The sequence below is a fragment of the Diospyros lotus genome, chromosome 8 (genome assembly GCF_014633365.1).
Source record: "Diospyros lotus cultivar Yz01 chromosome 8, ASM1463336v1, whole genome shotgun sequence".
Classification (NCBI taxonomy): domain Eukaryota; kingdom Viridiplantae; phylum Streptophyta; class Magnoliopsida; order Ericales; family Ebenaceae; genus Diospyros; species Diospyros lotus.
The window spans coordinates 29,994,682-30,066,770 of NC_068345.1; the positions used below are offsets into that span (position 1 = coordinate 29,994,682).

General features: G+C 36.7%; 3 protein-coding genes across 4 annotated transcripts; 2 read left to right on the forward strand and 1 right to left on the reverse strand.

Moving 5' to 3' along the window:
• Positions 1-4,346: 4,346 nt before the first annotated feature.
• LOC127807887 (probable methionine--tRNA ligase) lies at positions 4,347-34,965 on the forward strand. 2 transcript variants are annotated; one of them, XM_052346079.1, is made up of 17 exons: positions 4,347-4,572; positions 4,672-4,816; positions 6,620-6,773; positions 12,096-12,251; positions 12,639-12,869; positions 13,017-13,160; positions 14,128-14,218; positions 14,366-14,472; positions 14,634-14,748; positions 21,177-21,313; positions 21,402-21,467; positions 21,559-21,687; positions 21,783-21,926; positions 22,021-22,141; positions 33,514-33,746; positions 33,842-33,943; positions 34,280-34,965. In XM_052346079.1, exons 1-17 carry the CDS (start codon positions 4,440-4,442, stop codon positions 34,508-34,510), a joined length of 2,439 nt encoding a protein of 812 aa, XP_052202039.1. In that variant the 5' UTR covers positions 4,347-4,439; the 3' UTR covers positions 34,511-34,965. The 2 variants fall into 2 exon arrangements, with proteins under 2 accessions (XP_052202039.1, XP_052202040.1); XM_052346080.1 differs by lacking the exon at positions 4,347-4,572 and adding an exon at positions 6,070-6,262.
• Positions 34,966-55,004: 20,039 nt separating this feature from the next.
• On the forward strand, positions 55,005-57,203 carry LOC127808312 (probable beta-1,3-galactosyltransferase 8). The gene is made up of 8 exons (XM_052346802.1): positions 55,005-55,205; positions 55,414-55,478; positions 55,577-55,773; positions 55,852-56,109; positions 56,257-56,344; positions 56,538-56,663; positions 56,778-56,887; positions 57,055-57,203. Exons 1-8 carry the CDS (start codon positions 55,029-55,031, stop codon positions 57,201-57,203), a joined length of 1,170 nt encoding a protein of 389 aa, XP_052202762.1. The 5' UTR covers positions 55,005-55,028.
• A 716-nt stretch (positions 57,204-57,919) lies between these two features.
• LOC127808387 (protein BEARSKIN2) lies at positions 57,920-60,804 on the reverse strand. Its single transcript, XM_052346910.1, has 3 exons — positions 60,538-60,804; positions 58,858-59,138; positions 57,920-58,719 (listed from the first exon to the last, which is right to left on the reverse strand). The coding sequence occupies exons 1-3, from the start codon at positions 60,704-60,706 to the stop codon at positions 58,066-58,068; spliced, it is 1,104 nt and encodes a 367-aa protein (XP_052202870.1). The 5' UTR covers positions 60,707-60,804; the 3' UTR covers positions 57,920-58,065.
• Between the last annotated feature and the right edge of the window lie 11,285 nt (positions 60,805-72,089).

The window sequence follows — 72,089 nt, forward strand, 5'->3', positions numbered from 1 at the left end:
AAGGAAAAAAAAAGACATTTGTATCCTCTAGTATATTTTAAAAAATTTAACAAATAGCTTGATAAAAATCTTGGAATGCTTTCCAGACTTATCTTGATCATTCCATATCTTGATTCGGAATGCATTCCAACTTTATTTTGATGCCTTTTATCTTACTTATTTTAACAAACGCCCTCTAAATGTCATTTAAATATAGCATTAAGACACTAAAACTAACAGAAAACCCCGTCACCCATTCTACATCAAAAATAATAAATAATGTAAATGAGAAAAGAGCCAACTTAGAATCCAATACACACCAAGTTGGGACCACAAAGAATAAAACCCAAACAATGTATGTTTATAAAATAGATTAAGTAACAATCAAACACACACATGTAGGTTAAACACATAAAAAAAGCAAAAAAAAAAAAAAAATCTATGCATGTCATTTGCATTATTAGTAATCAAAGGAAATTAGACCATTTATCTTTGCTATTTTTAATTTTCTAAAACAGTAAAAACGTATTTACTTACCCATTTTCAAAAATGTCTTTTGTAACGCCTCGCTTTTCCTGGGCGCGTTATAACTTGAGACAATTCTGGGACAATAATTTCTTTTTTCTTTCAAACACTAAAACTAAACCACATTATTCCTCGAATTCGTCCCAGAATTCCCAATCATTTTTCTCGTAAGAGAATCACTATACACATCAAATGCGGAAGTAATGATCGAAACCTGATATCTTAACATTAATCATAAATAAATTCTTACATCTTCAACATTTCTCAAAACGTTTAAAATCTAAGTAGCAGAACTTAAATACATGAGCTACATAACTTACATTTCATACTTCATGCACCCTGCTAAATGCTATTTTATGCCTCATTTATCCTCGAATCTGCTACAATCTCCACCTGGAACGTTTGAATATTCCAGGGGCAAAGCCCAAGTTAGATGATGAATTATCTAAGTAAGGGTACAAAAAATATATTTCGTGCATGAATGCAATGTCTTTCCTCGTAGGTGTCAACTGCACCCCTCATGCTACCTACCATTTTTGCGGCCCCTTCTTTCGAAGCCGAGGTGTATGGGTGCACCCTTGGTAAAGCAGCGGTGCCAGTTCGTACTCCCTACGGCCTCAAATGCGAGTGATCAATGATATCAACGTATATTCATGCATTTCATAATCATGTCATGTATGCAGTCTACGTGATAGATACATATCAAGGCATGTCAATATGATGAAAACATTTTCGAGGAACATAAACCACTTACAAATCAAGCATTTTCCATAAAACTAACTTTAATTGGGGAGTACCACTTACCTTCTCAAACTTATCGGGCTACCTCGATATCCGTGCCTTGTCTCGAAATGCCTGCATCGCCTCTATTTGCGTGTCAATCTCAAAATTTACACAAGTCACTTCAACTTAAGCCTAAAAGCATCATAATCACCATAATTATTTAAATAAATATTAAAACCTATTTTTTCATAATTTCTGGCATTTTCTATAATTTTCTCTCTATTTCTTCCTATTTTTTCTCAATAATTCCAAATTAAATATTTTTAAAATATTTTCTCAAATATTTCACTACGAAAATTTATAAAATAATATTCTTGAATTTTTGAAATTTTTCAAGAAATTTTACTTATCTTGACTTAACCTCTCCGACTCTCTCGGTATGCATGTCATATTTTCGAAACGCGTGCTTGAACTGATTTCTCGCCCAAAATCTTCGAAATATTAATAAATATCCAAATCCTATTTTTTGAGATTTTCCTGAGATTTTTTTTCTAATTTTTCTTCCTTTTCTTTCCTTTTTTTCTTTTTTTCTTTTCTTCTCTTCTTCTTCTCCCTCCCGTCTCCCCTGCTCTCGCAACTCCCTCTTTCCTCTTTCTTCTTTTCTTCTTCTTCTTTCTTTCTTTCTTCTTCTTCTTCTTCTTCTTCTTCTTCTTCTTCCTTTTCTTCCTGCTCTTCCCATTTGAGCGTGGACTGCCTTCCGCCATGCATGCACCAGACGCCGGTTGCCACCTGCAACACCCGCCACCGGCTTCGCCGGCCTTCCATACGCACGCACGCACCGCCACCGCAAGCCGTTGCTGCCGCAGCCTCCTATGTGTGCTGCCCCTACCGTTGCTGTGTGGCTGGCTTGGCCGCCTTTGGCCACTCTGGCCGCTTCCCGAGCCTCCATCGAGCTCTCCCCTTGCCGCCACACCGCCGCTAGCCTCCGCAACCGCCTTCCTCTTTGCTGCCCTACTCGTTGCCCGTCGGCCATGGCCGCTCGAGCTTGCTGGAAGCTTGCGGCCATGGCTGCCGCGAGCTGGTTGCTTCCAGCTTTCTCTCTCTCGATCTCTCCATCTCGCTCTCTCTCTCGATCTCTTGGAGCGCTGCTTCTTTCGATCAAGACTGCTGCCAATTTATAGGTAGCCATTGCATGTACATATATATATCTATATTGTTCATCATTAATTACATAATCCCTTAAATCTTACTGCCAATCTCCTTAAATCCCGCTGCAACTATTTTCCTCAAATCCTGTTGCCATTATCATTCAATTGCAGCCCAAAATCGTGGCCATTAAAGCTTCTCAGAAGCTGGTCACACACACACGCGCACATGCATATATATGTATATATAAATTATATATTACACTTTAATTTAAGAAAATTACACATTAAATCCCAAATTTCATCCCTATTATACTTGTGTAATTCCTTAATTGCAACTACGACCCTAAATCTCAATTTAATTTGCATTATAATACTGAAAATTCATAATTAATAACTTAAATTTTACTCGAAATAGACGATTTTGCCTTTGCGTCCTCTCGGGACCTTTGTTTCATCTCGAAACCACTGAAGGGTTGCTCATTACGCAAAACCGAAGCCCCCCTAGGGGTCCGTTAATTTTTCGAGACTCTCCTACAACGATTCGATTTTACAGCCTAAATGACAGCTATATTTTAGTTGTACTGAAAATCGTTCTCGATCTGATTTCTTTCGACATCATAAATCTTATCTCGGAATACTCATTGAGACCATATCATTTTCCTTAAATAATTTCACTCCAAGTCATTCCTTGCAGTCGATTCGGTACTTATAATTGCTATCAAACCAATTTTTCGGTGTTCTAAACTCATCGAAATTACTTTGCAACCTCATACGAACATGGGGTATTACATATTTTCCAAAAAAAAAAATCTCATTTTGGTTGTTTTCATCATAAACATGTTTATTTGCAGTTGCTCTTCAATGTTTTGGTTAGGGTTCTTAGCAATCGTTAGTGCTATCACCGCTACTATTGATGCTGCTGTCATTTGTTTTCCATTACCTATTTATCTTGCATGATCACCGTCAGGCGACCTTCGTCCTTTACTGGCCACTACAATCGTTTGTCTGCATCTTCTTCCAGCTGCCTTGCCCTCATCGTCCATCACTACAAGCTGCTCTCGATTGGTGCTTTGCCATTGTTGGTTGGTTCAAGCTTTACTCAGATCCTTACCCAAATCTAGTTCAGATCTGATCCAATCCCATTGGCTCTCTTCTTTTCTTTTCAAGGCTCGGGAACGAATTGTAAGCTCTTCATTGAATAATCAAATTAATTGAATAAAATATTATAAAATATTTTTTTTCTTAAAATTTCAAAGTAAATGCGTTTTTAAGTTTTATATTTTGAGAAACAATTTTTCAAAATGACAAAAATAATGCATTTTTAGTAATATTAAAATAGATACTCAAAATACAAAACTGAAGATAAATTCAAACTCAAAATTGAAAACTAAAATACAGAAGAAAACAACTCATTAGGTGGTGTTCTTCTCGTGTTTCAATTTTGAGTTTTAAATTTATTTTCAATTTTATGTTTTGAATGTCTGTTTCAGGATTACTGAAAATGCATTTTTTTTGTCATTCTAAAAAAATATTTTCGAAAATTAAAAATTGGAAAACACGTTCACTTTAAGATTTTGAGAAAGATTATTTTATGACATTTTATTCAATAAATTTGATTTAAAATAAATTATAAATATTTATTAATAAATTATAAGTTTAATCTAAAGAATTTAAAATATAATATAAAAAATATCTGATGATTTAATCATATATAATAATATATTAAAATTATAAAATATTTTTAAAATTATTTTTAATCTGACTCAACTAATAATCTTATAATAAAATTATTATTACTTATAAAGTAAAATTTGACATTAATTTTAAAATTTAGATTACCCACCACATCAATATTAAAAAAAATTATAAATCATAAAATAATAAAAAAAAATTTAATTCAAAATTTTAAAAATATCATTGAAAAGAAAAATTAAAAACAAAAACCATAATACATATTTTGGGCGTGGAGGCAGAAGAAATGGCAGTGAAGAAATGGCTGAAGGTAAAGGAAGAAACGACGAAGGAAGGAAGCAGCAGCCAAGGAATCACTGAACATCGGCGACGATGGCCGACCTCTCCGGCGGCGATAGTGATCGGAAGGCCGTGAAGCTTCCGGTCGAAGGCAACCGAAACATCCTCATCACCAGCGCCTTGCCTTATGTCAACAACGTCCCTCATCTCGGCAACATCATCGGCTGTGAGTAATAGACGCTATCTTAGGCTCCTGATTCTGATTTTGATTTGGATGTTGTTAATTATTCTGTGCCTGTTTCTGCTGGTGGCGGTGGATGGGCAGCCGTCTTGAGTGCTGATGTTTTCGCCCGGTATTGCCGCCTTCGCGGCTTCAACACCATTTACATATGCGGGACTGATGAGTATGGCACAGCCACTGAGACCAAGGCCATGGAGGATAATTCCACGCCTCAGCAGATATGCGACAAGTATGTATTTCAGTTTATGCACAAGAAGGGAGAGAAAAAAGAGAAAATCGTTTATTTCTTTGAAAATGCCATCACTGTTTTTGTTTCTTTGTGATTGGACCGTGGGAATTAACGAGAAGATATTATGGATAACGTGATTTAAGTATCTATGGCATAATTGGAGGATGTGTATTACTCAATTGCCCAAAATTTAGAGACTGGCTAAGTATTCTTTTAAATATTTTCTGCAACTGAGTGCCCATAAAATCAGAAACTAAAATGCCTCAGTGGACTGACTTGGCATGATCTCTCCGCACGACTTCTTCATTTCTCTTAAAACCCTTCCTCATATTTGGTTTGCATTTCTGACTGAGGATGGTAAATTCTTTGTTGAGCATCCATAATTGGTTCTTCAGTCTGCCTTGTTTGTACGGTGTCTTCACATCTGTTACTAAGTTCTCCTTTGAGTGTTTGCCATCTTTGATTACGTGCATGCTACATGATATCTTCCCATGATATTGGCCTTTGTCTTAATTGATTGGACGCCTAGGCAGGTTTTCGGGACTCTGGACTTAGCACAAGAGAGCCTGTGAATACTATGTCCGCATCCTTTGTATTATCAATTATGTCCAAACCGCATCAACTTAGAATCAGATATGTTAATGCTATTCAAAATTTAGCAACTCCTTGATTTGTCTGGAATCATTTCCTATTCCCTCAGGAGTGGAAAATGGTTAGTAATTGCATGGAGAATTTAGTGGCATAGAGAACTCAGAACTGGACTTGTTGAGGAGATGGTTGAAAGCAGTTTTCATGAGATTTATTGCTTGATACCATTCTGTTGTTTTCATTTGAAATGTTCCATATAGAAGTAATTGCTGGAAAATAAGATTTCTGGAGTGCTGTCCAGGGTAGCTTCTCTTGGTGCTTGCTCTCTCTATGTGGTTGGTCAAAGACTTAATGTTACCTATGTGGCCCTCCATCCTCTACTGACTTGGGATATGGTATTTCCCGTCATCCAATCACGTGATACCCTCATCACGTTGGCTGCCTCTGAGCGTGGATGGTGGGTCACCTTGGCATGAGTCTCTCTCAACTATGTGTCTTTAATGTGGGCTCACAATGATAATGGAGGAATGACACTTGAGTCCTGTTTTGGAACCACAGCGTCACAAGTTCATATCCTAAAAGCAATTTTTTGAAGACCTGGTTGACCCAATAGCGCTCCATGCTTGATCAATTTGAAATGTGACATACAGTTCTAAACCATCTAGGGTTTTGAAGACTTGGAAGCCTGGATTTTGAAGATTTGACCTTGTGGTGCCTACCTGTCCCTCCATTCCTGCTATAGGTGCAACCGGCAAGAAGCGAATGTTCTGTTCATGTGCAGTCCTTACATGGTGCCAGGTTCAATATTGGTCATTGTTTGGGTGATTTTGATGGATTTAAGTTGTTTGAGTTGTGAAGGTATATTATTTTCTGTCCTGAGGATTTTGCTCTTATATTTGTGTTTATTTCTACCATTTTCTATGTGCATTGATTCCCTTATTATTAATAGTTTATTTTTTACTGAACAAAAAATTACCAAAAAGAGAAAAATGAAGAGATGGAGAATACCAAATGCCTTTAAAGCATAACAGCACCAGTCTTTTCACTGTTGGACAATTTGTCACCATAGTTCTAGAGATGGCTTATTAATCTCTGCTACTGGATGATGTTAATCATGTTATAATGCCGCTTACAAATATATAACCCATCCATTATTAATCAACGCAGAGAAATACACATATACATGTCCACCTCATTTTTGTCGCGTTTGCACAGGTACCACACAATTCATAAGGAGGTCTATAAATGGTTTAACATAAGTTTTGATGAATTTGGACGCACATCATCTCCACAGCAGACTGAAGTTTGCCAGGCCATTTTCAAGAAACTTTTGGATAACAATTGGCTTTCTGAGAACACAATGCAGCAGGTTTGAGCTCCTTTGATGTTACATTGTCATTCTTTGATTACATGGTGATTTGGTATCTGGAAACTTGTTGGGCGTCCTTGTTTTGTTTCTAATTGTTCAATTAGTTGATGTAAGCTTATCGCCCTAGCAATCTATTTGTTGGACGAAATTCAAAGTTGAAGATCATTTATGAAGGATAAGGCCATCTGGCCATATAGATTGAATTATTGTAACTTATAATTTAAAGTTTGAATGTGTATGTTTAGATTTTAGGTTATCTCTATAATTTAGGAGATAGTATTTCCTAAATTTTAGGAGATATAATATCCTATCTCATCTCCTATTTTTTAGGAGAAAAGATAAAGAGAGGTAGAGTATTCAACTTCTTGTTCTCAGCACATTTAGATTTAATCAAGCATTACTTTTCTGCTTGTTTCATGGTATCAAAGCCTAGGTTAAGTCTCAAGTAGTTTTTCTGTCGTTTGTTTTTCCCTTTTTCCGAAAAGAAAATCATGGTCGATGCAAACCAAAACTCTACCCTTATAAAAACTTCAGCCACCAGTTCCCCAAGTGCTGTTCACCATTCGACTCCTTCACAACCCGCTCCTAACATGTCCAGCCATTCAATCGACAATTACCCACTACAAATTACTCACCTTAAGTTAAATGGGAGTAATTTTAGGGAGTGGTTTCAATCAGTTTTATTGGTGATCAAGGGCAAAGGAAAAACATGATATTTGACTGGTGCGACTCTAGCTCCTTCGCCAACAGACGCTTCTTATGGCATATGGGAGGCAGAAAATTCAACCATCATGGAATGGTTGATAAATTCCATGGAGACTAGGATTGGAAGGACATACCTCTTTCACAAAACAGCCAAGGAGATTTGGGACTCGGTGCAAGAGATGTATTTAGATTTGGAGAATTTATCTCAAAGCTTTGAGGTAAGGTCAGCCATAAGGAATATCAAACAAGGTAATCTAAGTGTTATAGATTATTTTAATACTTTGGAAGAGTTATGGCATGAGATGGATTTGTTTTATACTATTACTTGGGAGAGTGCTGCTGATAGTGTTAAATACAATAAGATGATCGAAAAAGATCAGATTTTCGATTTTCTCCATGGACTTAATAGTGATTTAGATGAGGTACGTGGCAGGATCTTAGGCACTAAACCTCTACCCAATTTAAGGGAAGTTTTTGCAGAAGTTAGAAGAGAAGAAAGCCGCAGAAAGGTTATGCTTCAATCGACTGCTGATTTGACTAACCAACATTCAGCCCTTGTTACTGTTAAGCAAGGGGATTTTGGTCAAAAATATTTCGGGAGAGAAAAGCAATGATGTGATCATTGCAAGAGACCATACCACACACGAGAGACTTGTTGGAAGATTCATGGCAAACTAGCTGATTGGAAACCAAGGAATAAACGAGAAGGTAGCAGATCAGCCTATGTGGCTGCTGCATCTGGTGAAGATGGGCCAAAACCAGGTGGAGAAAAAGGATCAAAACCAGACTTAAATCTGACAGAAGAACAAATACATACATTGTACAGGCTGCTTAGTCAAGGAACAAGATTGGCTGATTCTTCTAATCCTCAACCTACAGCCTCCATTGCTCTGCAAGGTAACCCTCACTGCTCTTTAGTGTCAAAACAGATTCCTAAGGATGTATGGATAATAGATACAGGGGCATCTGACCATATATCAAGTTCCATGGAATGTATGACCGAATATAGGCCATGTAGAAACCTGATTGAGATTTCTATGGCCGATGGTTCTACCTCTCCTGCTTTGGGTCTTGGTAAAGTGTGTATTTCAAAGTTAAAACTTGATTCAGTTCTATATGTTCCAGGATTAAGTTACAACCTGTTATTTGTGAGTAGGATTACAAGTGACGTGAATTGCAAAGTGATCTTCTTTTCATCCTACTGTTTATTTCAGGACCAAGCCTTGGGGATGATGATTGGCAGTGCTGAAGCTAGAGATGGCCTCTATTGGTTGCCCGGGAACTCCTTAGAAACTGCTCATTCGAATAAATTTGTTTTCAATGTTAGCGCTAATGCCAAAACTATGTTATGGCATAAACGGTTAGGACACCCTAGTTTCCTTTACCTTAAATTTTTGTATCCCCAATTCTTCATTAATAAAGATCACATTTTTTCATGTGAACATTGTACTCTTGCAAAACAGTCTAAGGTCCATCATTCCTTAGAATCTTACAAACCCTCATCTCCATTCCATCTAATCTATAGTGATATTTGGGGCCCCTCTAAACTCCCAAATATTTCAGGTTCTAGGTGTTTCATAACCTTCATAGATGACCACTCTAGAGCATGTTGGGTATACCTTATGAATGAGAAATCGGAAGCTAGTGGTATCTTCAAACGATTTTATCAATTTGTTGTAAATATGTTCCAAGCTTCAATTCACATTCTTAGGACTGACAATGGGAGGGAATATTTTTCTCATGACCTAACCAATTACTTGCTTGACCATGGGATTTTACATCAAAGCTCTTGCCCTTACACACCACAACAAAATGGTGTGGCCGAACAGAAAAATAGGCATCTCTTAGAAGTTGCAAGAGCAATGATGTTCATAACTCATGTCCCTCATTCCTACTGGGGGGAGGCGGTTCTTACAGCAACTTTCCTTATAAATCGTCTACCCTCCAAGACCTTGAACTTCAAAACTCCCATTGATACCCTTTGTGCCTTATATCCTCATGCTCATTTTCTCCAATCCCTTGCGCCTAAAGTGTTTGGCTGTGTTGCTTATGTTCATAATCACAGTCCTTCTTGTACTAAGCCTGATCCCAAGGCCCTAAAATGCCTCTTCATTGGTTATTCTCCTACCCAAAAAGGATACAAGTGTTACAGCCCTATGAACTGAAAATACTATATTTCCTCCGATGTTACATTCTATGAGGATATTCCCTACTATCAGTCCAACTCATCTATGGATCCTCCCACTGATCCACTTTCTACTCCCACTTTTTCACTGCCAGTGTATTCTCAAGGGGGAGAAATTATTAAAACCTCTGATAACACACTAACAATGAAATCCCCTCCTACAACAGCAGCTATAGCTCCAGCCCCTCCTACAACAGCAGCTCCAGCTCCAGCTAACCCTGAATTAACCACTGATTCTAACACAACAGTATCTGGCCATTGTTCTGGTTAGAACAATACCAAACCACCAGCTGACCCTCTGTTTGTTTATTCTCGACGACCAAAAGACCAAACTAAACTGCAGCAGTGTCAATCATCTCTACCAACGGTTGCTGGTCGTCCTTCAAAAGATGCATACAAGACTGGAGAAGAATGTTTAAAGGACAACACCGAAACAAGGGAAACTCTTAGCAAGGAGCATGACACTAGTAGTGATACAGCACCTGAGGACGGATTGGATTGGGCAATGCCCATAACTCTACGAAAGGGGGTAAGGTCCTGTGCAAAATACCCACTGAAAAATCATTTGACCTATGCTAAGTTGTCTCCTAAATTCAGAGGGTTTATTGCTAAAGTTGACAGTATAGTTGTTCCAAAAGATATCCAAGGAGCAATGTAGGATCCTAAATGGAAAGCAACGGTTATGGAGGAAATGAAGGCCCTGGTGGGAAATGGCACTTGGGAAATAGTGAGGAGACCTTTCGACAAGAAGATAGTTGGATGTCGATGGGTATTTACTGTGAAGCATAATGCTGATGGTAGTATTGAAAGGTATAAAGCCCGGTTGGTGGCCCAAGGGTTTACTCAAACATATGGGATAGATTATGAGGAGACTTTTGCACTTGTGGCTAAGTTGAATTCTATCCGGGTAATCCTTTCTATTGTAGTAAATTTAGATTGACCATTGTTTCAGTTTGATATTAAGAATGCTTTTCTTAATGGGGACTTAGATGAGGAAATATATATGAAGATCCCACCTGGTTTTGAAGGGGAGGCTGGCATAGGAAATGTGTGCAAGCTAAGAAAATCTTTATATGGATTAAAGCAGTCACCTAGGGCATGGTTCAAAAAATTCAGCATGACCTTAATTCAATTTGGGTATCAATAGGGACAAGCTGATCATATGTTGTTTGTGAAAACCATAAAATATGGGAAGAAATCTATTCTAATTGTTTATGTTGATGATATCATTGTAACAGGTGATATGATCTACAAGAAATTGAAACCTTAAAAGGGTAGTTGAAGGCGAAATTTGAAGTCAAAGATCTCAGGCTTATGAAATACTTTTTGGGTATGGAAGTGGCTAGAAGTCAAGAAGGGTTATTTGTATCACAAAGAAAGTACACTTTGGATTTACTAAAAGACACCGGGATGTTGGCATGTAGACCTACTGGCACTCCACTAGACAAGGGCTGGAAATCAAGAGAAGAAGAGGGTGATATTCTGGTAGACAAGGAGAGGTACCAACGCTTGGTGGGAAGGTTGATTTATTTGTCTTTGACTCGACCTGACATTGCCTATGCAGTAAGTAAAATAAGTCAATATATGCACTCACCCACACAAAGACATATGGATGCAATATTTCATGTACTAAGGTATCTTAACGGAACACATGGAAAAGGATTAATGTCTCGAAAAACAAAAGAAAAGGGAATTGAAGGGTTTGTGGATACAGATTGGGCAGGCTCAAATGAGGACAGCAGGTCAACAACAAGATATTGTACCAAGGTATGGGGAAATGTGGTGACATGGAGAAGTAAAAAACAATCTGTGGTGGCCCGTAGTAGTGCTGAGGCAGAGTTCCGAGCGATAGGTCAAGGAATATGTGAAGTGATATGGTTAGAGAGGCTATTGAAGGACCTAAAGATACCCTTGGCTCAACCTACAAGGGTCTACAGTGATAGTAAGTCAGCAATATGCATAGTAAAGAATCCTGTTTAACATGATCGCATAAAGCATATGAGGATAGACAAAAGTTTTTTATAAAACGAGAAATTGAAGAAGGAGGGATAGTCTCGTCTTACATTCCCACCAAAGATCAAGTAGCAGATGTGTTCACAAAGGCTATAGTGAGACCGGGGTTCGAATTTCTAATAGGATAAGGCAATCCGGCCATATAGATTGAATTATTGTAACTTATAATTTAAAGTTTGAATGTGTATGTTTAGATTTTAGGTTATCTCTATAATTTAGGAGATAGTATTTCCTAGATTTTAGGAGATAGAATATCCTATCTCATCTCCTATTTTCTAGGAGAAAAGATAAGAATAAGTAGAGTATTTAACTTCTTGTTCTCAGTACGTTTAGATTCAATCAAGCATTACTTTCCTGCTTGTTTCACTATTCAAGTCATATTTTTGACCTAATTTCATTGGATTATGTTTATGATGCAGTTGTACTGTGATACATGCAAGAGGTTCTTAGCTGACCGACTTGTAGAAGGCACATGCCCGACGCTGGGTTGTAATTATGATTCTGCACGTGGTGATCAATGTGAAAAGTGTGGAAAACTTTTAAATCCGACAGAACTACAAGATCCCAGATGCAAAGTAAGTTCATCTCTTCCTTTATGTTTGATTTTTCTATTGCCATCCCTTACTAGAAAATGCAGTCCCATTGGAGTTCTTCACTCAACGTAGCACTAATTGGTGGGGATGTCAAACCCCTCCTAACGAAAGCAAAAAGGGGAAAAAAAGGCTCGGAATTCAGAGCCTCCTGCAGGATTCTCAAAAAACATGAAATCTGAGTGTGCTTGTTTTGCATTCTCAGTTCCCTGTTTGGAACAATCCATATGCACTTAAAAATGTAGGGATGTAGCAATTTGAGTATGAATATCATGTAGTTATTACTTATGAAATGTAAACGAGAAAATAATAGCCATTAACTTTCTACCTTAATATTTCTTGTAAGTAATGCTTGATCTTGTTTGTAAGCAGGTCTGTCAAAACAAACCTCACATCCGTGATACAAACCACTTGTTTCTTGAGTTGCCTTTGTTGAAGGATAAACTAGAGGAGTACATACAACAGATGTCAGTAGCTGGGTCTTGGAGCCAGAATGCTATCCAATCAACATATGCATGGCTAAAAGAAGGACTAAAACCTCGATGCATTACACGAGATTTGAAGTGGGGAGTTCCTGTTCCACATGAGAAATTCAAGGACAAGGTTAATAAATATCCTGTGAACTATAATATTTAGTATCTTTTAGATTGTTGTTACACATATTTGTCAAATGAGAAGCATTTAAGAGATTATAAGTGGTTTCTTAGTTTTCAAAAATGATCACATTTTGTCTGAAAATATGATGATTAGGTTTTCTATGTATGGTTTGATGCACCGATTGGATATGTCTCAATTACATCATGCTATACATCTGAGTGGGAGAAGTGGTGGAAGAATCCTGAAAATGTGGAGCTCTATCAGTTTATGGGCAAGGATAATGTGCCTTTCCACACTGTAAGTATATTTTTATCATGTTCCATCTTCAACGATTTGAGATTCATTTATTTCTATTAAGACAAGAAAGTCAAGACCTTCAGAAAGCAGATGGCTGTTGCTTTTTATTGTCATATATTTGCGATTATTGATTTGGGATTTGTGCTTATATACCACATGGCATGATTACTGCCATATATTATGTTGTTTTTGTTAGATAGCTTGCATGTGCATTTAAATCAATAATGGTTGAATGCCAAAATTACACATTGGCAACTCTTCCCTCTCCCCTCCTGCCACAGGGGTGGGGGAGAAAAAGAAAACAATGGTGATATGGAAAGGTAATAAGGATTGGAATGCTAAAATTACACATTGGCAATTATTCCCTCTCCCCAATTTTTTTTTTTTTTTTTTTTTGGGGGGGGGGGGGGGGGGGGGTGGGTGGAAAGAAAAAGAAAACAATGGTGATAGAAATGGAAAGGTAATCAATATTATAATACATTGATAATGGACTCTTGGCTTGGTGGTGATGTTCTTTTGTGGAAAAAGGATTTTCTCCCATTTGGATGAAGACATGTAATAGAGCTATTGGATGGGATTAATAGTTTTGTTGCTGTTACATATAAGAGCATTGCCATTGCATCAGCCTTGACTTCCAGAGGGAAGAATGAGTCCTAATAATTTTTACCTTTTGTTAGTCATGGTGTTCAGTCAGTCCAGTGTTGCAGGCAAGGGGAATTATTGATGGTTCCAGTTTTCGAGACTTTTGTTTTCTATGGAAAGAAATAATGTTAAAAAACTAGAGCACAGAATCAAATTGTGGCTGTTAAGTGGTTCTCTAGTTTGTTAGTAGGAATAACCTAAAGGTGCCTAAAAAGATTTTGACAGTTGACTGATGGGACCTAACAGGCTGTAATTATTTGTGTGGGCTTCATTGGGATTATTATGGCTCAAGATTTGAAAATTTTCTGTTAATAATTTTTTCCAGGTTATGTTCCCATCCACTCTTCTTGGAACTGGTGAAAAGTGGACTATGATGAAAACAATTAGTGTTACTGAATATTTGAACTATGAGGCAGGTCAGTTAAATTGAGAATTTTTGTTAACTTGCTGGAGTATTTTATTACTTTGAATTGCTGAACAACAAATGAGATCTCTTCACATGAATCTGTAATGTCTTGGTTCTTCTTGTGTACTTTGTTGTCATTTTGGATTGGTCTATGCAGGGAAGTTCTCAAAGAGCAAGGGCATTGGTGTTTTTGGGAATGATGCAAAAGATACAAACATTCCTGCGGAAGTATGGAGATATTACTTGTTAACTAATAGGCCAGAGGTTGTACTCTTTTTATATTATCAGCAATTATATGCTGTAATTTGTCTACCCTGCAAATCCTTAAAAAGCCCCCCCCCCCCCCCCCCCCCCCCCTGAAAAAAAAAAAAAAAATAGGGGACTATTATTGGGAATGCTAATTCTTATATGATTTTGATAATTAGGTATCAGATACATTATTTACCTGGTTGGGTTTGCAAGCAAAACTAAACAGCGAATTGCTGAATAATTTGGGCAACTTCATCAATCGAGTCTTGAGCTTCATTGCTAAGGATCCAGGTAACTTGTTTGTTGAATGAAGCCTCCAGTCCTGGCAAATTTCTATTTAATATTATCGACTTTTAACTGGTGTTAATAGTTTTGCTGTTTCCTCATTACTCACATACACAACAAGTTTAGCAGATTGTGAAGTGTTAAATGAACAGTTCAATATGATACAAGAATTCATTCCCTTGTTTGACGTGGTATCTTTTTTCTCTAATTGACTTTTCTTCCTATCTTGCTGAAGATGAAAATTTATGTCAGTTGTTTAGCTTGTGTAGGTTCCTATCCAAACCCCTCCAATTGGGAGTTCTACTGTCTAAACCTGTGCTGACCCTGAGATATCCAAAGTATGAGGAGAAATATTTATTTTGATGTATTCTGATTCCTTGATGTAATTTTGGGTTTAATCCAGGTTAAGTTAGTATCAATTTTACTATCCCCTGTTTTGTCAAGCAACAGGTTAGAGGGGTTCCAGAGAAATTTCTTTTGGCGCTGAATAAGAGACGAACTTAGGCATTGTTTATGAATTGGAGTAAAATGTCAGAAGCTTGAACTTCACAACAAAGCTTTACTAGGAAAATGGTTTTGGAGATTCACTGTGTTGAATGTATTAGTTTTTAGAGTAAGCTGATTGCCAGTTTTTCTAGGTGTGGCCAGTGGGGTGGGGCAGGGGGGTTTCGTATATTGTCATATAGGTAGCCATAGGGGTCTTGCCATTGTGGATTCGTGGAGGGACATTTTTTGGAGTGTGGAATGTTTCCATTCGTTACATTGCTTTTAATGTTGGGGATGAATTTAGATTGAAATCCTGGCTTGATAGTTGGTGTGGTGGTCGTCATCTAAGGTGTTTTTTACCTTTCAAGTTAGCAAGAGATAGAGATGCAGGTAAAGTTCTCTCTCTTTGATGCAAGGGGCATTGTTTGGTCACTGCCATTTAAGCGAAATCTCCAGGATTTAGAAGTTGACTACATGTCCGCATTTTTTTATTACTTAATGACCAACCATCAGTTGAACAAGGGGATGGTAGTTTGCAATGGTGCCTATTAAGTGGAGAAACTTTTAACGTTTGATCCATCCTTGAAAGTAAGTGGCTTCCCCCTTGCAATGGTGCCTATTGTAGCAGACTGGTTGATCATTTATTATTATATTCTTTGGTGGCTTGCCAATTGTGAGATTTTGTTCTTGGAGTCTTTGGTGTTACTTGGATTGTGCATGCCTCTGTTCTAGATTCTTATCATTATTATTGGTTTGCTTGGTTAAGTTGTTATTTCTTATTTGTGAGGAGGTTTGAGATTGCTATGAAACTGTGTGCTTCTTTATATTCCCTGAATGGAAACATTTTTCAATTTTTTTTTGCGGCCAAAGGAGGATATCCTTTTTAGTATTTCCTCCTCCACCTCTTTTTTGGAGGATTCATTTTTGTAGATTGACAAGTTTGATGGTTTACCCATGTAGTGGGATTAAGCCTTGATATGTTGTTGATAGGTGTCATGAACCTAGGGTTCGTGATAGGTTAAAAGAGGAATTGGGGAAGAAAATTAGATTGAAGGAAGGGGGAAATCAATAAAAAGAGGGAGAGATATTAAGAGAAAGAGAGGGAGAAATAGAAGAACAGAAGAAAGGAAGAAGAACGAGAGAGAAAGAGTGGAATATTAGAGAGAAATAGATTCAATTCATTAATTCTGGATGCCCTCTTCCTACAGCTGAGGCAATATATATATAGCCTCATTTAGCTATCAGACAAAGCTCTCTAACCAACTAAGCTACAAGACAAAAAGGGAAAATAATAACATAACAACACCCATGTGCTGTAACAGAAATAACTCCTAACCAACTAAGGTAACTAATTACATTATTGTTCTTCTAATTATTCCTTGGGTCATGACAATTCCCCTCTCCTTGAGAGAGTTCTTGTCCCCAAGAACTTGCAGCAACTATTCATTACTTTTCATCCAATACCCACTTTCTCAATCCGTTTCATTCTTCTTGCTTGCTTACATCTTTAAGGCCTCTTCTTCTTCGTTCTTAGGTTTCCAAGATCCATCCCAAGCATACTTTGGCCTAGAGCTTCAATTGAAGAAATCTGATCGAGTTCAATTTCGATGCCCCCACCTTCTACAATAGTTGGCTGACCAAAATCGGTCTCCCTTTCCAATACAAGGATGGATAACGACTCTACAACCATAGCTGCCTTTACTGTGTTCCCATTCAACCCATGGCTAATCTTTGTTGCAAAAATATCAACAACATCTTGGAAATATAACGATGAAGAGTTGTAGACTTGCCTTGGGTGCTCAGACCAATGTTGTTTGTGAGCGTTGGAATTAGGGGCTACTGTGATTTCAATCCCCGATTTATTAGCTTCCAGCTCTTGTAAAGTATGATCTTTAGAGATCTCCTCATCCAATTTACTTCCTTGTTCTGAATCCTTAGTTACCATTGATAAATTGGCTTTGATTCCAGCAACAACTTCCTTAATATTGATTGATTTTTAGTTGGTTCCTCTTGATTCCATGCAAGTAATCCAGCAGCTTCTTTTTCCTTTTGTTGGCTGCAATTCCCCTCTATTTGGACTTCTTTTTCAGCAATATTAGATGATCTCTCTGCATTGGTTGCCCTATCAATCTGTTCATTACAAGTTCCCTTTGAATGATGTAATCCATCACCAATATTATCTCTGTTGCTGCCAACATCCTTCTTGATATTGCTGCCTAATTCAAAGTACCCAAGCACATACTCGGAAGTCAATGATGAATCAGTTTCCCACCTTCTTGTCTTCTCCTTTGGCTTCTCCATTTTAAGAAACTCCTCCTTGTTAAAACTTCCATGATAATCATTGAAGTATTCCGCTGAAAAATTGTAATGATACTTCTTAATCAGTATCATTGCAAACTCCTATAGCTTCTCGCAGAACATTCGACCGAATTCTTTGCACTCTTCATGTATTACACTTCTTGTTTCCTTGTCAACTTGGCGGATCCCCTTCTTCTGTTCCTTGTTGCTGCCAACTGAAAATGTAGCCTTCTTTGGCTGCCATTGAGGCTCCATTCCAACTGAAAAGGAGGCTTTCTTCTACTGCAATTGAAGGCTCTTCTGCCCCATGTATGCACTGCCTCCCCTAGCTTCACGAGTAGGACACGCAACTGGAAATGCAGCCTTCTTTGGCTGCCATTGAGGTTCCATTCCAGCTGAAAGTGAAGCATTTTGCTTCATGTATGCACTGCTTTCCATGGCTGATTTTTCACCAACAGTATATTTCGAAGACCAAGGAGCTATATACATACTACTCTTCTTTGCCTCTCCCATTCAAACAAAGTTAACCAGAATTCAAAGTCGAAACTACCCTTTGTTTACCTTACTAGCAGCCTAAAATTCGATTGGAATCACCTCCTATCCTATTACGCTTGCAGAAATTCGAACACTGACTGTCGGCTTCACCACTGGATTCAGCTAGCTCGAATTTGCTTTTCCTTCCACGTTCGGCCTCAGCTTTCAGCCCAAGCTCAATCTCCGTAGCCTTAGGAAAGTGATCGGTGAGTAGTTGTCGGAACTTCCAGTTCATTGGACTCTAGAATTCGCTGCTCAATCAATTCACCGAAGTTGCCGAAAACACTGTCGGACCAGCCAGGCCAAGTCGCCTTCAATCCTTCTCAACTTGGACCTTAACTATGGAAATTGATTTCCCTGCCTTACACTCAAATCAAAATCGCAGCCAAAGAACAGCTACTGCCCAATCACCGTCCAGGGCTCTCAGCACAATTTGCAATCGCTTCCGATTCCAAAATCACTGGACCTCACTACTAGTTCAATAGCTACACCCACTCTCGAGTCCAAATCACAACACCTACTGTATCGAGACACTCCAGAATCAATTCCGAGATTCAACCAAAAATCTCTTGGTTGTTTCTTGGTCTCGAATGCCAAATGCACCAGAATATTGGAATTGCGCTAGATCTCTAGGAATCACCTTTGAAGTGAGTTTCGTCCTCGCCTTAAGTAACCTGACTCGCCTCTGACACTGCTACTTGAATTCACCGGACGATGCGCAACTGCAGGCCACGAGCTTTCGAGAACGCATTTGACGGATTCCCTCACCAATCGTGAGCATTGTCTGTTCGCAACGCTTCGCCTCACCCAGAATTGCTTATCATCGTCTGGGTCGGACTTGCCTCTCACTGTCAGGGTCAGAATGGTTGACCAATCAAAGCGGCAGCACCAACAACACAACTGATTGAATTCGCGCTCGCCTCACCCGATCACTGTTCAACGATCGGAGGACCACTGGCTTTGTTGTAATCTTCTCGGAATCACAGCGAAGCTCACCTGATAGAATTCGCCAAGACACAGCTATCGTCGATGATCAACGATCATCGGAATTCCCACCACGCTTTCGCTGCGTCTTCAATTCCGAGTCTATATTTGATCGAAGGAACTTGCCTTTTGGATTAGTTGGCTCTGGATGTGCTTCAGCTCTGGATCGCCTACAAATTTGACTTGGACTCTTACTAAGATCGCTTGGTCAGCAGTCGCCTACGAACTGCTTCAAGATCGCCTAAATTCTTTTTCTAAGATCACCTTAATCACAACACAGTGGTTGAGATCCAGCCCCTCTGTTCTGCCTTAATCAGCTGCTAAAATTTCCGTAATCACAATCAAGAAATGATCGGCTCACCTCTGAGTTTGCCTTCAAAATTCCAAACCGAACTGCAATTCTAGAATCACCGTTGAGGATCGCCTTGCTCTGATACCATTTGTCATGAACCTAGGGTTCGTGATAGGTTAAAAGAGGAATTGGGGAATAAAATCAGATTGAAGGAAAGGGGAAATCAGTAGAAAGAGGGAGAGATATTAAGAGAAAGAGAGGGAATATTAGAGAGAAATATTATTCAATTCATTAATTCTGGATGGCCTTTTCCTACAGCTGAGGCAATATATATATAGCCTTATTTAGCTATCAGACAAAGCTCTCTAACCAACTAAGCTACAAGACAAAAAGGGAAAATAACAACATAACAACACCCATGTGCTGTAATAGAAATAGCTCCTAACTAACTAAGGTAACTAATTACATTGTTGCCCTTCTAATTATTCCTTGGGTCATGACAATAGGTTTGATAGTTTGTAGCTTCTGTACATTGTTTCCCCCTTATGGCTTGCTACTGTTTCATCATTACTTTTTTACTTATTTAAACAAAAAGAAAATAAAAAAATAAGTTGAATTTGCTACATTTGCAATTGGCGCTGTATGTGTAGGTGAGTAGGTCGTCATTAATCAAATTATTCATTTTTTGTAGCAAACTATCGTTTTGATTCTTGGGTATTTGTATTGGTGTGTCATATGAATGTTTTTGACCTTATCCATTAGGGAGGCTAGGTTGTGTTGGGGAAGCAAAAGTAAAATAGCCTTCTTTTTTGGAGCCTCTATGATTGACTTGCCTTCACCTGGTGGGTGGGGTGGGGTGTATGTGTGTGTGGAGGAATTAATAGACTGGAGATGGTAAGAGTTCTGCACTTTCTAGAGTCATTTGGAAATGATAGTTTACTTAATGGCTATATTTTCTGTTCTGCCATTTTAGGCTGTATATGGGTGGCATTCTGTTTGAACATAATTTTACTTGCAGCCATTGGCCAAGTGTGCATACAACACCTAAACTGGCATGTAAATTTGAAAATTATCGTTCTCTGAATGTAAACTATTCAACTTAGATGCTGCATAGCAAGTGTGAACACCATTTATTTACTTTTGCACAACTTAAGCATTAGTGGTCTCTCAGGGTCAGGCTTATCTCTTTCACAAAAAGAAGGGATGAAATTTAGATGTGAGGATATGATGAGTTGATTATTTGTGAAAAACAAAGTAAAATGGAATAATTAGAGCCCTTACTGGAAATTACAATTTACAACTATACCATGATGTTCATAATCCTAGGTGGGTAGGTTGTTGATAATGAAATTTCTTACATTCTCTTGGGAGGACATAAGTAGGGTGGGTCAAGTAGTAGTCCATTTGTCTCAACTCTGTCCTTACCCCACCTCAGGTTATACTTAAACTCCTGATTCCTGCCTGCCAACTGTTAAAATCTTGTCATGCTCCTGTTATGGGTGGTTGCCAGCTTTCCTGAAACTGCCATCTGTAATTGATGGAGTTAGTTATCTATTCGCTTCATTGTCCATTGTGGTCATTATTTTGATTAGGTAATTAAAATCAGAAAATATCATCAGGAAGTAAGGTGACACTAATCTAGCTGATGTTCTTTGCACTTCAAGTTTTAATGCTTAAATTGCATTATTCTTACTATTCTTTTCCTCATGGGCTGGAAATAATTTATATATTGCTGAATTTTGCTTGTCCTCTGCTGAGAGTAATTCTTGTAGAGTGGATTTTAGTTTCTCTTGGTTTTTTTCTTCTGATTGCCCCTCAACCTTAAATCAAAATTCTGTAGCTGCGGAAGATAGTAAAGGGGTAGGTTATAGCTCCATTATTCCTGATGCAACGGGAGCAGAATCACATCCTTTAACAAAGAAATTTGGAGAAAAAGTTGGTGATTATGCACAGCAGTATTTGGATGCCATGGAGAAGGTGATTCATCCCCTACTTTTCAGTATTGTTCTAGCCTGGAATGTTGTGTCTCTGGAAATGATGTTTCATTGTGTGATTTGGATCATAGGTTAAACTCAAGCAAGGATTGAAGATTGCAATGAGTATTTCGGGTGAGGGAAATGCTTATCTGCAAGTAAGCCTGCCATTTTTCTCCAGTTTGGCATTTTTTACAATTCTCATATTTCACTTATCAGAATAGAACCTTATTTGCAATTTGTTTGCAGGAGAGCAAATTCTGGAAGCTTTACAAGGAGGACCAAACTTCCTGTTCAGTAGTTATGAAGACTTCAGTAGGGTTGGTTTATATCCTTGCATGTCTGTTAGAACCTTTTATGCCATCTTTTTCCCTGGAGGTAATTCTGATGATCTGTGGCTACATCTAGTGACTCTGGATTTCGTGAACATGGTGTTTACCGAAGCCAGGATGCTTTTGCCTCAATGTCATTAGGTACTTAAACAGCTCAATTTGCCCCCTGATATACACGATTCACTTTCTGATGGAAAAGGTGATATTGAAAAAGCAAAGAGGCCCTGGGAATTTGTACCTGCCGGACACAAAATTGGAACTCCAGAGCCATTATTCAAGGAACTGGTATTGGTTAATTTGCAAGCTTGTTGTGGATTAGTTGTTTCTTATGGTGTCCTTGGTAGCCCGCTTATTTGATGGTAACATGGGGTGTCCGCAGAAAGATGAAGAAGTAGAGTTCTTCAGGCAGAAGTTTGCTGGAAGTCAAGCTGATAGGATTCTGAAGGCAGAAGCTGAAGCCAAGGAGCTTGCTAATCAATTAAAGAAGACAGAAGTTTCAGGTTATAGCCTTTAAACCTTTTCCTAACTTGTTAATCTTGTGAAAACTTCTTTTCTCTTCTTTTATTTTATGGATTTGCTGTGGTGAATATTAAATTTGGAACTTCTGTCTTTCTTACGTTTCAGTTGCACTGATTTCCCCCCCCCCCATTTTGTCTGATTACATGAAATGCATTATACTGCCTTTATTTTCCTTTGCTGCATTGTCTAAGAGGCTTACTTATGGTCTAGGTAAATCATATCTGAGGTGCTAATAGGTTGAATGATTTTATCACTATTTTGCATCTGAAGGTTGGCCTTCTGGACCTTAAAAGTAAGAAGATTTTTAATAGTTAATCTGTGTACTTGTGTGGAACTTAATGCTCTAGTTGAGTTTTGTGTAATGTTTTGGTTCTGATTTAATTTGTGTTTGGTTATTAACTAGTTTTTAATATGTCATCACATGGAGGTTCTCAAGGGACCTCGTGTCTTTCCATTAACCATGGTGGATCTTGGGGTTGTATCATTCTAGTATGGGTAGGTTGTTATAGCTTAACTTTTCGTTTTGTTACCATAATTAATGGAGTTTAGCATGGGGTGGTTGTGGTTATGAAGATTAATTTTAACAAATATATATAAATTAACACAAAAAAAAGAGAGTAAAGGAGATGGCAATCATGACGATTTATAGTGGTTCAGGTTATTCCCGGCCTACATCCATTCTTCTAGCTCCAATTAGAGATTTAGATCCACTATCTTGAAACCACAAGATATAGCTGCTAGTTGTAGTTAGAGTTGGATAATGGGCGAGCCGAGTGTTAGGACTGAGGGGTATTTTTGTAATAAGTAGAAGGAGAATGGAAGGCGGGAGAGAAGGTTACAACTAACTAACCTACCTATGAATAAATAAGGGAAGAATGCAACAGAAGGCAGTTTTTGAATGAATACAAACTCTCTTCTTTCTCTAGTCTATTCTCTCATCTCTCCCTATCTCTTTCTTCTCTCTCCCTAAATCTTTTCTAACGGAATTTCCCAGAAATTCCGATTCATCTCCAGCCCATTTAAGGGGCTGGACAAGTGGTATCAGAGCTAAGCCATCCTCGGTGGCTTCTGGCGTGCAGTTTAAAATTGACGGAAGGTCCGACTCAGCAACCACGGAAGCATGGCGGAAGGAACACGCCTGAAACAACTGGAGCTTCGCCAGAGAATCTTGATGGATTAATGGGCCAGACGCAAGAAGATGTGAGGGCTCAACGAGAAGACATGGCGATCCAAAGGGAGGATATGGCGATCCAGAGGGAAGATTTAGCTGCCATCAAAGACAATATACGGGAGCTGGAAAAGGGCCAAGAACGGGCCAACTTTTATGGGCAGAAGATAGATCGCATGTTTGCGATCATGTCGACATGGCCACAATTTCGATCACAAGAAGAGTCGGTTCCAAGAATGGAGACCGACGTAAGAGGCGATGGAATATTACCGAGACTAGGAGGCACGGAGGAAAGGTATGCATGGGAATGTGAAAACCATGGCAGGAATTCCGGGTCAAGAATTGACGGGGGACACCCGCCAACGCCAAGATTGGAAATTCCGATCTTCGATGGATCAAAACCACGATGGTGGGTACGACAATGTGAAAGATTCTTTGAATTGTATCGGATAGGAGAAAAACAAAGAGTGACAATGGCCGGCCTACCTGGATGATACCGCGGATGCGTGGTATCAAAGTTGGAGGCAATCAGAAGGGGGATGGGTGACATGGACCAAATTTTCCAATGAATTGTGTGGTCGTTTTGGCAAACGGAATTTGGCGGATACGGTGGAAGAATTTAACAAACTAAAACAGCAAGGATCGGTCGAAGATTATTTGAGGCGGTTTGAGGAATTAAAGGCATTGATAGGAGCAGCTCATCCGAGCTTTCCCGAGTCATACTTCGTATCGAGTTTCATCAGCGGACTCAGAGACGATTTAAGATCCGTAGTAAAGATGCTAGGGCCAGTGTTGGTAAGACAAGCAGCAGAGAAAGCACGTCTCCAAAAAGTAACATGGGAGGCAGTATTCAAGAAGAATAGGCCATGGCCGCAAGGAGGGTCAGCCGTTAACAGAGGGGGAATTTCTTTCGGAGGAAGCAATTTCAAACCGAGCGTGGGAGGAACAAACCAAGGAGGCGTTAAGAATGGAAATGGAATAGGAACAAACAAGAATACGACAATGGAGCAGAAGCGCCAATTAGGCCTATGCTTCAAATGTGGAGAAAAATATGGACCTGGCCACCAATGTAAGAGATTGATGTTAAAAATGGAAGCCTCCTATGATGAAGAGGCAGAAGAAGATACAGAAGAAGAGCTGCAGATTGAGGTAGAACAAGAAGATGATGGAGGGCAAATCTCTTTTCACGCGTTGAAAAGGGGCCCTACAGGGAAGATCATACAAGTTAAAGGGCAGGTAGGAAAACGAAGACTAACGGTGCTGATTGATAGTGGAAGCATCCATAGTTTTGTGAATAAGAAAACAGCCCAAGATCTCAAGTGTGAAATGACCAGAACCAACCCACTCAGTAACTGTCGCCAATGGGGACAGAATGTACAGCAACCATAAATGTTCAAATTTTAAGTGGGTAATGCAAGGAGTAGAATTTGTGGCAGACTTAAGAGTCTTGGAGTTAGGGGGATGTGATATCGTATTAGGGGTTGATTGGATGAAGAATGTAAGTCCTCTAACATTTGATTTTAAGAAGCTGGAAGTGACAGTGGAGGTTGAAGGCCAAAAGCTGACACTGATGGGAAGCCTAGATCAAGGGGAATGTAAACTAATATTGGGAAGGAGGTTACACAAGTTAATGAACCGAAAAAGGGAGCAGATTGAAGAATTATACTCTATTCAGGCAATAGAGTATGAGGAGGAAGAAGATGACAGTCCACAGTCCAGGGGAACAGCAACAGCTACACTGCAACTTCTTCAAAAGGTAAACACTAATGATCCCTTGCACTTATTATTGCATGAATTCTAGGATCTCTTCCAAGAACCAACTACCCTACCACCCCAAAGACCTTTAGACCATGCTATCCATCTTAAACCCAACACAGAACCTGTAAACATCCGCTCCTACCGATATAACCTTGCCTAGAAAACTGAAATCGAAAAACAAGTAAAGGACATGCTAAACAATTCTATCATACAACCCAGCCAAAGTCCCTTCGCCTCTCTAGTCCTCCTTGTCAAAAAAAAAGATGGCACTTGGAGATTTTGTATAGACTATAGACAGCTCAATTCCCTTACCATAAAGAATAAATTTCCTATTCCTATCATTGAGGATTTATTAGATGAGCTCAATGGTGCTGCCATTTTTTCTAAATTAGACCTAAGAGCTGGTTACCACCAGACCCATTGATACTCCTAAAACGGCTTTCCGAACACACCAAGGGCTTTATGAATTCACTGTCATGCCCTTTGGATTGACCAACGCACCAGCCACATTCCAATCATTGATGAACCAGATTTTCAGTCCCTACCTTCGCAAATTTATACTTGTTTTCTTCGATGACATTCTTGTTTACAGCCCATCCCTACAAACCCATATATCCCACCTCCGAACCACTTTTGAGATCCTACGAGTTCATCAATTATATGTCAAGATGTCTAAGTGTACATTTGCTCAAGAAGAGGTGGAGTATCTAGGCCATGTCATTTCAGCTAATGGAGTGAGTACAAATCCTAAAAAAATAGAAGCAATGGTGAATTGGCCGAGACCTAAGAATGTGAAGGAGTTTCTTAGGCTTGACGGGATATTATCGAAAATTTATCAGAGACTATGGATTGATTAGTCGGCCTTTAACAGAGCTGTTGCGGAAGGACAACTTCCATTGGAATCCTAAAGCTGAAGCAGCCTTCGGAATTCTTAAATAAGCCATGACTCAAGCCCTTGTTTTAGCTCTCCCAGATTTTTCAAAACAATTTGTGGTTGAAACTGATGCTTGTGATTATGGGGTGGGAGCAGTTCTCATGCAAGAAGGGAAACCTTTAGCCTACATAAGCCAAGGGCTAGCCCCCAAACATCTAGGCTTGAGTGTGTATGATAAAGAATTGATAGCAGTATTAGTAGTAGTGGAGAAATGGCGTCATTATTTAGAGAATAATCAGTTCGCGATTAAAACGGACCACGAAAGCCTTCAATTTCTACTCCAACAACGATTACACACTCATTTACAGCGAAAAGGCGTTTCTAGACTATTGGGATTGGATAATACAATACAATATAGAAGAGGGAAAGAGAATTTAGTGGCAGATGCGCTGTCCAGAAAAGAGGAAAAAGGAATTTATCAAGCTATATCAGCTGTCACTCCCGAATGGGTGAAAGAGGTGGTGAGAAGCTACGACCAGACACCTTGGTTGCAAACATTGTTACAGCAGTTAGCAATAACACCTAATGCACAGCAGAATTACACATTGGTTGGGGGACTCATCCGGTTCAAAGGCCGCATTGTTATAGGGGAGGACGACCAGCTGAAGTTACAAATTCTGAAGGCCATGCATAGATCAGCAGTGGGTGGACATTCAGGGATAAGAGCCACTTACTATCGGGTGAGGCAATTTTTCTATTGGCCAGGATTAAAGAAAACAGTGGTGAAATATGTGTTGCAATGTGATATATGTCAAAGATGCAAGCATGAAACAGTGGCCTTACCGAGTTTATTATAGCCACTACCAATCCCAGATCAAGCATGGGAGGATGTCTCAATGGATTTCATAGAAGGCTTACCAAAATCGGAGGGAAAAGATACAATTTTGGTGATTGTGGATCGCTTAACTAAATTTGCTCATTTCATGAGTTTGACGCATCCATTTACAGCTCCAGAGGTGGCCAGATTACTGTTGGATTCAGTGTTTAAAATTCATGGAATTCCCAAGACTATTGTGTCCGATAGAGACAAGATCTTCACCAGTAAATTTTGGCAAGAATTATTCAAGAATTTGGGGGTGGGTTTACACTTATCTACAGCCTATCATCCAGAAACGGATGGACAAACAGAGAGAGTAAATCAATGTCTAGAAGCCTACCTTCGATGTATGTGTTTTGCTATGCCTAAAAGTTGGCACCGCTGGCTATCACTTGCTCAATGGTGGTACAATTCCACATATCATACAGCTATTAAACTGACCCATTTTGAAGCTGTGTTTGGGTATTGTCCACCGTTACTTCCTGCCATTTCCAGTTCCACTGCTACAATGGCGGATGTGGAACAATATTTTCAAAAACGGAGAGAAGTATTATTGGAACTTAAAAGAGAATTGGCGACAGCCAAGAGCAGGATGGTACACTATGCAAACAAAAACAGAAGTGAGCGGCAATTCAATGTGGGGGATGCAGTGTTTTTGAAGGTTAAACGATTTTTACAGCCTGCTTTTACTAAAGGTATTGTCTCTAAATTCAGTCCCAAATATTTTGGGCCTTATACAGTCATGGAAAAGATAGGAGAGGTGGCCTATCAGTTGCAGCTACCAGAAAACGTGAGAATTCATCCGGTATTTCATGTATCGTTATTAAAGAAGTCTAGAGAAGGAACAACAGCTAGTGAAGCTTCACTGCCACCACCAGATGAAGAATTATCAACTGCTGTCTTACCAAGGATGGAAGAGGAATCAGAGGAGCCCATTGAACCTCGAGCAATCATAGACAAAAGGGTGATCTACAGACGAGCTGCCCCTATTACGCAAGTGTTGATCCGATGGTCCCATCTACCACCAAACCAGCCAACTTGGGAATACCTGCCAGACATATTGACAAGGTTTCCCCATGCTATCAGTTTGCTCTAAATTCTTGAGGACAAGAATTATTTCATCGGGGGGGGGGGGGGTTGTTAGGATTGAGGGGCATTTTTGTAATAAGTAGAAGGAGAATGGAAGGCGGGAGAGGAGGTTACAACTAACTAACCTACCTATGAATAAATAAGGGAAGAATGCAACAGAAGGCAGTTTTTGGAATGAATACAAACTCTCTTCTTTCTCTAGTCTATTCTCTCATCTCTCCCTATCTCTTTCTTCTCTCTCCCTAAATCTTTTCTAACAGAATTTTCCAGAAATTCCGATTCATCTCCAGCCCATTTAAGGGGCTGGACACCGAGCTGGGCTGACCCGCCTCCCGCTTGGCCCACCCATTTCATGGGGAAGGCAGAATTTGGCCCGCTAGGGAGGCGGGCCGGGCAGGGCAATGGGAAATGGGGGCCTGGCACGGCCCTATGGCCCTTAATAAACAGGCCAAGGCAAGACGGGCTGCGGGCCACAAAACACTGGCCTGGCTCGGCCCATTTGCTACAGTGCTGGGTTGGGCAGGCGGGCCCATGGGCCGCCAGTCCCATTTGCCAACTCTAGTTGTAGTTGATCCTGTGTTGTGGTTGATCTAGTGCTAGCTCATCTATATGAGTTTTTCTATCCCAGAAACTCTTCAAAAAAAAAAAAGTGTTTTATCTCAAAAGCTCTCAAAATATTCCTTGCTAGTTGATATGGCACTAGCTCACCAACAAGAATCCCCCCCCCCCCCCGCGGGAATTCTTACACCCACAATGAGTACTTTCTTACTAAGAAAAAATCTCTTGATTCTCTCCAAAACTCAAATGTAGAAAATCAAGACCTCTTGAACATAAATGAATGAATCTCAAAATACACTTAAATAGATGGAAAAACATGTAGGCACACTCTTTGAGTGCTTGAAGGTAGTGTAGGGTTGTGAGATTTTGTTCTTCTTGAGTTATAGTTCCTTTTTTCTTCAATTTTGAGAGTATGTAAAGGGATTTCTTTCCTTAAAACTTGACCCATGCTTGTATATGGAAAGAGCACTGACTGAGATTCTGTTGGATTCAAGAAATTAGACTTTTAAGGTGTTTGATAGCATAGAAATTCCATGGAAAATGTCACATCCGAGGAATTGAATTTCATCTTTGCTGTTTGGCATACTGCATTTTTCATAGAATTAAATTTCATGGTACAACCCTTTAAAACATATTTTAGCCTATTTTCCATGGAAAATTGCTTCTCGGGGGGGTGGTTTTTGTTTTCCATGCAAGTTGGAAAAGAAAACACACCCTTAGTGCTTGACAATGGACTATTGATGTGTGATTTTATGCCCAATTAATTCGGACAAGTGTACCCTAGTCAAATCTGCATATAGTGATGAAAAGATGTCGATCCCACGAGAACTAGATGACAATACCAAAACAATTTTAATTTAACCTAAGTTGAACTAATTAATTAATCGATGAATAAAAAGAAAAATAAATGGAAAACTTGATTCTTTGTGAGAAAAATTAATTAATAAGTGCACTAGGGTTTAGATTTCATTTAATCTAGGTTATGTAATTATCTATTCAACCCGATTCAAAACCACAAATACCTTTACAGTACTTTATAATTATTTGCATGTGATGGTGGATTTTCCTCAATTAATTAATAAGCTTTCTCAAGTCATATTAATCCTTTATTAATTCAATTTCACTGTCAGATTTCTGAGCAGATATCAACGAAATAAATAAGCATTAAGTTATTTGGAAACCTCTAATCTCGGAAGGGGATTTGATTCACTAAGCTTTATCGATTCCCACACGAGCTAATCATCTTTCGATCTCATAGTCAAGTATGTGATTTATGTTGCCTATGAATCTAATTTATAACAATTATTTAGTCAGTCATGCATAAATCATTAAATTATTAAAATGTGGTCAATTTTTTAAAGTATTAAACGCAACAATATAAACTTCTCATACAAATAATAATCGGGTTTGAATCAAACTAAATAAATAATTATATAATTCCAAAATTAAAATCCATCCAAATCCTAGCTAAAATAAATCAGTTAGACATTATTAAAGTAAAAATAACAACAGAAATTAAAAGGAGAAAGAAGTTCCTGCCAAGATCTAAAATAGATCTGGGTCACGTTGCTGTTCTGTGCGCGGCTTCCTCCTTTCCCCAATCTCCAATTGCTTCTTCCTGTGCGCAGCTCAATTTCTCGGCCGCTTCCTCCCTGTTTCCCTTCCGTGCGCCTCCAATGAGCCCTGCGGCTTCTGCCGCTCTTCTTTTTCAATTCCCCTGCCTCCCTCTATAATATCTTATTATTATGTATATATATGAGGCGCTGGGCGCCCCCAAGCCATCCAAAATTCACCCCCTTTAAATATTATAATAATATATATATATATACATGGACATGGAGCCCTAGCTTCCACATTCACGCCTCACTGCCAATTAATATATATATATATATAATAGTTATTTTATAATAATATTATATATATAAATAATATAAGATAAAATATAATATATAAATAAAAAATAATATATATAATATTTAATATACTATTAAATATAATAACTTTAATTATATTATAATATTAATTATTTAAAATATTCATTTATTTATTTTATATCATAATATTAATTTTGATATTAATTTTAAAATTAACTTTATAATATATATATTTTTTTCTTTTTAAGCCCATATCTTCAAATTAATTTCTTTTGCCAAGTTCCTACAAAAAGAGATTAAAATAATATAAAATCCAAATAAACACACATTTATGTAGAAAAATTAAAACAAGGTTAAGATAAAAATTAGATAAAAATATGTAAACAATTAAGCCCTATCAACTATGAGATTGATTTACCAGCTCTTAAGGTAAAGTTGGATGGTCACCTGTGCAAACTAGTGGCCGTTTTACCTTGGTTGTCGCTTGGATAGTGGACTGTTAGGGTTGATTGAAGGTATCTTAAATTCTTCAACTGGTTTGTACATGTACTGAACTGCAATTATTTACGTTTACGTTAGTTTCCTTTAATTTTTTGACTGAAATAATGTTGGCATTTTCATTTAATTTATATATTACTTTCAATTTACTTATGACATAAATATGAATAAGAAAACACCCCCAATTAAGTTTAATAATAATAATATTACAAAGTCAAATCCTTGAGAATAGAAAGTTGAAATATGATGTCTAGTAAAGTTCATGAACTGTATGCAATTTAGAGTTTTTCATCTTCAAGGCAAGGGGTCCTTGTTTTCAAAAATTCATTAAAAAAGGTTCTGAGTCATTTGTAGGAAATGACCAAAAGCTGACAAATTTCCTGTTGTTATTTAGGACTGACGAAGCCAACCCTAAGAGAATTCCCTCTCGAATTCTTAGAAACTCACAGAACTTAGAAACCAAATTAAAGAATCAGTCAAAACAGAAATGGAAATGAAAAATACAGAAAGATAAAACAAACCAACAAGAGCCGAGAATTATCTTGGTTCGGAATGCCTTTGGCAAACCTACATCCAGCAGTTAACACCCACACAGAGCAGCCTTTCTTTAGGATGAAACCGATCAGTACATCAAGTCTCTAAACCCTCATCTATATCCCCGAGTACAAGCACACATTCTCCCAAGAATACACAAGACTAAAACTCGTATTTCTCTTCTCAAGAATGGAAACCCAGCACTCGATCATAGACAATATTAGAAGCTCTCTCAGAATTGAATTTCGACTGCCTCCCCTGCCCTCTTGTATTTTTTAAAGCCCTAACTGTTCTAATCTTCCAACCGATAGTCTTCAACATTTTACTGATCTTCTACCGCACAAACTCTAGGCAAACTCAACATTTCCAACCTTGCGTGTAAGGTTAAAAGCCTTCTATGTTATACAAAAGAAGAGAGGCTTTTGTGAGCGACATTACGCTAACAAAGGAAGAGGCGTATAGAGGGACACCTTAGGATCCAAGAGTTAAAATTGACCAAAATACAAATTGAATATATGGAATGTAAGTTTAATAAAAATAGTATAGAATTGTGGATGTTGTTATGATTGAGACTTTAAAGATCTAAATCATCCCAAGGAGAGACCAATTTTGATATCTTGGATTAATTATCCAAAAAGATGGGGAGATTATTGAGAATGTACTTATGGAATTAAGTAGGATTGTTAAAATGGAGTTCTTTCAACATTTTATGTAATTGCACAATCCTTTTAAAACTAAAAGGGAAGCTTGTTGTGTGGTATTTATTTTTGGGCAAAATATGAGCTTAATGGAGATGAGCATCTTACAATGAATGTATGGTCATACAAGAAACAACAATATTTGAAATGAATATGTTTGTAATAATGCGAGGCAAGATTAGGATGGTTTGATGACGTGAGAAGGATATCAATAGGTGCTACTGCTTGGAGAGTGAATGAAGCTGGAAAAGTTTATTGCAAAAGAGGTAGAGGCAACTGAGAAAAATGTGATTGGAAACTCTTAGCCGGTATATGAATTATAATGATCTTACAAAAAATAATGATCATGGAGATGATTGGCAAGTAAGAAATCAATTTGCCTAACCCTCCTAGTGGAACTAAGGCTTGATTTGTTGTTTTTGTAAAATATGTTGTATAGAAGCATGTGTCCAATTTGTTAATCACTAGAGTTTGAGATTTTTTGGATTTAATGCTTCAATGTCACTCCTACAAGTAGAACATTTTTAATATGCTTTACGCACTCTTATAATAAAACATTTTGGGTGTAGTACTTTGTATCTCTGTTTTATACTTTATGCATAATAGGTGTATATGTGCTTGATCAATGGAATTTGTAACTGTTGAATAAGTTTTGGAGAGAGCATACATGCTTGTGTAAGAGATATTCAGAGGATGCATTTTTCTGATGAGCTTTATATCAGTTCTTATGACTTGCTAGAAGCTTGGCCTGAATCTCATCAGTTGAGGGTGTAATATGTTAAAAATTCTTGGCCATAACTACATGTAGCCTTCTATTACTCAGTAATGAACGGCCTCTTGAATGCTTAGCGTCTTGAAGTGTCACATCATAGTGTTGGGAGGTGCATGTAACCATGTACTACAAGTTTTAGCCTTTTGTATGTGGATGTAAGAAATAAATTGTAGAAGGTTGTAATGATATAAAATCTTGTACTTAGTTCAAGTCGATCTTTCCTAAATAGTTTTAGCATCTAGTTCTTGGTCCTTTTGTGGGCACAAATTTATTTAGATCTCTTTCTACATATTGGTGGTGTCTGGTCCTTGAGCATTTTATAGACAAGAATTTATTTCTTTGTGCCTTTGCCTTATTGATATCCCCATTTAAAGAACAAAGCTGGTTGATTTGGTTTCTCCAGATAATGTATACATTCTTCATATTTCTCAGCTCCATTATTAGTTTGCTTAGTTTTTCTAATGCTCATGGCTGATTTTAGTATGAGAGTATTTCTAGCTGGTTATTACCTTGTTAGCTTGGGCCTTGTGAGGAAGAAATTTACTTTAATTTTGATCCAAAATCTTGCTCTTAGTTCTGGAACAAACATATTTGTGTAACTGTGGAATTCAAAGGTGTGAAACATAATGCTTCATATTGTCACTTTTCAACAGATGGAAAGGGTAAGAAACGGCCAACTAAATCTGTGGCTGAAGCTAAACCAAAGGCCAGTGTTGAAGCGGAAATTTCAATTAGTAGACTTGATATCCGTGTTGGTCTTATTACAAAAGCTCAAAAACATCCTGATGCCGACTCTTTATATGTGGAAGAGATTGATGTTGGTGAAGGACAACCTCGGACTGTTGTTAGTGGACTTGTCAAGTACATTCCTCTTGAAGACATGCAGGTTTTCTGTTCTCTGCATTTCTAGGTTTCATTGTTTCCTTTTACCTGTTGCATGTTGTTTAGCTAATTTGTTAAAGTTGATGGTCTTTTTATCAGAACCGTAAGGTCTGTGTTCTATGCAACTTAAAGCCAGCAACAATGCGGGGTATAAAATCACAGGCAATGGTTCTTGCTGCATCCGACTCTGATCACACCAAAGTAAGCATAGTCTACGTACACAATTTTTTCTTGCCTAACTACCAAAAAGAGGTGGAGAAATAGATGGAACAAGAAATTAAGCAGTTGAAAGAGAGTGAAACTGGAGAATAACAGTAGTCTTATGATTTTTGTATGTTAGATTCAAAATGCAGCATAGTCGTTCTGGACTTGTAGAGGTTTATTGGCATATGTTCAGCTTCCTGTCTGCTGTAGAACTCATTGTTTGACTGTTATATCCATATGCTTTTATGATCAGTTGGAATGTTTGATGATTGGCCGACAGAATAGAGATTGTTGGAAACAAATAACCTTGATTAATGCCGTGTGCACTTTCAGGTTGAATTGGTTGAGCCACCCCATTCTGCTCCTGTTGGGGAGAGAGTGACATTTCCTGGATTCAAAGGTGATCCGGATGATGTTTTAAACCCTAAGAAAAAGGTCTGGGAAACATTGCAACCAGATTTGCGCACTAACGAGGAACTAGTTGCTTGCTACAAGAATTTACCATTCTCCACATCAGCAGGCGTGTGCAAGGTTTCATCCATATCCAGGGGGTCAATAAGGTAGGGATGAAATCAGAAAGGAAGGACGGACTAATAATCCAGAGTTTGCCAAAGGTAATGAAAAGTTTTGTCCTGGTTATGCGCCCCCCTCCCCCCCGGTGTTATTTATATATTTTGTTTGTCATAGTGATTGTGCTATCTGGTTGCCTATATGATAAGAGCCATTCTTCTCATAATGGCCTCTGTAGAATGCCAACAGGAAGCATATTAAATGATCAGTGACCACGCGAACTGATTTCGAATCCTAGCTGCTCAAGAATGGACACTCCCAGCCACATATGTTTGATGCGGAGACAAAGCAAATTTTTATTTGGTCTCCTTGGAAGACCTAAATATCTGTCAAAGATGTTGAACACTCTCTATTGCCGGCCATTGCATGGCGAGATAATTGATCCATATATGATCTTTCTATTTGTTATTGTAACTGTTTGAGTTTACTGGATTCTCTTCCTTCTTTTAGTTTTGTCTTCCCATTTCTGTTTTCTCTTTTACTATAGTTGGCATGAGTATGAAATGTCCTGAACGAAGAGTTGAGGAATATGCATTTTCCTTGATTATATTCAAGTAAATAATGAAGTTGCCTAGGTTTAATTTTTAATTTTGTCGAGATTCATGAATCACTTTACAAAATTCCCATTTTGTGCTTTTAAAAAAACTAAGGTTTCGACTAAATAAAACATGACCCCACCACTTAATACATTATTTAAGGTAAAAGGAGAATTTATGTTGTTTGATTTGGCGAGTGATCAGGCTGGTTATTGACCATCTAATGCAATTCCTCTTTAAATGATAATTCACAAATGAGGTTTTGGGTTTTAGAGAAAAAACAACAAAAAGAAACAAAATCAAAAGAACAGGTGAAAAATGAAAAATTGCGATCATTGGAGTTCAACCACTTAAAGCACTAATGAAAAATGGCATTCCACCATTCTTTCTTCTAGGGTTGCAGCAGCAGGGTCTGCCTCTCCAATCAACAGACATGATCTCCTGCACAGCGGCAGCAGATGATCCTAATTCCAACTTCTTTCCTGCTGTTCCCAATTCTCCATCCATAATCTTAAATTATTAATTACTTTACCTTATAAATTTATCCCAGCAGTAGCCACTACGTAGCAGCAGCAGCTAGCTAGTAATACCACCAGTACTGTTGCCCTCTTGTTTCTGGACACAGCAGGGATTTCTTCAAACTCTACTCAAAGGTGCTGAATTATCTTGTAAGCAAAAAGCAAGCAAGCAAGCTAGCTAGTTAGATCTCTCTGATCTGGATCTTTCCATAAATTAAGAAAGGGGGGTTCCTTGAGCTAGCTTGCTGATCCTGAGTTGAAGTCATGCTGCGCACACACTTATATATATAAAATTAATCTTCCTGTTGGCCAAACAATTAAAGCTTTGTGATAATTATATGTCCATCCAACATCCGAGCTAGCTAGGAATGTGGGTGAGATGTCCCCACGGACGTAGTAAGATTAGTTCTCAAGGAACAGACTGTATTCAAAGATGAATATTTGAGTTATGGCAGTTGTAGTGTGAGAGTTTTACTTTTTTATGAGGGTAGCTTTTTGTGGACACCATATACTATACCTCTTATCTAATGCGTTACCATATACCGTGATTAACCCCTTCCACATATATAGAATAGTATAAAAAATCTTTAAAATGAGCGATTTTACCTTTTACAAGAATGTGGGTGAGTTGGTTCTGTACTAGTGGACTGACCCACAAATGCACAAAATTCACCCCCGCCCCCTACCCGGTCAACCATTACTACCTATCCCTTCCCCTTTCTATGCTAATTACTGATCCATGTATGGTTTTTATTTTCGTACCATAATCATTTTTAGAACTAGAAAAAATATTTCTGTTATCAGGCAAAAACTAATATATTTTTCAGTTATTCTCTAAGTCAAGTTATTTTAAATTCAGTTTTCAAGAAATTATAGCTTTTAAAAACCATTTTCTTGAATTCTTTACTTTTAAAACAGTCATCAGAAAGAAAGACTAAAAAATAATTTTAAAATCAGAACCTAATGTAATGAACCTCTAACTTTTTGGGTAAAGTTTTGGAAGACTGCCTTCTGCCAAGCATATTTGTATGTACTAAACTCACCTAGGTTGCTCACTCTAGTTAGCCTCTTTGGTTCTTCTGTGGAGGTGCTGTGTTAATTATATCTTTGACTTTCACCCACCAAATATTGGGGTAGGGCTGTTGGCCCTAGTTGTCTCCCAATAATAACAGCCAGCCACACATATAAAAAAAAATAAAATATATATATATATATATATATATTCATGTATATAATTGATGAACATTCCCATTCTCATGTCATCTTTGCAGTGGGTGGGACATTTATATGTCATACGTAGAGCTTGGGGGAAAAGTAGTGGTGGAGAGGAGCGTTAATTCTTGTCAAAACCAAAACTAAAAATAAATAAATAAATGAAGGGTTGCTATTGATGTAGCCTCATTATGCACCTATCAGAGTTTGATTATAATTAGTGCTTTGACGGAAAATTCAATAATATATCTTCTCCTCCTCCTCCTTCTGCACCACCACCACATATCCCGCCTAAGGGGACTCAATATCTTTACATGATAATACTATTCCCATTTCGAACAAGGGTAATTTATTGCTATATAATAATTTAATTATAAATGAATAAATTAATCTTATATATTGTTGTTATAATTAAATTTGTCTTTGGAAAATGTCATGATGACAAATATGTAGTATTGACACCTAATTATTAGTTGCCCAGCTATAAGAGGATTGGGCATGGAAATGATTACATGTATGCGACACCTAATTATTAGTTGCCTAGCTACAGGACCACTGGGCATGGAAATTAATGACTATGTATGTATATGAAAGTGATCTCTTTGGGGTTGGGGCGGCTTAAGGTCCAATGATCAGAGGGGGAGTAAGGTTAATATTGTAGTTGGTGATGGGGAAATTAATCCGCGGCTTATGTATTAATCTTATCACGTAGCTGGCTCACAATTAATTTTTAGAGTTGTAAATGGGTATGCCACTATAGTACAATACATATATTTATATAAATAGAGTTGTTATCTTATTCGTGTTGAACAATAATATGTTATATAGTTAGGTGCGTGGGTCTTACTTCTCCGATAAAATTTATGCATCCCTCTCAATTTATTCACGACACACACACACATATATATATATATATATATGCACCGGCTAACAAATTTTTTTTCCATATATATATGGATTGGGCTCTACTTTCTAGAATGGATCAAAAGGTAGAGACTGTCAAGCTTAATTATTTAATTTATATCTTTTCTAAAATGGCAAGAAAGAGGCATCTCAAGCAGAAGTAATTAAGGACGTACCCTGTGACCATTGAAAATGATGGATTCCCTCGACTCAAGAAGGCGATTACAATGGCTGGTTGTTTTGTTTCTAAGGTTTTTTTTTATGTTAGGTTTTACGTTTCTAAGGTTTTTTTATGTTAGGTTTTAGGTGGAGGCTTTTTGGGCCTTTAGGATTGGTATCTTGCTTGAATTAGTCCCTCAAAATAGTGATATTGGCTATTATTTGTTATGGTGGGATCATTAATCTCATCTCGATTAACATGCTTAATATAGTGTAGTTATTAATCTTGCTAAGATTAAGACACCCTTACGTCATTGGTGTTGAGTATCGTGAAGCATCAACACAAAAACGTTGTCATTTTGGAGCTATGGATTGAAGGCTAGATGATAACCACACACTGGCTACTCCAAAATGCTGCCATTTTGGAACTTGTATGATTGGATGACCTAAATGACAACCTCCCTTATCATTCCATTTAGTGGCACGTTTGATTCATCCGTTGCATTTTGTCATGTTGCTTGTTGCTATGGATGCCATTGATTTGATCACTAGGCTTATTTTTTCTGTTGCTTTGCCTCATACCCTATCTATTTATGTCCCTCTATTCCTTGGGATCCGTGCAATAGTCAAGTTATTTTTTCCTAGGGTTTCTTCTCGTTTTCCTTTTGTACAAGTTTTTCTTTTTCATTTTCTCCTTAGGTATGCCTTCTAATTTGTATGTGATTTTTGGACATTTTTGTCAGAGGACCAGTGAGTGTACAATGAGGGTGTAAGCTGTGTATAGTGAGGGTGTAAGCTTCGTACATGGAAGGTGTAACCATTTTTCGACTAGTGCAGTGAGCTTTTCTCGCTGGAGTTCTACGTGGATGTATCCCTATTTTTGAGGGTGAACTATGATAAAAATCTTGTTGTGTTCCTTTATGTTTTGCTTACTATTTTTATGTATGCATATGTGTGCTTCCAGCTGTCTAATAGTTTTCAGATTCTTTTGAATCTAAGTGTTAAAGGTGGCTGAGCACATTGCTAGTCCCAATAGTGGTATCAAAGCACAGTTTTGGTCTTCGTGTCTTAGGGTTAGGTCCAATATGAATCTGGGTTGTTCAAATCTAGGGTTTCCTTGTGTTCGTGTCAATCTGGTTCTTTAGGGTTCATTGTGAGTCTCGGTCAGTTGGGTATCTTACTGTGTGAATCTCGATTAGTGTCTAGAGAGTTAGGTTACCTTTATGCAAGGCAGAGATGGGGACTACTTGATTTGAAATCGGAATATTCGATGGTAAAGACAATTTTAGAAGTTGGAAGATAAAGATAAGAGTCTTGTTCTCTCATTACAAAGTGTTTATAGCACTAGAGCCTGATGACAGGAAACGGACCGTGGAGTAGATTGGAAAGACAATTGAGATTAGAGAGAAGGCCTTTAACCTTATATTCCTCTATTTGGGTGACAGTGTAATACGTAAGGTAGATGGTATAGATAACCATATTGATCACTAGAATAAACTCGAATCCTTATATGCTGTTATGATTGCTCCTAATATGGCTTATCTTAAAGGAATATTGTTTAATTTTAAAATGGATGCTTTTAAGTCTATGGATGAGAATATTGATGAATTCACTAGACCTCACTACAAGAAAAACGAGTTTTAACAACGGGAAAATCAGTTGTTGAAAGTTGATTTTCGGTCGTTAAAAAGTTATAACGACGAGAATTTTCCTGTCGTCGGTTGTCGTTATTGTCTTCGAGAATAAAAATCTTTAACGACGAGAATAATAAACCCATCGTTAATTGTATTAGCGACCATATGATTCCCGTCATTAAAAATAATTATTAACTACCAAATTATAACTCGATAACGACAATATTTCTCGTCATTAATAATCTAGACAATTAGCGACTGTATGATTCCCGTCATTAAAAATAACCTTTTAGTTATCAAAACACAAATCAATAACGATAATATTTCATCTCGTTAATAATGTGAACAATTAGCGACGGTATGATTCCTATCGTTAAAAAAAAAAAAAAATTAATTTTTTTAATTTTTTTTAATAGTATGAAAACAATTGCTAATCATCAATAACAAAAACATCATGTTTTGATATAAACCACCAAACCTATATATCATTATCCATATCAAATTGGAATAAAATTTATAAAATTAAACATGTCATTCAAATAACACCAAAGTAATTATTATCCATTAGCATTTACCCACCAAAAGTAGTATATATATAAATGTTAATTGCCAATAAATTACACTAAAAAATATTTTCAACTAAAAATAACACTTTGACAATTGTATATACTATTCAAAAATATACAATGAGATTTGTTTGCCATTTCACTGCATGAACTGGGCCTTCACCAGAGTGTAGAACCTAGAGACCAAATAAATTTATCAAATCAGGAACCAAAAAATTTAGAAAGAACTTTTAATTGGAACCTTCTAGATGAGAGACAAACTAGGCATCTAGAAAAAACTTGGTCACGTTAGCCAATCCAATTCTTCAAATCCTCTGGAAGATTTTTTTTTGCATAATCTGGATCTAAAGCAATTGCCTTTATTGGATGATTACATTTAAATTTTATCCTCTCATCAGTGTAAAGGCTATTTCTTATAACAAATCTATTGTCTGAACCGCTTCCAACATATTCACCTCCTGTGTCAAAACAAAGATAATTAACAATAGCAGTATGAGTAGGGGATTCCTTTACCTGTAGATAATAATAATGGTACTTATCAACTACCAAGGAAAAAGACAGATGATTAACTTGAAATGCAATGATATATCAACTTAGTAAGTGTAAAAATAATAAACATTCGTTTTCTAAGCTGGCAAAATAGATGAAAGGTCTAAATACAAAATAACAAACCCTAAGTGAAACTTCTAATGTGTACCACCCACTACTCTTAAATTTAGGATACTAAAGCAAAAGGCCCAGAGATTTCTTTTTATAATACAGATTCTTGCAAACTTTTTCTCATGCAAATCTAAAAAACTTAAGATGCCAGTTAATTATGCAGACAAATAAGTAAACATGACATTATACTTTAGGATTGCCTATAAAATAAATTTCAGATATAAATATGAAGATTAAGAATAATAATTCATTTGTCAGTATAAGAATAGACAGTCAAATTTGTTGGCATACTATTGTTCTAGATGATTCCAAGTATATCTCTCTTGATGATTTATAGTAAAAAAGCATGTGGTGTAGTAAACAGTAACAAACCCAGAAACTTGTCTTGCCTAAACTGAGGGAAAATTCACCAGTTTCAAAACAAGTACCTTAACAAGGATAACATCTAGAACAACCTAGTTAAAACATTTGCCGTGTTAGGATGAAACTAAACATGATGTAAAAACATAAAATGAGAGACGCTTGGGGGGGGGGGGGGACACACTAGAAGTTTAAAGACGAGGAAAAGGAAGCATGGAAGATTACACAAAATATATTTTATCTAGTACAACAAGGTACACCTTCTCATATCCTCCACCATGGTAAAAATAGAAAATGTTTTAGAAGGGATTTTTGGTTTGAAAATTTGTTTCCTAAGCTCAGTTACTTTTAACTCATCAGCCAAATGCATTTGATCTTTCAAACCCATGTCCAGGTCGAAACTGTGTTTGGGAAACAATACTTCAATAAACAACATGGTTCGGGGAGCTATCTTTCAAAACAATTTTGGTTTGGGAATTAAGTTCCCACACTGAATGGCAAACCAGGGTTGAGGTTGGGATAGAAGTCGACTTAAAAACTTTGGAACAGCTAAACTCATTAAAGCTGACGAACCGAGAACAGTTCAAGTGAACATGGTGATGATCAAAGATCAATTCCATGAACTGTAAAACTATCAAGGCATTTAGGTTTCAATTCTGAGCAGTAAAGGAACAGCAATAGGGGAAGAAAAAAAATGAATTGCAACAACTAAAAGTAAAATAAAACCTCCAACAAATTACACCAATAGTAAGTTTCTAACCAAAGAGTGCTTTCACTCATGATCATTTCTATAAAACGAGAATAAAGGCAACAATCTGTCCATGTGTCCGGACAATCACTGCACGCAACTTGTCTTAGGTTTAGTTTTCATTTAAAAAGAAAAAATCGAGAGGCATAAGTATATTTGAACTTCAATATTGGCAGCTCATTGACTTATATACCTACATATATATGCATATATTTGTTTATGTCTGCATTAAGTTAAAAATATTAAAGGATTAAATAATTGAATGATGCTATCATGCAAAATTTTTATTCCTTTCATTACATTTACCCCCATATATATATATATATTTGAAACAGTCAGCAAAGTTGTTTAACAGTTGACAATTAGACTTATTATTTTATTTATATATAATTTTTTTTATGTTAAATTATATATATTATTTAACTTGTGAAACTCATGACCTCACAGAGAATATGTCTGATAGCTAAGTGACTAAGCCTGCATTCTTTGCACAACCAAATCAAATATAAAGCATATATATATATGTGTGTGTGTGTGTGTGTGTGTTGAGAGCATCCATTTTTTCAATCAAACATTACTTCCTCTTTCTGCATGCCCTTTAGAATAATAATCCACAAGAGCCTTTTTGTGACTAGCATATCTATAGTATTGGCATTCAATTTTGCATTTGCTGAATTTGAATAGAGAATAATACTTTCATATGTTAATATACGTCTAGAGTAAAATTAATAATATAAAAATTAAGTTAATTTTTTATTTAATAAATTAATTTTTTAATTAAGATGGTGATTAATAATTTAATATAGTATTTGAATCAATTATTCTATGAAGATCGATCAAACATAATTAATAAAAAAAATAAAGTTAATTCTTTATCCAAAAATTTAAAAGAGACTTAAGAATGATACATATATATATATATATAGATATTTGTTACTTGAGTAACCAAGGGACACAACGTATGTATTGGAGTCAATTGGCTAATATAATGCAAATTGAAGTAGAACAGAGAGAGGAAATGGCTCATAACTAGTAACCAAAAGAAGAAGGAATTTACCATAGAAGTATGGTGATAATAATATTAGTATAAGAATTCCATTAGAATGCGATTTTCCTAAGATGAGGACCGCTTGTTAAGTATTAATTTTAGTTGTGGAGAATTAGCATCTATTCTTTTTGCATCTTTTCTTTGGGTTCCCTAAGCTCTGATGAGGATGGAGATTGGAGACTTTCATGTATGAAGCCACTTTGCTCTTTTGTTTGTTTGTTTACTTCAGTAGACAGTAATTAAGTTGTTCAGCGAAACAGAAGATCTGGTAGAACATTAAGATCATATACATAATACATATATATCATCATAGAAGTGAAAGTTGAAGAAGGCTTGACCATAAGAATAATGCAGCCAAATGTACGGCAAAAAATTAGTGTTCATAACTTAAGCATCCCAATTTAGTATTTAACACTAGAGAGTGACCTGCCACACACATCCTAAATCCACAACTCAATTAACTTCTTATAATCAGTTAACTATATATACATGTTGAGTGAATTAAATGCTTATAATCAGAAAACCCATAAAATAAAAAAATAAAAACATAGTGGTAAAAGTGAATTAGAGAGTACCAACTTTGTCATTGATTGCGCATTCCAGGGGGTACAATGTCACTAAGGAGTCCTTCATCAGTGGGACGCTGTGGATTTGGCACGGCTAGCACGTTGGGTTCTCTTGGAACTTGGTGTGATTTTGGTGCACTAGATGAACCTTGTTGAGGAAATTGTACTCTTGGGAAATATAACTGTGAGGCCGAAGGAGTCAGCGGGCTTGCAAAGGCAGCTTCATGACTGATTAATCCACCTCTAGGGAATCCAACAGAATGGCGATAGTGCTGGCCTTCATAGGTCGTGATCACAATAGCTGGATCTTCAAAAGAGCGTTCAACTCTTTTCATCATCGTGCATTTGCTGTTTGTACAGCGATAGTAGCTCCTGCAAGATATGTGCACAATGATGGGGGCGCATAAATACATCTACATATATATATATATACAGGGTGAGAGAGAGAGACAGAGAGACCTGGAGAGACGAGTGCGTTGAGGAGGCGGAGGCAGCGGAGAAGAGCTCGTGATGGAGTTGGAGACAGCGGCGGTGTTGAGGCGACGGAGGTGTTGAGGCAGCAGAAGCGATAGAGGGAGACGGGTGGGAGTGCAGGGAAAAGAGATTTGGGAATTAGGAATTGGGGGAAAAGAGATTTGGGAATGCAGGGGGAAAATGCGGGGCAACTCCGCCAAACATTTTGGTATTTTTTTTATTTTTTAAAAATATTGAATTGTTAATTAATAAAAATTAAAATAATTTATAAAAATAATATTAATAATTATTTGATTGATAAAAATAAAATAATTTAAGATTATGATAATTGATCAAATAATTTAAATGATTGTATTAAATTAATAATTATTTAAAAATAAAATTATATTATAAATAAATCTAATAATTATAATAAATTAGTTTGATAAATTGTATTCTTTTTAATATGTTCATATTTTTTTAATATATTATATTATCAATAAATAACTAATGCTCAATTATCATAGTTTAATAATTATATTTGTGCATTTATAGAAAAATATAATTATATTAAGAATTGCTTATATAAGTGTTAGTTAAATTTTAATAATTTTTTTATTATTTTATGGTTCAAATTAAAAATTTTAATCATTAACGATAGGAAAATGGTATATTAACGACGACTTACTTTACCTGTTGTTAATATCTTATAACGACGGAATTTATATTTAGTCGTTAATAGTACTACATTAACGACTAAAACTAATGTCGTCGCTAATTTTTGGTCGTTAATGCCTATTTTTGTTGTAGTGCCTACTTTACTGTTAAAAAGTATTAATCAAACCTTAAGTGATACTAGTGAAGTTATGATATTATTAAATTCTTCGGCTAAAGATTATAATGTTGTTAAACATGCTTTACAGTACACTGGTATTGTCCCTAAGTTAGAGTTTGTCATTTTTGGGATTAAGGCTATGAAATTAGAACTAAATACCTCTAAGAAACTTGACAGTGATTTGTTCGTGAAGGGAAAATGTGATAAAAAGAGTAATGCTGGGAACATTAATCAATCTGGTAGTTCAAGGTCTAAGGGTTAAAAGAAAGATAAGAAGGGAAAACAAAAACAAACTAAGTGAAAATGTTATCATTGTGAGAATGATGGACATATAAAGAAATATTGTTATGATTTCATAAAAAAATAGAAACAAGGGGAAATGTGACTATAGCTGCTAGTAGTTTCAATAGCTTGGTTGAAGTTCTTACAATATCTAGTTCATTTATCACTAATGAATGGATAATGGATTCTGGATGTTTTTCACATGCATCCAAATATTGAATGGTTTCAAAATTTTAATAATAGAGAAACTGATACTGTGTATATAGGAAACAATCATTCTTGTAGTGTTCAAGGCATAGGTAATGATAAAATTAGAATGTTTACTGGAGTGGGATATGTGCCTGGTTTAAAAAGAAATTTGATTTCTCTTGATACTTTGGATGAATTAAACTTCTCTTATAAAGCTGAAAATAGTCTTATGTATGTGTTCAAAAATGATGATATGATTCTTACTGGTACTAAGAAGCATAGTTTGTATGTCATGAATGGTTGTTGTCAATTCTTCTTAATATATTTTCTATTTATGTGGTTAAATTTGATAAAACAGAACTATGACACTTGAGGTTAGGTCATATATGTAATACCTGGGAAATTCTTAAGATTATAAATGGTGTTTAATGAAGGGTATAAATGAAATTTTTGAAAGAATGAAGCTATAGGGTACACTAATACAGTCTTAAGCGATCGAATCGACCGAAGAGAGTACCTCGGACCCTAGATAGCTAAGGAAAATGGAATAGTATTGACGAGTGATTCGAGGCATGATTTTAGGTATCAAAAGAAATTGGATCGTGAACAGTTTTCGGTATAGTTGTCGATCGGGCTGAAAAATTGAATCAACGTAGGAAACTTTCGAAAAGTCAACAGAGTGTTTTGAGAATTTAGATTTTATATATGAAACAACCTTTGAGCGATTTTGGGTTGAAACGAAGGAATTTAGGGTCAAAACGACCAATCGGGCCTAAAGTGTAATTTATTAATTTTGCTTGAAGAAGGTCAAAAGGATAATTTTTCAGGAATTTCGAGAATGAAATGAAGAGTACAAAACTTGTGGGTCTTAGTGGTATAGTTGGATAGATCAGGGTGCTTTGGAAAGGGCCAAAATGGCATTGGAAAAAACCAGGGGGCTGAAGTGCAATAAATAAAACTCAGGTGTGAAACCTGCAAAATCGGTGCCGACTTTCTGGTTGCCGAAAACGGTGGTCAATCTTGCTTAAGAGGGGCAACATCAACGCATCTCTCCGACATCTCTAGAATAATTGTTACCACTCCTGATACGCGAAGGTTAACATCAACGTAGGAACCTGGCTCACCACAATCACGTCAGAGATTATGTTCTCAGTCCAAAGCATCTCGAAACACTACCCATGTCCAACACACATGCCAATGCCATAATCACAACATGTAATGATACATTACATAAAAATGACATTTCAATACACATTTTAATTCATACATAAATAAACATTTTGGATGAACCATCCACATGAAATCAACTATTCACATGCCAAAACCATTGCATGCAACAAAATCAAGTTTCAAGAAACAACTCACGGTAAACCAAATCATAAGGGCGAACATTCACCTTAAACGTATCTTAGAGCATCTTAATTTTTGTGCATGACCTCGATTTTCGTGTCAAACCTCAAACACCCATACTTATACTCAACCTCGAGTCACGACAGTCCCTAAACATAACATTTATTCAAAAGAACATCAAAATCCATTTTTTCCTTAATTTTTCATAATTTACTCTATTTTTTTTCTTATTTTTCACCTCAATAATTCAAAAATAATTATCTTCTCAAATATTTTTTCAAATTTTCCAACACAATAAATCCTAAAATAATTTTAGAAAAATATTGAAAATAATTTTGGAAAACACCATTGGCTCACGCGCCCTCACGTGCCTAGCATGTGTCTACGAGTGAAGGATAGTGCGTGCAGCCCATACGTCGATCGTCTTCTCGTTTCCAGTCATCGGCGACTGCTCCAATGGTCGATCTGATCACACCCCCTTGAAGCCCTCCTCAAATCAATCTTAGGGGTACCCTTAGTTTCTCAAAACAACATCGAAAAATGCCTCAAAGGTTGGTTACAGGTTCGACTCTGGCGTTCGCCTAAAGTTTTTTGGCCAAGCTTAAATGCCACTCAAACCACTATGAAAACTTACCAAAACTTCTAGAAATGCTATCCCAACTATGAGGAACAAAAACCCTCTAACCAATCTTTCAAAAACACTTTAAAGCAAAAACCAATTTGTGTGCAAAAATTCGAAACCCTCAGCCCATTTTTTATAGCAAAAACTGGCCATATCTCGGCCAATCAGAGGCCAAGACTTGACCTCCAAGCTTCCTTAGGTTACGATGAATCTCCCCCAAGCCACCCTCGGCCATCCCATTGCCAGAAAATTCGGCTTTGATAGTGGTAGTGTGACTGGTCGGCCATGGCAGTGTTCACACTACAAGTTTCATTTATTACATTTTCACTTCTCTTAATTTCTTTTGCATTTTGGCCATTTCCTTGAAGCTTCTGATTTACCCAACAATTCTACTAGAATCCACAAGTTCTAGGCTCTTCATTTCACCCCCAAAAATCTAGAAAAATTACCTTTTTGACCTTCCTCAAGGCAAAACTAAAAAATTACACGTAGGCCCGTATGAACGATTTGACCGTAAATACTTTTGTTTCAACCCGAAACCACTTCAAAGTTGTTCTATTTATAAAATCAATGTCTCTTGAAGGTTCTGATAACTCTCTTAAAGTCTTCTACGATGATTCAGTTCTTTAGCCTAAATAACAGTTATATCGAAAATTATCTTCGATCCAATTTTTCTCGATGTCATAAATCACGTTTCGAAAAGCTCGTTAACATCATATCATTTTCCTTCTATATCTGAGTTCTAGGGCACTCCCTTCAGTTGATTCGATCACTCAATACTATAAAATTACACTGTTGCCCCTAAATCTTTTGGGAAATTCTACTTATACGTTAAATAAATTACACTTATAACCTTATGAAATTCTCGGGTGTCACACTTACTATTTACCTTTGGTATGCCAAAATCTTTTTGGGGAGAGGCTCTTTCAACTTGTAACGCCCCGTAAATGGTAATTAATTTAATTTTGGGGTTATTTGATTTAAAAGAAATATTAAAATAATTTGTTGTGATTAAATAAAATTAAATTAGGTGATTTTAAGGAAATAAGAAATTAAGGTAATTGATTAATTATCTTAGGAATTTCTGGAATAAGAAAAAAATTGAAATAAATTAAATTGTGTGATTTTTAGAAGTTTCGGGCATTACTGTAATTAATATAGGGGGTGAGAGTGTGATTAACAGAAGTTGGAGGTGGCTGGTGTGAATTGCGAAAAGGCTGAAAAGTCACCTTAAATATAACATATCTCATATATAGGTTGAAGGCGAGTGCGGGCGCGAGCTGGTCGCCCGCGGGCGACCAGGCTGGGAACGCGGGATCGAATCTGCGAGTAGGCGCGCGAGGCTGAGGGAATTTGGCTGATTTTAATCAGCCTTGGACGTCGAAACGACGTCGTTTCGCTAGGAGGCGGTGGCCTCCCAAGCGGCCGCTCCAACACTGCCACGTGGCGCCCCCTGCTCTGCTCAATTTTGGCCGCATTTAAGCCCGATTTCGGGCGTGATTTTATGCAAACGAACAGTAAAAATTTTATAGAAAGAAGCAGCGTGCGCGGGAGGAAAATTTTAGAAATTTGGGGGCCAAAAATCGGATTAAATCCCATTTAATTCAAGGTTTAATTTACCAGGTATGTACCTAAACTAGTAATTAATATTTTGTGCGGTCGAAATTTTGTTTAGGGTCCAATTTTATTAATTTTGACAATAATTGGGTTATTGTAGTTTGTATAACTTTGACCGCGTTTGGTCAAATCGAGCCTAAGGCTATCTTCGGAAAGGCAAGTTCTTTATACCCTCATCGTCGATTCTTTCGTTGTCAATTTATTTGACCTCCCTTCGTTGGTTTCTGCTGTTAATAAATTATGGAATTTAAAACGGTTTGTTTTAAAATTTAATTTATTAAACTGGTCTCGAGGGTTTTATTTGTTAGTTGCCTACGGGGGTTTGTGCCACCCCCAAGTCTATGGGAATGATGTCGTACTCACCTGCGGCTAAATTCTTAGTTGTTCGGGTATTATTTGGATTTTTGGTTATTTATTGGCTAGAGTGGTTGTGCAGTGGGGGCAAGGATCGGCTGTTAGGTGACGGTGTGACTGTCATACGATCTATCTTAGGCCGTCAGATGGTATCTCCTGGTCACTGACCGCTGACCGATGCTAAGCACTATTGACTAGCTCTGCCGTTACATGATTATAGCATGATCTGGTACCATTTTATTCTTGTAGCATAGGTTTGGTATGCACATGGGTACGGGCTGTATGTTGGGATTATCATGATTTGGTTATGCTTGATCACGGACATTCTAGATTGGTCAGGTTGCATCCAGCACGGGCATATGCATCACGTGTGATTTACTATATGGGCGAAGCGTGGCCTGATGCCTGGATGTATCGGCACCTTGTATCACGTTGATGCTCATTATGCCATTGCATTTTATATGCATTGCATGGTTATTGGTAGTATTTAGTTCTCGGACGGGAGTACCGTTCCGAGGGAGCCTTTGGCTTGGTTGTCGGGAGTACCGACAGGGATACGAGTGACGGGAGTACCGACCCGGGACAGTGCGCACAGGTTTGTTGGAGATCTATGTTGCCTTTCAGGGCAGCGACAGGTTGGTATGAGACTTGGGTGCCAGGTGTTTTATGTGGGCCCCAAGGACCTGGTATGTGCTTTTATTATGCGACACTGTTGCGTTGTTGCGTCACATGGCTTGTGTGTACATGTGGGTTTATATTTGAGGTGATCTCCTCTTCTATTTTATTTATAGCCTTCCTTTCCTCATAAACTTGCTGAGTCTTGCGACTCACCTTGCTTTCCATCATTCCAGGTAAGGGTAAAGAAAAAGTCGAGGGCGAGGACCGCGCCACCTAGCAGCCAGCTGTGTCGGTAGGGTGTACAGTTAGCTGCCCCCGTCTTCTCTGATGTTTTGTTAGGAGTTCTGACTCTTATTTTTTATTGTGCCTGGTTGTTCCTTGTATCTTTTATTTGTTGGCACAGGTGTCTGTATATTTTTATATACTCCTTGACTGTTGTTCCAACAGGATACTTGTGGGCATGCATGTATATTGTTTTGCTTCCGCTGTTGTATTTTTCGTATGTATGCATGCCAAGGTATTTTTGTCTTAAGTCTATTTCTCTTTCCCTTATGTAAGCACTTTCGTTCGAATAGACCAGGTGGTTGGGATATCTGGGCTGGGGTGCTTACACAACTGCTACACACTTAGTAAATAGAAGCCCTTCAACAGTCTTAAACCTTAGATGCCCTGAGAAAAAATGGACAGGTAGGAAGCTGAACCTAAACTACCTCAAAGTGTTTGGTTGTGAAGCCTATGCACACCAATCTGAGGGAAAACCAAAGCCTAGGTCCATGAAATGTGTGTTTGTTGGCTATCAAGAAGGGACTATAGGTTATGGGATAGGTATTCAGGTGGAGTTAAGATAATTTTAAGTAGGGATGTCTTATTTAATAAGGCTATCTTTCCTTGCAAATTAACAAATATGGATGCAGGTACCAAACCTGGAACTCCAGATGATTATGTCATAACAGGTGGTACTCAAATTGAGGTGAAGCAACTAACATGAGTTGATGACTTGCCAGTTGCTCCCGCCTCTCAAGAACCTGACACGTGAGATGATCCCTTACTAGCAGCCAACATGGATCAAACCTCTAATCATGAAATTGATCAAGAAGAACATGATGATGATCCTGAGATTAAGGTGGAGTAGCATGACTCCTCTTAGCAAGATCTTAAGGACTATCAACTAGCCTGAGATAGAAGTAGGATGGCTATAAGACCTCTTGCAAGATATACCTATGCAGATTTAGTTTTTTGTGCCTTGGTTGTAGGAATGGAAATAAAGAGCAATGAGTCATCAGTTATGAGGAAGCTGTCAGCTCCCATGACTGCATCAAGTGGTAGCAAGATATGGATGATAAGATGGCTTCTCTGATGGCTAATGGAATTTGAAAATCGATTCCAAAATCAGATAAGCAAAAACTGGTTCAATATGGTTATTTAAGCTCAAGGAAGGTATGACTCCCTTTGATCCAATTAGATATAAAGCTAGACTAGTAATAAAGGGATTTACCTAGAGGGAGTGCATAGATTATAATGAAATTTTCTCACCTATAATTAAGTTTAAAACTATTCGCATAATGCTTGCTATAGTTGTGCATTTTGACTTAGAATTGGAACAATTAGATGTCAAAACTGTTTTTTTACATGGTGATCTTGATGAGTAAATATTTATGATACAACCTACTAGTTATATTAATTCTTTTCATCTTGAACATGTTTGTTTACTTAAATTTTTTTTGTATGGTTTAAAACAATCTCCTAGGCAATAGTATAAAAAATTTAATAGTTTTGCTATAGAGATTGATTTTATTAGAAGTAAATATGACAATTGTTTTTACTTCATGCTCTCTACTATTCCCATTTACTTACTTTTATGTGTAGATGATATTTTACTGATTAGTAAGTCCAAGTCTAAAATATGTGAATTGAAATATTTTTTAAATACAAATTTTGACACGAAAGACTTAGGACTTGTTAAAATTTTTTTGAGAATGGTGATTGAGAGAGATAAAAGTAAATTTTGTTTAAAAATACGTCAGCACGACTATTTATTGAAAACAATATATAAATTTGGCATGTCTAAATGTAAACCTGTAAGTGTTCCTTTGGCTGGTCATTTTATTTTATTAAAGTCACAATGTCCTTCATCTAATTTTGAGCCTTTTAAGATAAAAAAACATCCCATATGCAAATGTGATTGGAACTATCATGTACTTAATGATTTGTACCAGACAAAAACTTGCATATTCAATTTTATTACTCAATAGGTTCATGTCTAATCCTTGGGAAACCTCATCATTGAGATGCTTTGAAATATTTGTTAAGATATATTAATGGTTTTGTAAATGTTGGCTTGAGTTATAAGAAAATGTGTGATACACTTGATCTTGTGAGTTTTATTGATTCTGACTTTGCAGGAGATCGAGACTCTAGAAAATCTACCACTGTTTTCTTCTTCACTTTAGGTGGTAACTGCATCAGTTGGAATTCACAGTTATAACCTCTGGTTGCACTGTCTTCTACTAAGGTAGAATATATAGTAGTGATAATTGCGTTCAAAGAGACTATATGGCTTCAAGGCCTACTGAAAGAGATCCATCTGCTGCAAAGCAAAGTTGTGGTATTTTCAAATAGACAGAGTGTTATTCATTTATCTAAGAACCCAGTGTATCATGAAAGAACCAAGCATGTGGATTTGAGATACCATTATGTGAGGGATCAGATGGCTAATGAAGTTGCGAGGATTCAGAAAGTGCCTACGAAAGACAATCCAGCTGACACAGGAACAAAAATAGTGACTATAGCCAAGTTCAAACATTGTTTGGACTTGTTGCATGTCAAAGTTGGTTGAAGGGTAGACCATTAAAAGTAATGATGGCGAGGATTGAAGCATGTTGCACTATTGTTGGAAAGTGTGAGATCGGAGTGTTGAAGCTTCAAGGTGGAGATTATTGAGTATCGTGAAGCATCAACACAAAAATGTTGTCGTTTTGGAACCAGGGATGGAAGGTCAAATGGCAACCACACACTAGTTACTCCAAAATGTTGTTGTTTTGGAGCCTGTGTGCTTGGACAGCTAAAACAGTAACCTCTATTGTCGTTCCGCTTAGTGGCACGTTTGATTCACCCATTGCATTTTGTCATGTTGCTTGCTACTGTGGAAGTTGTTGATCTGATCATTAGGCTTATCTTTACCTTTGCTTTGCCTCATACCCTACCTATTTATATTCCTCTATCCCTTGGGATTCGTGCAATAGTCAGATTGTTTTTACCTAGGGTTTCTTCTTGTTTTCCTTCTGTACATGTTTTATTCTTCATTTTCTCTAGTTTCTTAGGTATGCCTTTCGATCTGTATGTGATCTTTGGGCATTTTTGTTAGAGGATCAGTAAGTGTACAGTGAGGTTGTAAGCTTTGTACATGGAAGGTGTAACCATTTTTCGACTAGTGTAGTAAGCTTTTTTTGTTGGAACTCAACGTGGATGTAGCCTTATTTTTTAGGGTGAATCACAGTAAAAATCTTGTTGTGTTCCTTTACGTTTTGCTTACTATTTTTATGTATGCATATATGTGTGCTTCCAATTGTCAAATAGTTTTTAGATTCTTTTGGATCTAAGTGTTAAAGTTGGCCGAGCACATTGCTCGTCCCAACAATTGGCTCTTTTGCAATTTTCATCTTTCTTTTGTTTGTAGATTTTTAAGTATGCATTAGCCTTACATTCTCATCAAGGAGAAATTTTTGTGCATCCACACCACATGGGTTCAAGTTCTATGCAATGTCTTGTTAGCATTTCAAAGTGTGTTTCATTACTTTGCATAATTTTCCTAAAAAGAATGAAAATATACTTATTAGGTATATTTTGTAGCATTAAAAATAATTCAAATAACTTTTATTATTTGAATTAAAAAAATACAACAATATATCACTCCCGAGGCTCAAGGCAGATGCCTCGACTTGCCTTCTCTCTCTCTCTCTCTCTCTCATGGTTCTCTTGAGGCAATCGAGAGATTTATGTCAAGCCTCCTTATCCTTGGCTCCTTCTCTTGAGACAAAAAATTAAAGCACATGCCAACATTGCATGTGGCATGGCTCCTTTCTTCTTTGCAAGATAGATTTGTCTCTCTTTGTCTTAGTCTTTGTTATCTTCACTTTGTCATCGTCGCCTTCATCTTCATCTCAAATCTCTCAAGCATATCTACCTCTCTTCACCTTCTTCATCTTCAACGTCATCACTCCACCTCTTAGACAAATCTCTCATACAGACATGCCTTTATTCGTTATCTTCACTTTGTAATTTCTTAGATCTCTCAAGTGACCTCTCTTCTCCTCTCTGTCTTTTCTTCTTTCTTCATCTTCTTTGAAAGGTTCTTGTGTGCTTGAGCTTGAGTGCGAGTTTTCAAAATTTTACTATATATGTTATCTATATACAAATGTCTTAGTGTATTCGACATACTTTTTTTGAGTGTTGGACACGCATGTCTATCGTAATTTTTTTGAATTTTTATAATAAAATGGCGTGTTGGACAGAGCTGGAGCTGTATCCATGTTCAACACAGCACAAACAAACACCGAGGGTAATGAAATCATCAAAATGATAAATTAATGAAGTCGTCAATATTGGAATAGGTCAACATGTTATTCACGAAGAATTCATTGATTTTTTAAACGTGTCAAATTTTAATTGACCTAGAAAATGTTAAACTAAAATATTAAATACTAAAAATTAATTGTTAAATATTAAAAATTTACTTACTGAAAAAACAGAGTTAAGAGTTTGAAAATCAACTCAAATCCCCAAACTTTATATTTTCTATTCTTCCACACGCAGAGAATACAAATGCTGCTTAACTTTCATGTGCCTGTTTGTTGAGCCATGAAAGCCTCGTGATTGAACTACTAATCTTTCACTCAAATCCATATCCTCTTCTCCTAAGCAACCCACTATTAATATCACCAATTATGCCTTTCTGGCCCTAATTAGTGCCCTTCGATCAGTATTTTCAAGAAATTAATTTTTTTGTCATCGATCCCCATGCCATGACATGATCGTTAATGTCGTTAGCGGCTAGCTCGTCGGCTTTTCCGGTAGGGCCAATGATCAGTACATAATCAGAAATTTTATAAAGAAGTCTTTTCATATATGATTTATTAACATTAATTCCATCAGAACCCTAAAAAATGTCACGGTCGCATCATTCCAGCAATCTGCTGCTGCAGGAAATCAAGCCAGTTTCGGGGCTTATAAGGCAGACGACGACAACTCCGTGGCCGTGGCAGCTCAATAAGAAGGCTAAGGAAATGCGTCTGAAGCTATTTCCCGGCAAACTCATTTTCATGCTTTGCATTGCAAGCTTTCTCGCCGGATCGCTCTTCATGAGCCGGACGTCGATTCACTCTTCACCGGAAGAGGCCCGGGGTGTTCCAAAACATGGGGAAGAACTTGGCTCAGCTACACCGGATTTTGATAAAAAACGAGTAAGTTTTCGTTCTTACTTGCTAGCTACTTTTTGCGCTTTAAAGGCAAAGATCTCTGAGAGGGTATAAGTTTCTTGGGCCTCGATTAATTGCTCGCTCTAGGGTCTCGAGTGGTAAATTAGTAAGTAAAAATCGTTGTATATAGATGCATTTTGTTAACAAAAGTTTTGTGGAAATCATCATGTATTTATTGTTCTTGGGTGATCAGAAACTGATTGAAGGTAATTCAAGAGACATCTTCGGAGACGTAACCAAGACACATCAAGCCATCCAGTAAGATGAATTCATAGATCTTTTTGGATCAGCGTGTGTTTAGTTACAAAATGATGAAATTAATGTATGCTTGCTACCTTCCGGTTTTCTGCTTGCAGATCGTTGGATAAAACAATCTCAACGTTGGAACTGGAACTTGCAGCCGCTCGGACGAGAAAATCAAGCAGCCATTTTTCAGAGGAAAGGGTATCTAATCGGAGTAGTGTGCAGAAGGCTTTTGTTGTGATTGGGATTAACACTGCCTTCAGCAGCAAGAAACGGCGAGACTCAGTGCGCGATACATGGATGCCTCGAGGTATATTTATTTATTTGTCTTAATAGTGGGGTCATTGGCGCGCCTTGTCAAGACTAACATATAATTACATGCATTCAGGGGAGAAGCTCAAGCAATTGGAGAAAGAGAAGGGGATCGTAATGCGGTTCGTGATCGGACACAGCGCGACGCCGGGAGGGGTTCTGGATCGGGCGATCGACGTCGAGGAAGCCGAGAACGAAGACTTCTTGCGGCTCAGCCACGTGGAAGGTTATCACCAGCTGTCCACCAAGACTCGGCTGTATTTCTCGACGGCTTACTCCCTCTGGGATGCTGATTTCTACGTTAAGGTGGACGATGACGTCCACTTGAATGTGGGTAAGCATGCAAATCCTTCAATTAGATGCTTCGGATTAATTAATCCCTCTTGGCAGGAAGCCATTCATTTGAGATTAACATGGAGGCATGGCGACTTATATAATTTGTGGATATGATCTTGTGTTTTATATATGTATATATATGCAGGAACGCTGGTGAGTACTTTGGCGCGGTACCGGTCCAAAGCCAGGATCTACATCGGCTGCATGAAGTCTGGACCGGTTCTCTCCAAGAAGTGAGTCTGTAGACTCTACGTAGTTGTTGTTTCTTATGATATAAATTTCGAGTTAATTCCTTGAGTTTTAGGCGGACGGACTTGGAGAAAGAAATGTTGCGTTATCATGTAATTACTTAAACCGATGATGCTGACTGTAATGGCGTACGTATTAATTCGAATTCTTAAGTAATTATAGGTGTTTGGTTTGCAGAGGGGTGAGATATCATGAGCCAGAGTTTTGGAAGTTTGGGGAAGAAGGGAACAAGTATTTCAGACATGCCACCGGTCAACTCTATGCTATTTCGAAGGACCTTGCAGCTTACATATCTATCAACTCGTCAGTCTCTCTCTCTCTCTCTCTCTCTCTCTCTCTCTCTATATATATATATATATTCCAGCCAATTAATATATATGATAATACATATCTCTACATACATGCATGGATATATAGGCCAATATTACACAGATATGCAAATGAGGATGTTTCCCTGGGATCATGGTTCATCGGCTTGGAAGTTGAACATGTTGATCACCGTTCCATGTGCTGTGGAACTCCTCCAGGTACACCTAACAATCCAAAATTACTTCATCCAATTAATGGGTTTCTCCTAATTAATTTGCTGTCTCAGGTTTCATATAACAACAAAACAAACAGCAATTCATTTTTAAAATAAAAGTTTTACATGAAATATATATATATATATATGTTAATTTGGAGTTGCATGCAGACTGTGAATGGAAGAAAGAAGCGAGGGATGTGTGCGTGGCATCGTTCGATTGGTCATGCAGTGGAATATGCAAGTCAGTGGAGAGGTTGAAGAGCGTTCATGATGCTTGCGGGGAAGGAGATGAAGCCATTTGGAATGTCGATCTCTGAACTGAATGTGGAGTGGAGATTTAGAGTTAATTTGTGTCCCATTTTTTCTTTTTTCTCCTCCTCCTTTATTTCAGTAATATTAATTAGAAAGTTATAAAAAAAAAAACACTCGGAAGGATCATAATATATTTGGTTGCGGTTTGTGTAAGCTTAAGCTTTGTTGTATTAATGGTGTCCACAACATTAATTTTAGGGATTTGCTCCATGGAGTTCATAATTAATTAAGTTAGCTGTTAGCATATAATTAATATTAACGAACCACTTCAAAGTTCAAATTAAGAATGGCTTTATTCTTGACTAGCATTACGCCAACCCTGCCTCCCAAACATTTCACCCAAAGCCATTTCTCTCTGAATTTTAATTAGGAATCTCATTGGCCATGCACCTACGCCTAATTAAGCGGAAGGTAATTAATACACTGAAAGATTAGAGAAAACACATCCATGTCATCAATACAAGTCTACCTTTCACAGTGACAATTAAGTTCATCGCCTTCCAAGTGAAAGTGCTTGCAAAAGTACAAATTGTGTAGGTTATAACAGCAGGACACTAGCTAGGATTCCTACAATGAGCTGCTTTATGCCAAAAAAGTAATTAACAGACAGTAGTCATATATAGGAATCCAATGATTCTACCATGTTTTGAAGAGGATGACAACACTATATATATATATATATATATATATGAACCATGCATGACAAGAGACAAACAAGCAATTAAATTAATGGACTTTTCCATATGAATAAAATGGTTAATTCATGATGAATAGTGAATACACAGGCAAATTAATTAATAATCTTACAATGTTTGTTTAGCAGTGTTTGTTTATAAATGTAGCAGCCGGGTAGATCACTGCAGGCCACTATTTCCCATAGCCCCAGAAATCCATCTCTCCACGCAGCGAGAGTTGATCCATCTGATGAATCGACGGCGTGTTCCCATCCTCATCCTGAAACCTCACAGCCCCCTTGGATGAATCTTCATTATTCCCACCAATATTAGAACTCACAAACCTATCAAGCATCCCCCACTCATTCATATTCCCATCATGATGATCTCTTCCTGCTGCAGCCACCATGGTCTGATGAGAAGGCTCACACGTCCCAACCTCCAATCCCGCCTCGTACCGGAGATGGTTTACGCTGCCGCTCTCGCAGTCTCTAGGGCTGGAAATGAGCTGACTCGTCGAGGAGTAGTCGTAGGCGGGCATCGGCTTGTGGAGTGCTGGGAGAAGGTTTTGGGGTTGATTAATGTGGGCGTAAGGCATGGGAATAGGCGAGTAATTGAGGGCGAGCTCCGAGGACTTGTAGAGATGGAAGTTTTGCTGGTTGGCGGCGGCCGGCTGCTGCCGCAGAAGGTATTGGCCGTCTCGATGGGCGAAGGTACGAGATTGATTGGCGTTGGGTGTGTTGTTGAGCTGATCGGCTGCCATGCCCAGGCTGGCTGTTCCTTCACCGCCGGCCGCTTTGAACAAGTTCTTTTTCTTGAACACCCTGCAAATCACCCACCCATCTTCCTGAAATGGATGGATGGATCAAAAGCAACAACAATGTCTTCTATAATCAAATTAGGAGCAGCTATAAATAAAATAAAATAAAATGAAAATATTGATATTGAGATTGCATGCTTAGTTAATTGTATAATAATTACGTACATTGGAATTAGTGGATTGGGTGTCATCGGCTTCTTCAAGGCGATATTCGTGCATGATCCAATCAGTTTTTTGGCCGTGAGGAGCTCTACCCCTGTAGAAAACGAGGGTTTTTCTCATACCAATCTTCTTGAAGCTGTTTCGGATGCACTTATCCCTGCCTGTTGCCTTCCAGAAACCTGCATTTGTTGCCCTATTTGTCCTTGATCCAGTTGGGTACTTGCGGTCCTTGTGGCTAAAGAAGTACCACTCATTCTGTGGTGTCGACCCTATTCTGCATCGCTCTGCATCCACCCACCCACACACACACACATGCAACCGCTCTTTTAATAATCATTTCAAGCAACTTAACTCTCTCTCTCTCTCTCTCTCTCTCTCTCTCTCTCTCTCTCTCTATATATATATATATAAGACCTGCTTTGTGTAAAAACTTATAATTATATATATTAATTCATGAACCCTCAAAAAATAATTATATCAACTTTCATTGTGAAGATACTCACTACGTACCAATGCCATACTCACCATGAATTTTAACTCCTCAATCTCATAGCTAACCAAAATTGTATGTAATTAGATGGATTTGGCAGAGAATGATTTAAAGTCTTATTAACATGTGCCAAATCTTTCTTTCTTTTTGGCTAGAAGAGACATTATTGTGATCGAAGCCAAACACAGATACATTGTAGGAAGACCTAAAACTGATTATACAATCAAATCAAGAGGCCAAAACGAAGAAAAATATAGAGCAAGCACAAGTCTCCAACCTACAAAAAGTTAGACAAACATTAGAAAAACAAGCCTAACTTAGGAGTTTCTAAGATCGACATGCATGCTGAGTGCATGCAGAAACTTGTCGTGTGGCACAAGTGAGGCAATTCAAGTTCAATATTTCCCATTATTTTTATACATTTTAAAATTAAACTATATCTTAACTTCTATATAAACAGGTTTTCATATATAGATGTCTTATTTCTACCTATAATCACTCTATATATTGCATTAATTAATATTAATCTTGGCTATAATAATGGAGAAAAGGACCCATAAGCAATAAATAACTAAAGAAAATAAAGAATACATGTTGCTTGATGTAAGAATAGATTTATCCCAAAAACATATAGAATGAGCTTTGTTATATTAATTATATGATTTAATTTCACATTTAAGGGAGATCAAATTCACAGTAAGAATCATATTGATTTTTATATTAACAATGAAAACTCAAAATCATTCAAAAGCATATCACATGCACCAAGTGTGCATGAAGAAATTTGTGTGGCTCGCCAAAGTTTGAATCTGGATCACAAAGCAGACGAACATAACCTCGTACCATAAAAAAAAAGAAAAAAATACATGAGGGTTTAAATTTTACAATTTTTGTTAGCACAAAATTAATCATGAAGATGAAATATAGAATCATATATACATATAGATACATGAAAATGAGATGTTTTGTCTATTGTCATCAATTTATGTAATTATATATAAATGCATCTGTGTATGGATATGGATGTGTATATATTCACCAGCAAATTAATAGGGTATATATCAGTAATAAAAGATATATATTTATTGTAAGAGATAAGAGTAGAGGTTAATTATAATGTAAGAAATTAATTAAGAAGAAGAAAATAAATAGCAAGAAATAATATTTGGATGAAAGAGTAGTATATTAAATACCTTGGAGGTCCCAGGGCTCTATCTTATTCAAATCCACCTCTCTGATCACCTCCATCTCGAACTTCTGAAACGTCACCTTCTTCTTCAAGTAGTAGTGAAGAAGCTCTTCGTCCGTCGGGTGGAACCGGAATCCAGGTGGAACGCCGCCGCCGCCGCTTGATGAAGCCATCGTCGTTCTCGATATTAATTACTTGCTGCGGCCACCGCCGTTTCTGAAAAAGCACACTTTCTTCTTCTTCTTCTTCTTATTCTCTCTATGAACATATATGGGGCAATGTGATGATGATGATGATGGGATATGGAAAGAGTTGGGCGGCCATGCGTATATATTTGTTTATTGATATTTGTTGGGGGTGGGTTGTGGTCAAAAGGGCGATATAACTGATCTCGTTCGTGCATGGGAGGATGTGAGAAAGTTGACGGCCGGTGACTACGCCGCCGGAGAAGCATAAAGCAAGCTACCGTAGAAAGGACGCCAAAGAAATGAATGAGTCGATGAATTTAAGGACGAAAAGAGGAGGAATTCGCAGCAGTGGTTTAAGATATATATTATATATGTATATATAATAGCACTATGATATATGTATATATAAGCCTTAGAATTAGATATATGTAATGTCAACTCGACGCGCACTTCTTGCGAGCTTGACGCTCACTCCACTTGTAATCATTAGGCCTTTCACATTATTATTATTGATATATAAAAAACCAAAATTATTGATGGATTATATAATAATGACTAGGAAGAAGAATTGTATTCACTTAGAATGGATCATATATAAACTAATGGATTCATTGGGTGCATCTTACGCCATACTTGCATGAATAGACAGTCATAGTATTATTCAATATGGGGAGCAATATATTGTATATGGATTAAGAGTATTAAAAGGTCAAAAAAACGATCCCCAGAAACAGAAAGAAAGAATGAAATTAGATTTTATTAGCTGGTGGAAATGGCGGGGCGGTATAGTTTGATTGATTGTTCGGTAAGCAAAAGGCAAAAAGAGGCTTATTAAGGCTTTGGGAAAAACAGCTAAGATACAGTTGTTTCTGCTTCTGCTTCATCTTCTGGGGATTATCAAATCTGTCCTTGGAGTACATTTAATTATTGAGGATTAACTAATAAATAAATAGCTGCGGCAAGGGCAATGCACACAGGGGCGGATTTAGGGGGGGGCAGGCACGGGCTGCAGCCCCCCCCAAGATTCAGCCCTCCCCCAGATTTGCAAGGGAGGAGGGCTGAAATGGGTTATGGATCTGGGGGCCAGCCCTCCCCCAGATCTACTCCTAGATCCGCCCCTGAATGCACATGTGGGACGGCGACGGCTGACGACGACGACGACGACGACCTTCATCTTCATTCATGCTTGCTTGAGGAAGAGGAAGAGGAAGAGGTTTCAGATGGATTAACATATATACATATATATTAGCTTACATATATACATATATATTAGCTTTCTTAATTGATTCAATTGCAAGCTTGTTTAATTTTCTACTTTGATTTGCAGAGACCTCTTCATTTAATTATTATTATTATCTCATAATCTTGACGCCGATCTCTGCTGGTCGCCGGCGGCTAACCCTGATTATCTTCCAAGTGTTGAACGGCGAACGCCTTCTCAGAGGAACGATGGACTCATGGGACGGCAGTGAGGGTGCTGGACGGTGAAGAGCCGCCGAAGTCCGCTGCCTTCTGTTGCACAGCACAAGGCTTCAAGTGAAGAGGAGCCTTGGACTTAAGAGTTGGCAAATGGGTCGGATGGTCCATGGGACTGCCGAGCTAGCCCGCCAGTCAGCCTAGTTCTGCCCGACTCAATATTATAGTAAACGGGTTGGGTCGGTCCGCCCCAAGAATGCAGGGTCGTGCTGGGCCTGTGTTTTGTGGCCTGCGGCCTAGCCCACCATTGGTGGTGACCAAAATGGGGTGACTCACCAAAATGGCCCAACCCACCTTGGCCCGTTTATTAAGGGTCATAGGGCCGTGTTGGGCTCCCATTTTTCATTACCCGACCCAGCCCGATCCAACTCCCTTGCGGGCCAAATTATGTCCAGCCCACAAAATAGGTGGACCAAGGTGGGCCGGCCCGTCCATTTTCCAACTCTACCCTAAAATGATTGAGTGGGCTAATGTATGGACTTTGGAGTCACATCGGCCACAAGCTAAAAAAAAAATGATAGGGCCATGTAACTCGTCTCTAAAATTTATTTATTTATTTTTTTTTTGTTAACGCGCTATCACGAGCACCCCTCGTTATTCGATCCCACGATTTCAGTAAGAGAGATAAATCAAGAAATTCAGCAGGCAGGTTTCGACCCCTAGCACAACTACAAACGTGAGGGCGACAAACATTTTTCATTTTTCAGAGTCACTCCTTACTTGCTGAACTATTTTCTGGTCAAGTCTCGAACACAGAACCTAAGGGCTTAAAGAGCAACACCCCAACACATTTTTCTTTTATCCGTTGATCTACGCCCTGGGGGCTTATTAAACCCCTTCTTAACTCTTATAATTTTATTTTTAACCCAAAATTCATTTTAATTTCTTTTTTTTTTTTTTACTATTTTTAAGTTATTTGTGTGTTTGAATTCAAAAAATTAAACTATTAAGTAATGCTCGTAGGTTAAAAAAAGAGAGATATAAAAAACATTCTAAACAAAAGTATTTTTCATTATATTTGTTAAATTTATCTAACTCTTAGAAGAGAAAGTTATGTGACTTTTTATCTAGAATTGTTTAGATAAATTTATTTTTTCTCTTTCCAAATAAATTTATCTCAGATTTTACAGATAAAAAAATAACTCGAATATAACGCATTCTAAAAAATTTAACAAACAATCTGATAAAATTCTTGAAATGCTTCGTTGACTTATCTTGACCATTTCATATTTTAATTCAAAAAATATTTTAATTTTATTTTGATATAATCTTATCTGACTCATTTTAATAAAGGTTACCTTAAAAAGTTTGACTAAAATAATTCTCACTCCCAAACTAAGTTTTTACATAAAGAAACGCCATGCACAAAACTAAAACTATCTCACAACTAATAATATTCCACAAGTTAACATAGTAAACTCCGAAAAATAAATGCTACAATCACGACTAGTCAAATTTAAGAATTGCCCTAGTGAAATACACTTCAAGACACTAAAGCTAGGCCATCTATCAAGCAAACCTTTTGAATTTACCAAAATAGGATGAGAAATCAAAAACATTTGAGGGGCAAGAAGAAAACGATGAACCAGAAATCAACTGCAGTATTAACCTTCCAATTCATATGCAAGCAATATTAAGCCAAAATAAACTCCATACAAAAAACCCCAACTATATACTTGAGATAGCAAAAAAAAAAAAGAAGCAAAAACTCAAGTTTAAGTGGTGTGGGAACACTGATTGGCTCTTTTCCTTCTTTAGAGACAAAATTACAATTTTGCTTGGGTTTAGAGAGTTAATTTTGTTACTAGTTACATTATTTTTTGTTTTTTTTCCTTAAAATCATCAATTGCCGTTAATTTTCTCAATTTAAAAGTAAATTTGATATTTTTATTTTTCATTAAGTTCTAAAAATAGGATTGTGTTATTATTTAGAATTAATTGAAGCATTATAGTCATTTTCCTTCATTTAACATATAAATCTAGATTTTTTAACCAAAAAATAATGTTATAAGTTGGGGTTTCTATCAAAAATAAAATTATAAAGAAGTTAAGGCTACGTTCTCTTTATTTTTCAATTTTCAGTTTTGAGTTTTGAATTCATTTTCAGTTTTCTGTTTTGATAATCTGTTTTTAAAAAATTGAAAACGCGTTCTTTTTATCATTTTGAAAAACTATTTTTCAAAACAGAAAATTAGAATACGCGTTCTCTGAAATTTTGAAAATATTTTATTCAATAAATTTGATTATTAAGTAAATTATAAATATTTAATGTTAATATATTATTAAAAATATATATACATTTTAGTTAATGAATTTTGTAATATTTTTTTTCATTACAATAATAAAATATGAATAAATAAATAAATAGATGTATTTTGAGTTTAAAGTTTGTTTTGGATGAAAACACTCAAAACAACTTTTTGTTGTTTTGAGTTTTCTTTATAATTTTTTTTTTTTGTTTTCAAAAATGCATTTTTTAAAACAACAAAGAGAACGCATTGTCATTATTTTAGAAAACTGAAAACTAAAAATGACTTGAAAACAGCAAAGAGAATGCAACCTAAGTGTCTCAAGTTACAAATTTTGAGGGAGTTTAATAGATTTTAACTCTTGTTATATAATGTATTGTTTCACGCATTATGAAACTTGAGACTAGAGTTGTCAATAAATCACCTAACCTAATGATCTAACCCAAACTCGACACGAAATTAATGGGTTTAATTAGTTCAACTTTTAACAGGTTTGGATTGTTGCTGTGTCGAGTTAATAAGAGTTTATTGGGTTCAGATTGATAATATGTAAATTAGAAAAAATATGAAACCAACCCAATAATAAGGAATGTTTAAATGGGTCGTCACAAAGTCACAAAATTAAAAAGAGAAATTGAACTTGTTATAACCTGTTAATTAAAATATCCATTAATTTCCAAAATACCCTCAACAACTTTTCCAATTTCTATTCTTTCACTTTCTGCCACCAAGTCATTTTTCACATAAGACTTTAATATTTTAATTATTTTTCAGATTGTATCATGGATGATGAATGTATTGTTCTTTGTAATACTCCATGTTTGTAGAAAGTTGTCACATAATTTCGATGAGTTTAGAATATCGAAAAATTAGTTTAATAGCAGTTATATGTACCGAATCGACTGTAAGAAATGCTTTGGAGTGAAATTATCTAAGAAAATGTATATGGTCTCGACGAGCGTATCGAGATAAGATTTTTGGTATCGAAAGAAATCAGATCGAAAATAGATTTCGGTACAGCTAAAATATAGCTGCTATTTAGGCTACAAAACTGAATCATTGTAGGAGACTCCCGAAAAATTAACGGAACCCTAGGGGGCTCCGATTTTTTGTAATAAGCAACCCTTCAATAGTTTCGTGATGAAACAATAGGCTGGTGAGGACACTGGAGCAAAATCGTCCAAATTGAGTAACTTTAAAGTTATTAATTTTACGTTTTCAATATTATAATGTCAATTAATTCACAATTTGAGGATATTATTGCAATTAGAGAATTATTCTAATAAATTTATGATAAAATTTGAAGTTTAAAAACATAAAATTGTTATTAATATAATATAATATATATAACATTATATATATATATTGATATGTATGTACGTAGTAGCGCCTGCAACCTTCGTACCTCCAAAAATCTCCATGCCTTGATAACTTTAAGTCCATACCTTGCTGCAATCAGCCAACAGCCACGTCTCTCCAACATTTAGAAAGATTTTCATGCAAAGAAAATGGCCACGCCTCTGCAAGCTTCGCCCATACCCCTGCCGCAACAGCCACGTCCTCTGTAATTTTCTCCCATTCCTTGCAAATCCATCCCATGCTTTGCAAGCCATGATTTATGGGAGATTTTGTACGCTAAGAGAGTTTTTCACGCAAGTAGGTAGGGGCATGGCAGTAAGGGAGCGGCGGGGAGGCTATAAATAGCAGCAAGGAGAACTGAGGGAAGCAGAGAGTTTGAGAGAAATGTTTGGCCGAGGGAAGTAGAGGGAAGAGAGATTGAGAGAGGAAGCTTGGGCTGAGCCAAGGCGGAGAGCAAGCGAGAGAGCTCGCGAGAGAGAGATCGGCCGAGAAAGAGAAGAAGATCGAGAAGGAGAAGCTAGCAGCCAATCGTTGGCTGCAACAGCTCGCGGCAGCCATGGCCGCGAGCTTTCAGCAAGTAGGCGCAGCCGGCAGCGGTCGCGACGGAGGTTGGTAAGGGCTCGAGCAGCTGTTGGCGAGGCCGTGGTGGCCGGTGACGGGCGGAGCAGCAGGCGGCGGCGGCTAGGCATCGCGGAGGGGCTGGTCGCAGGTGCTGGGTGCATGCGCAGGCGTTGCAGAAGAAGAAGAAGAAGAAGAAGGAATGAATGAAGGAAAGAGAAGAAGAAAAGAAGCAAAAAAGAAAAGAAAAAGAAAGAGAAAAGGAAATAAAGAAGAAAGAAAAGAAAAAAATGATGCATGGTCGCTGGAGAAGAAGCAGTGGCACGAAGAAGATGAAGTGGGGAAGAAGAGAAAAAAAAAAAAAAAAAGTAAAGAAAAAGAAAATGAAAAAAAAAATAGAGAAAATGTGGAAAAAAATTCTAGAAAATAGAAAATAGAGTTTTATGGTTATTCCAAATATTTTGAGTGAGAAAATGATTCGGGCACGTGTTTTGAAGATATGACACACATAACGAGGAAGCTAAGTTAAGGTAAGTAATTTTTTTTAGAAAATTCTAGAAATTCAGAAATATTATTTTATGAATTGCCGTAGAGAAATATTTGAGAAAATATTTTAGAAATATTTAATTTGGATTTATTGAGGAAAAATAAGAAGAAATAGAGAGAAAATTATAGAAAATGTCAGAAATTATGGAAAAATAGGTTTTAATGTTTATTTAAATAATTATGGTGATTAGGATACTTTAAAGCTGAAGTTGAAGAGACTCGTGCAAATTTTGAGGATGGCACGTAAATTGAGACAAGACACGGATATCGAGGTAGCCCGATAAGCTTGAGAATGTAAGTGGTACTTTCTCGAAAATGTTTTCATCATATTGACATGCCCTGATATGTATCCATCACGTAGATTGCATACATGACTATGAAATGCATAAATACACGTTGATATCATTGATCACGCGCATTTGTGGCCGTAGAGAGTACGAACTGGCACCGCTGCTTTACCAATGGTGAACCCATACACCTCAGTCTCAAAAGAGAGGGCCGCAAAAATGGTAGGCAGCATGAGGGGTGCAGTTGACACCTACGATGAAAAATATTACATACACACATGACATAACATTATGTACCCTTACTTAGATGATTTATCATCTAACTTGGGTTTTGCCCCTGGAATATTCAAACGTTTCAGGAGGAAATTGTAGCAGATAAAAGGATAAATGAGGCATGAAATGACACTTAGCAGAGTCCAGGAAGAATGAAATGTATGTTACGTAGCCCCTATATTTGAGTTCTGCTATTTTAGATTCTGAACGTTTTGAGGAATGTTGAATTTATTTATGATTAATGTTAAGATATCAGGTTTCGATCTTTGCTTCCGCACTTAATGTATATAGTGATTCTCTTTCGAGATTAATGTATGGGAATTCTGGGACGAATTTGAGGAATGATGTAGATTAGCTTTAATGTTTGGAAGAAAAAAATTTATTGTCCCATAATTGTCCCAAGATATAACGCGCCCGGGAAAGCGGGGCGTTACATTCATAGTATATGTCTTGACTATTTTGGATTGATTAAAAAAATCAAAATGAAAGTAATCACTTAAATAGTGATATATATTGTTACTCCATTGATCAAAAATTTTAATTTTTGAGAAATATAATGATCATCCAATAAGAAGTGTTTTAATTTTTTTAAGTGAACGATTTGAAGACCTATTGATTCTAACACCTATTGTATATGGTTGATCGTTTGGACCTTTTTATTCTTAGATGTAGATCTTGAACCTATGAATGAGAATATTACTGAAACTCACAAAGAAAAAAAGAAGTGAGTTAAACAAAAAGAAAAGCAAATTAGAAAAAAAAGAAAAGAAAAGAAGTGATTTGGACAAAAAGAAATGAATGGCTTAGACAAATCCTTTTGTCTATTAGTAATTTGCGGGCTATTTTATTTTATTTTATATTTAATTTTAATATTTAAATTTAAATAGGTGATGAAATGGGTTAATGGGTCAACTTGATTTATATGTGTTAACCTTAATAAGTATTTAATTAACATGTTAACTTGGTTACCTATTTAGTCAACAAGATTAGGTTTGGGTTGAAACTTAACACATTAGGACTTGTTAGTGACCTGACATGAACTCGACATGTTTACCTGTTTTGACACTCTTACTTGAGACATGCACCATGCGAAGTTATGTGCCAAATTTGATTAATACAAGGCTAGTGCTAAAAATATATTTTTGCCTTGAACTCTCTTTATTTAACCACTTATGTCATTTAACTTGAGGAGAGACCTATTGTACCCCTCAAGTTGCAATAAGGGACTTATTACACACTGAAAGTTTTAATTTTGGATCTATCATGCACCTCATTGTTCAATCAACACCACGCATGAAATCACGCGTGGTTGAGGAAGGTGAGAGATGAAATGAGTCTCTCATCTCTCTGCATTTTCTCTCCAAACCCATTCCCAGCCTTTTTCGTCACCGTCAACGCCTTTATATATTCCATAGCGACCGTTGCCTCAAGCCCCATCCCCATCGGGCCATTACTTCCATAAAAGTAGATGTTATATATATGTATATATACACACAACGCATGATGAAACTCGATTGGGTTTCATCTACAACTCTTCCCACAATCGTTATTATAGAAAGAACAGAGAGTTTGTCGACTGCCAAAGATAAAGAATCATATATAGTGTATACACACATGAGAATATATATATATATATACACACACACACAACGTAAGATCTATGAAACCCAATCGAGTTTCATTTTCAACTATTCTCGCAAATAGAGAGTTTGCCAATCCATCTGTGGGTTTGTAGTGGCCAATCGATTGAAGGGAAAATAAGAAGAAGAGAGAAAGTAGCAAAGAAGAAGAAAAAGAATAGAATTTTACACGTGATTTCTCCCACGAGTGATTTCTGTGTAGAGGTTGAAGAATGTTAAAGACAGCAAGCCAGTGGCTTTGACCGCCAACAATGAAAGGAGAAGAAGAAAAAGAAGTGGATGGCGACGGAGAAGAGGAAATGGCAATTGACGGTAAAGGAAGATATGGCGATCGATATTGTATATATGTATATATATTTAGTAGCCATATTGTACACTGTATGTATGTATTAATATAAAATTTTGATAAATAATTGTGTATAATTTATCAAAGATAAAATAATTATGTATAGTTTATTAATATATATATTATATTAATATAAAATTTTGTCCAAACATGTGTATGTCATGCATAAGATTTTGGGATATGAGGGGTGTAATAGGTTATTTTTGTAACTTGAGGGGCATAATAGGTTCTCTCTCAAGTTAAGGGGCATAAGTAGTTAAATGGGGAGAGTTTAGGGGTAAAAATATGTTTTTAGCCTTAATATACACTAGAGTGGTAGTTTGTACTATGCTTGTGCAGATAAAAAATGAAAAGATTTCAAATAAATATTTATTTAGTGGTATAAGTATTGTACTAATTTTGATGATGTTTTGATGATAATATTTGGTTTTATAAAACTTTAAAAGAAACATTCATTTTGAGGTAAAAAAAAAAATCAAAACTATCGACTGGATCATGTAAACTGTCGATTGATTAGTGCAAACTGTTAATCGATTTGAAAAATTAGTCTACCATTTGATTTGCATTCTCTCAATAGTTTGTTGTCAACTGGTGCTACATCATTTCCGGTCGAAAGTTCTAGGAACTAGTTTATTTTTGCAAATATACTTAACATCCAAATAAAGCTACAAAATAAAAACATTAAACGATAGATCAAGTATGAAGAAAAGAGAGAAGTGTGAAAGGAAAACCCTCCTCAAAAGAAGTCTCCTAATTTGCCAACTAAGAGTAAGAAGGTTTTAAAATTCAACTTTGGATGGTATACCATTATCCCTCAACTCTCTAAGCATAATTTTGATAATTTTTGGATGATATACTTACCTTTATATTTTTGACCTACAGAACTACTTTCTAATCTTTAAAATCGTTTTTAATTTTCACTATTAAGGGAGAGTTGTATTGTTAAAATTTTTCTCAAAGTTTTATGTCAAAAAGGGGGAGTTAATTGGAAATTATTGTTTACCTTTTTAATATATGACAAAAAAGGGGAGAGAAATGTGTGTTTAAAAATCTTTGCAATATTTTTATTAAAATTTCGTTATCATTAAAAAAGAGGAGATTATTGTACCAATTTTGTTGATATTTTAATAATGATATTTGATTTTACAAAACTTTGAAAGATGTAAAAAAAAAAAAAAATGAAAACTATCAATTGGGTCATGTAAAATGTTGACTGGTTCATGCAAACTATTGACCAATTTGAAAAACCAGTTAATCATTCGGTTTGCATTCTTTCGGTTATTTACTGTTGATTGATACAACACCATTTCCAATCAAAAGCTCTAGGAATTGTGGACTGGATTTTGGAAATTGTCAATTGGTATTTTTTTAGAGAATTAATTGATCGATTTGGAAAAGTAGTCGAATGGTTTTGTCGTAGAATTCTAACAATTAATTGTACTTAATCTCTATAGGTTAAAGTTTGTTTTTAATGGCTATATCTTTAAAGAGAGACAACAAAGCCTACAAATAGATGAAGATCTGAAGCTTGAGAAGTTCTAATTGAAAAAAGAGGGCTTACAAGTTTTACATTATTCATTCTCCAGTTTTTATTATGCTTTATTTTTACTCTTATTTTCTTATCAAGACTATTTTATTTATTGTAATGATTCATTCAAGTCTTGTTTTAAAGAGATTGTTTAGATATTTGTATATTTAATCTTGTTATAATTCCTAGCAGTTTGCCAGAAGGCCCACTTGATTATAAGCGGGAGGTTTTGTACATTTTTAGCATTTTACTAGATGCCCTACTTGGTTTAAATAAAAAGTTATAGTAAATTTTGAAATATCTAGTTGGGAGTTAAAGTAATGGAGTAGGTCAGTTTGAACCGAACCGCTCTAAATTATTTGTCATTTGCTTGTCTTAATTTATATTCTCTTGCTCTTAATTTATTGTTTTTGTATTTCATTTTAAAATCTCTATAAATTTTTAAAATTTATAAACATCCAATTCACTCCGCTCTTACGTTTGTGGTGCAATTAATCTACTCAAACCCAACAATAAGTATTTTTAAATTTATTATAATTGTAGACATGATGAGTTTAAATTTTATTATTAATTTAGTATAATTACTTTTAATTTTTCAAATAAAATTTAACATGAGTTTAATAAAAAGTAAAGTAAAACAAAAATTTAGAATTTTGAACAAACAAAAAAATTGTTTCCACTTTCAATTTTTATTTTCACTTTTTAATTTCATTCAATATTTGACTCACATTGATATTCAATAACAACCACCAATATGCTCATTGTTAGAGATTTTAAACAAGTTGGCTTAGCCTAACCAAGACCAATCCGTAACTTGAGTTAGGCCAATTTACCAACCAAGAGGCCTGAAATAAAAATTGACAATGTTATCAAATAACATGCTTAATATTTATTTTTTAATAAAAAATTAAAACTTAATATAACTGAAAACGAAACTTAATATTTGACTCACACTTAAAACTTTTTGTATATGATAATTTATAACTGTTTAGCTTCCACTTTAACATTGTTTCTAAATATAACTTATATTTAGGTAATCGACCAAATCCTTATCTTGTAGTTAATAATTATTAAATTCTGCATTTAAAGTAATTTTTGATTTATTG

Excerpts from the sequence above, each read along its gene's own strand:
- LOC127808387 (XM_052346910.1), bottom strand. The coding sequence starts at position 60,706 with ATGGCTTCATCAAGCGGCGGCGGCGGCGTTCCACCTGGATTCCGGTTC. Across the intron at positions 59,139-60,537 it reads AGAGCCCTGGGACCTCCAAG|AGCGATGCAGAATAGGGTCG; the intron begins GTATTTAATATA and ends GGGTGGATGCAG. Across the intron at positions 58,720-58,857 it reads CCCAATCCACTAATTCCAAT|GAAGATGGGTGGGTGATTTG; the intron begins GTACGTAATTAT and ends CATCCATTTCAG.
- LOC127808312 (XM_052346802.1), top strand. The coding sequence starts at position 55,029 with ATGCGTCTGAAGCTATTTCCCGGCAAACTCATTTTCATGCTTTGCATT. Across the intron at positions 56,664-56,777 it reads GCTTACATATCTATCAACTC|GCCAATATTACACAGATATG; the intron begins GTCAGTCTCTCT and ends ATGGATATATAG. Across the intron at positions 56,888-57,054 it reads GTGCTGTGGAACTCCTCCAG|ACTGTGAATGGAAGAAAGAA; the intron begins GTACACCTAACA and ends AGTTGCATGCAG.
- LOC127807887 (XM_052346079.1), top strand. The coding sequence starts at position 4,440 with ATGGCCGACCTCTCCGGCGGCGATAGTGATCGGAAGGCCGTGAAGCTT. Across the intron at positions 14,473-14,633 it reads TGTTAACTAATAGGCCAGAG|GTATCAGATACATTATTTAC; the intron begins GTTGTACTCTTT and ends TTTGATAATTAG. Across the intron at positions 21,688-21,782 it reads TGCCATCTTTTTCCCTGGAG|GTACTTAAACAGCTCAATTT; the intron begins GTAATTCTGATG and ends CAATGTCATTAG.